The sequence below is a fragment of the Pygocentrus nattereri genome, chromosome 11, assembly GCF_015220715.1.
Source record: "Pygocentrus nattereri isolate fPygNat1 chromosome 11, fPygNat1.pri, whole genome shotgun sequence".
NCBI classification, from domain to species: domain Eukaryota; kingdom Metazoa; phylum Chordata; class Actinopteri; order Characiformes; family Serrasalmidae; genus Pygocentrus; species Pygocentrus nattereri.
In genome coordinates, this window is record NC_051221.1 from 9423283 (window position 1) to 9495371 (window position 72089).

A 72089-nucleotide genomic window follows, 5' to 3' on the forward strand; every position below is an offset into this window, starting at 1 on the left:
ATAAAGGCTCATGAGGTGGTCACCAAGCTGGTTGTTCAGTTTTTCTGCAACTTTTTGTGGTTTCTCCCCTTTACCTTGGGAACCAGTGTCAGTAAGCATCATCTCATTTGTGCAATATTCTGAAGCCTTTTTGATATTGGCCTTCATCTGGAATTCCTTATTCTTTTTATCTTTGCCCAACACCATGGCGTTGACTGGAAGCCCCCAGTCAAATCCTGGACCCTGAATGAGGACTATCTTGCGCCTCACCTCACCCATTCTTGGAATCTTTTTGTCCTTCCAAACTTCGTCACTGACACGATTGAACTTTTCTTTAGCATGATTGATTTCTTCGCTCTTCCCAGCAAGTCTCAACAACACAGTCTCTGACTCATGGTGTTTGAGAAAAAACTGTATCTGGCTCAGTGCTTGACTGAATTTCATATCAGGTTTAGGCTTGTTTTCAGCATACAGTTTGCCAGATAATCTTCGAAGAGTCATGTCGACGAACCGCACGCCTGCATGCATCTGATTTTGGAATTCCCATGCCTGAAAACCCTTATACTTCTTTTCTATCTTCAGGCTTTGATGTGTTCCTGGGATGGATACGGAAGAAAGGGGCTTATCATCTGGAATACATTTCATCCAGTTCGACTTGTCGTACTTGGGTTTCAGGGTTGGGTTGGAGTTGAAATAAGTATCACCCTCACACTGATAGACAGCAGCCCTGTCAGATAAGTGTTAAAGCATGAGTTGCAATAAAACAAGTCTGGTTTATACATAACTTTACAACAGCAGTAAGGAGAGACAGCATGTTATACTTACTGTTATGGTTATATTTCCTCATTTGTCTTTTTTCAGAAAGCCTCAAACCTTCTTTTGTAAAATAAACAGTAATCAGCAGTAGGACTTACAGCACAAGCACAGCGATATTCCCGAAGGATCCCATGACCTTTTGCTTCCTCTGCAACCACAGGAGCTACAAGAAACCAGTAAGAAAACTTGTATCTGTTATATGTTCATTAAAGTATTCAGATGCACAGGTTACAGGCTGTGTGCAAGGAAAACGCTAAGCTTCTCTTGCTCAGGCATAATGCGTTTGAGGGAGGCCCATGCAGAACGTGGGAGGACATATGATTCCAAATTCCCCTTGATTTAGTAAAGACTGAACAACTTGCAGCATCCTGTTTTATGTTGAATTTTCTCTTAAAACCAGCAATAAATTTGCCTTAGTCTCAAAATACATTATATGGACAAAAGTTGAGACACAAACAGTACACTGTAAGGGGGAGTGAGGAGGCGGACGCACACGCTGAGATAAGCGAGATTTATTATGGGCAAATCCAGGGTCGTGGTCAAGACGGTCCAGTGTCACCGAGGTGTGCCGAACAGAACAAAAAACAAACAGACAAGAAAGCAAAACCCAACAACAAAGACAGAACCAAACTAAACAAGGACAGGCACAGACACAGAAGCCAGAGCAGAGGCAGAAACAGGCACAGGAACAGGCACAGAACGAGAAACGGGCACACCAGACACAGGAACAGACACAGAACGAGAAACGGGCACACCAGACACAGGAACAGACCAAACAAGATGAGGACAGAAAACGGAGGGAGGACGAAGAGGCACAACACAAAACGATGCCGAACGAGAGACGACCGGAGACACAGGATGAGGGAAACAAGAACGCAAGACAGACCACGCAAAAGACAGGGGAACAGGCACCAACACAGACACAGGAACAGAAACAGGTACAGAAACAGAAACAAAAGGAGACACAGGAACTGGAACCGACACAGACACAACAGTAGGGAACAGGACAAAACCAGGGACCGAACAGGGCAGAAACGAAGGAACAGAAACAGAGACAGGAGGCACATGGGGAACAGAGGGAACAGAGACAGGAGAAACGGAAGGCCCAGGGGGAACAGACATCGGCGAGGGCAGGATGGGCAGGAACAAAGGGGATGTAATGTCCACAGGGGCAGGCGGGCCTGCTACGACGTCCACCGGGACTGGCGGTGGGTCCGCTACGACGTCCACCGGGACTGGCGGCGGGTCCGGAGGCGCGGCGACTGGCGGCGGGCCATGGGATCAGGCTTGCCGTGGGGCGCGGCCACGGGATCAGGCTTGCCGCGGGGCGTGGCCACGGGATCAGGAGCACCGGCTAGGGACAGCGGCTCCAACCTGGAGGAACACACAGATACAGGACCTACCCGACTGCTCCCAAGGCTCACTCGAGCAATTGGCAGCTCGCAGTGGTGCTTGAAAGCGAGCCAAGTACCATAGAACGGGTTATCTGTATGTTCCAACCGTCTAACCATGTCTTGCGCTGCAGGTCACTCCTCCCTGCAGCGTTGCTCAAGACGGGCAGACCCAAGGCGCTTACCTGAGCTCTCGTTGGCAAAACACAAGGCAGGAAGGTCCTTTGCCTTCTTATGAGACCGGCCAGACGTTCCCTCAGCGCCAGGGGATTTGCTGTCTCCGGCTTGGTGGCGTTGGGACACGTCGAACTCGGGCTGCTTAGAAACAGCCGGAGTTTCGTCCCAACGGAACAACCACATGCCGGAGTCTCGCTTACCTGCTGCGACCTAGTGGCCAGTCTTTCTGTAAGAGGGAGCGAGGAGACAGACGCACACGCTAAGATAAGCGAGATTTATTATGGGCAAATCCAGGGTCGTGTTCAAGACGGTCCAGAGTCAAAGAGCCAATAGGGACAGAACGGGGTTCAGACATGACAAACTAAAAACAGACTCAAGCAAACAAACATAGACCAATACATTCATACAAACACTGGGAAACACAAGGGGCAAACACAGGGCTTAAATACAAGGGACAATGAGGGACAGGTGAACACAATCAAGGGTGGAGTAACAACCAAAACAAACGCACATGGAATGGGAGGAGCCAATCGTGACATACACCTACAGGAGCTTTTATGAATCACATTCTAAATCCATAGGCATTAATATGGAGTTGGTTTCCCTTTGTAGCTATAACAGCTTCCATTCTTCTGGAAAGATTTTGACAAGATTTTGGAGAGTGTCTGGGAATTTCTGCCTATTTATCCAGGACAGAATTTGTGAGGTCGGACACGACCTTATGGGCATTATGGGCAAGAGGGCCTGGCCCATAATCTCCGCTCTAGTTCATCCCAAAGGTGTTTAATGCGGTTGAGGTCAAGGCTCTGTGAGGGCCAGTCATGTTCTTCCACACCAAACTCACCCAGTTGTGCCTTTATGGACTATACTTTTTACACTGGGGCACAGTCATGCTGGAACAGAAAAGGGCGTCACCAAACTGTTCAGAAAACAGAATATGTTTCCAATAAGAGGGAAGAAATTTTGTGACCTGCCTTGTTACAACGGTGGCATCACAATGCTTAAATCCACTGAGCTCTTTAGGACAGCCCACTCCTTTACAAATGTTTGTAAAGGCAGGCTACATGACTTGATTTATACACCTGTGACAATGGGACTGAATGAAACACCTGAATTCAATGATGAAGAATCATGGAGCACGGGACGTGATGGTAAGCCATCCATTGTCCCAATGGATGGTACATGAGGTTTGCCTTGATGTTGAGAGAGGTGTGTGGGCTGTGTCTCAGACGTGGGAAAGATACGGGACACATTGGGACACATCATCAGTAGTGTACCTTTGAATCCTGCGTATCGCTAGCTGTCGAGCTTCTAGTTTCGTAGAGGGTTGGTTGGGCTTTTTCTGTCGTTCTTGGGTGAAGTTTGTGGCCATGAAGGACTTGGTTGCTCTCAGGGGCAACAAGTTGGTGGTATTCCTCTTGCTCTCAAGAGCTGCTGCCAGACACTTGAGGACATGGTTGTGCCTCCAGGTGTAGCGGCCTTGTGTGAGGCTGGTCTTACAACCGGTCAAGATGTGTTTGAGAGATGCTGGAGTTGAGCAGAGGGCACAGGTTGGGTCCTCGCCATACCACTGGTGGAGGTTTTTTGGAGATGGGAGCACATCATGGGTGGCTCTGATGATGAAGCTGATGCTGCATGCCACCATTTCCCAGAGATCCCTCTAGCTGAGTTTTCTCCTATCCAGGCCTTCCCACCTCATCCATTGTCCCTGCTTGGCCAGAGAGACAGCCTTTGCACCTCCTCCTGACGGCACACCTCCTCGACCACCAGTTCCCTCCTCTCCGATGTTGAGGCCTCACGCTGAGTTGGCTTAGTAAGGCAAAAGCCTCCTCTTCCCAGCTGGACATGCCCCACAATGTCGCTGTGCCTCAGGGCTGACGTAGCATGCTGCACAGCATTGGATGGTGTCCATTTCCGTCCAGTTAACAGGGGTGGAGCAGCATTGCTGATGGTCTAGTCTTCAAAGTTATCTGGAGTCTTACTTTAAAGCACTTGTACTCTTCTGTGAGGCTTGTGATAAGCAGTTCTGGGACCACTTTGCTGTAGAGGCTGATGTTAGTCAGACAGCGTGGGACGCCCAGCCATTTCTTCACGTAAGATGTCATGCTCCATCTTCTCCACAGTTGTTATTGAGAGCTCATAGATAGTAAGTGGCCATATTACCTGAGCGAGAAGCCCAAATTGCAGGCACCAGAGCTTGAGCTTCCCTGGCAGTAGAATCTTGTTGATGTTTTCCAGACTTTGGATGATGTCCTGCCTAACTTGCTGTACTTGGTCTTTGTCCCTGAGGCTTGCGTTGTACCATCTGCTTAGGCTTTTGACAGGTTGCTCAGACACTGTTGGTATTGGATCGTCACCAGTGCAGAACTTTACATCTTTAAGTTGTCCCTTGACTATTAAGATGCTTTGTGACTTGTTCAGCTTGGTTTTCATCTGGGCCCATTTGATGTTCTCCTGCAGTTTTCCAAGTAGCCGCCTGGTGCATGCTGCAGTAGTGGTCAGAGTGGTCATGTCATCCATGTATGCTCGGATAGGTGGAAGGTGGATTCCGTTCTTGGTTCGCTCACCACCCACCACCTATCTTGAAGCCCTGATGGTGACCTCCATGGCCATTATGAAGGCCAACGGTGAGATTGTACAGCCTGCCTACTTCTATGCACTGCCATGATATTGTAAAGTCAGCTGTTCTGAAGCACAGTCGCAGGTCCACAAAGTATGCTTTTACTAGATTCATGATGAAGGCTGGAACGTGGAAGAAGTTGAAGGATTCCCAGAGGAGGTTATGGGGAACTGATCCAAAGGCATTGGCCAGGTCAAGGAAGATGACATGGATGTCTCTTTCGTCTTTCTTTGCCGCTTGGATCCAATGCCAGATCATACTGGCATGCTCCAAGCAACCAGAAAATCCAGGAATGCCAGCCTTCTGTACGGATGTAACAGCTTACTTGTTCTTCTCCAGGTAGGTAGACAACCTCTGTGCTATCATGCTGAAAAAGATTTTCCCCTCAACGTTGTGTGTGGAGTTTGCATGTTCTCCCTGTGTCTGCGTGGGTTTCCTCCGGGTTCTCCGGTTTCCTCCCACAGTCCAAAGACATGCAGTCAGGCCAATTGGATGTGCTAAATTGCCCCTAGGTGTGAATGTGTGAGTGACTGTCTGTGTCTGTCTGTCTGCCCTGCGATGGACTGGCGACCCATCCAGGGTGTATCCTGCCTTCCGCCCGAAGACTGCTGGGATAGGCTCCAGCACCCCCCCGCGACCCTGACGGAGAAGCGGCTTAGAAAATGGATGGATGGATGGATGGACGTTGAGAAGGCAGATTGACCGGAATTGATTTATGTCTGTCGCGTCCTTCTCCTTGGGAATTACCACACCTCCAGCCCTTTGCCATGCCTTAGGTATTATTCCCTTGTGCCACACTATTCCCATGAGCCCCCAAAGATAGCATAGAACATCTGATGCTTCTTGTAGAGCTTATACGGTACTCCATTTGGCCCAGGGGCTGATGCTGATCTTGCGTGCCGTACTGTATTCTCTACTTCCTTCCATTTTGAAAGGCCAGTCTCCAGGTTTAATTCAGGAGGTTGAATAGGTGGGATGTCATGCCTTTTTTTTGTCATGGTAGACCTTTTCCAGATGTTCTTCCAGTTCTTACTTTGGAAGAGGTGTGTCCCAATACAGTGTGTATGTGTTGTTGAGAGACTTCCTTTTCAGCAGCATCAGACTGCAGAAGGGGCACATTGCAGCTGCAACAAGGTACATTTTGGCCTGTGTCTGCACCCGTCTGGCCCAGAGTTTGGAAATACCACACACAGATATGCACATGTTGCAGCTGCATCATGGTATATTATGCGCCGCATCTTCTCACATGAATACATCTGATTATGGGAGTTTTAACAGTGATATTCTGATGATAACACTATTCTGATGATCAGTATGTGTGTTTGAGGCATATTCTTCTGTATATCTGCTATGTGGTTTCTGTACAATCCACTCACATTTTAATATGATCCTCCTTCAAATGCATATTCATGAGACAATTAAGTTTTCCCATAAACTGGGAGTTTAGGCTCAGGCACCAGTTTTATACATATTATGCATACAATTGCAGCATCTGGCACAGAATGTATGTTTACTGCTACTTCTGATGTTTAAAGTTGCTAACATTTTTTGAGTGTGTGCTGCTGCGAGCTGCCCTGTAAAGCAGGCCTGTTTAGTAAAATTTCTACAACTCAAGACATGCAACTAATTTCTATAACTCAATTGGTTGGCGCACGGAGATCTTTAATACTTTAATACTTCTGGTTTGAGTGTATGCTGTGCGCGTTTGGCTGCCGCTACTTGCCAGTATTTTGTTTTTGCTTTGTTTTTCTTGTGCTTAATTTTTCTTTCCTTTCGCAGGACTTTTGGACTTGTACAATGGACTTGTCTCTCTATTTTCAACTTGCAAGCTGAATCTTGCTTTGTGATAATGTCTGACACACCTACTTCTCACTTGTGTGATCCCTCTTCCCCTTCTCCTACACCATGACTGCATCTGTGGTGAGTGTGTTTCTACCCACTTGCTTCATTGCTGTTGCCAGTTTGTTCTGTGATAAGTTGCAGCATTTCTGCCTGTACTTCTCACAGTCTTAGCTGGGTGGTGTAGTGGGTTTTGATTAGCTAACGTGGGTGTTCTGGCATTTTCACTATGTCTACTGTCATGTCAATGGCTGGTGTCCAGAGTTTTTGTTTTTTGCCTAGAGTCGTGCTGTGCATTTTTGTTTTCTATGCTCTGGCAATGTTTAAATACTCACCGACTGAACTTAAACACCGCAACTGCCATGCACGCTTGGATTCTACATCATATAATCTCTGCTGGATACTTGGGATTGCTTGATGTCCATGTTGCATCCACCGTTCAAAAAGAGGACCTTTGTTTACTTCTGCGCAGATCCCAACTATATGGTCATATAATCGTGCTTGCCGACGTGACACTAAAGCCATCTGTGGAGTAAATCATGGCCTTTCAAAACTAGTTGAAACTTCCCTTCCAAGCCATTGCTGCTTTCCTCACCCATCTTAAAGCACGGTCCATAACCATTAAAACTTTGTTAATCAATGACCTCATCACCCACTGCTGCAAGCTTCTTGTCTGAACTTAATGAACTCCTCACAATCACTTCATCACTTTGCTCTGCCATAATTGTGTTTGGTGACTTCAATATCCATGTTGATACTAAATGCTCTTTCACCTCTGAGTTCATTTCAGTTTTAGAGTGTTTTAACTTGATGCACAGTGTTGATTTTCCAACTCACACTCAATGGTCATACTCTTGATTTACTCTGTTCTACTGGTTTGAATGATATCTGTCTCTGGTTCAGTTTCTGATATCTCTGACCATAAGTTCATTGAATGTAGTTTTTATATTTCTACTCTTCCCCCGTCTGAGAAAATCTCGTCTTGTCTGTAGTGATACTAGGTCTGTCAATCTCAATCTGTTTGCTGCTTCTCTTCAGTCTTCAGCCCTGTCTGACCTACATAACTTATCATCCCCTGAGAGTATGGTTTCCCTTTATAATGACACTATCTCTGGATTGCTTAATGATTTGGCTCCTTTTAAGAATAGACTTCTCCCTGCCACCCTTTCCTTTTCTTGGTTCACCCCTGAACTAAGGGTACTGAAGGCCATTGGTTGGTATCTTGAGCACCTCTATAAAAAAAAACTGGCCTTACTGTCCACTCTCTACTTTACAGTCAACACACCCGCAAATATAGGGATGCCCTTAATACTGCCCGCTCCAACTATTACTCCTCCATCATAAATAATGCTAAGTCTAGGCCAAAAACTCTTTCGAACTGTTAACAAACTCCTCCATCCTCCTGTATCAGCATGCCCCCATTCAGCTGAGCAATGTCAGGCTGTTTTATGTTCCCTTGAAAAGAAAATTAATCAGATCTATAGCCTCTTTCCTTTCCTTACTTCTCAGTCATTTGCCTTTACTGATTTTCCTACTTTGAACACAAAGATAACTTGTTTTACACCTGTTGACTTCTGTCTCTGAACTCATCACTAAGTCTAATGCTTCCTCCTGTCAGCTTGACCCTGCCCCCACCCCTCTACTCAAGACCTGTTCATCTGTAATCTACACCCCAATTGCTACAATGATAAATTCATGTGTCTCTTCTGGTTTTGTTTCTACTGCCCTTAAAACTGCTGCAGTTACTTCTATACTTAAGAAACCTGAATTGGACCCAACTTCTCTTACTAATTACAGACCCATTTCATACCTTCCATTTTTAACTAAAGTAATGGAAAGAGTGATTGCTTCCCAACTCCAGACATTTCTGAGTGATAATGCCCTCTATGAGCCATTCCAGTCTGGTTTCCATACTCACCACAGCACTGAGACAGCTCTTCTGCGAGTAGTTAATGACCTTCTACAGTCTGCTGATAGTGGTTCTCTCAGTATTCTCCTTCTCCTCAACTTAAGTGCAGCTTTTGAACTGTTAATTACAAGATAAGATAAGATAGACTTTTATTATCCCACTGGGGGAAATTTGCATTGTTACAGCAGAATACACAGTAAGCAGATAAAGAGCAGTAAGTAGACAAAGATGTGCATCACACAAAATATAAGATATACTATAGGAATAAATAAATAAACAAGGTGTCTGTTAGCAGAAAAATATAAAGAGTAATAAAAATAGGATTAAGATACTATACAAATTTACACTTTACACATGCAATTGTATGGATATTGCTCATTTCTGAGCAGGTAATGACTAGATATTGCACAGAAATTGCAGATATTGCACAGTAATAATTACAGATATTGCACAGAACTTGCGTATGTATTGCACTTGGACCATTCTGTCAGCAGTAGATATTGCACATTAATAATTAGAGATAGGGTAAGATATAGGTCTATATGGTGTGTTCTGAATAAAGTGCACTATGATAGGGTGATGTGTGAATCCATAGTGTGTTTACGACAGAGAGTGTCTGAGTCTCTGCTTGGAGAGGTTTTGATTGTAAAGCCGAACAGCAGTGGAGAGAAAGGAGCTGCAATATCTCTCTTTTCTGTATCGCAGGAAGAGGAGCCTGTCACTGAAGGAGCTGCCCAGTGCTGCAACTGCCTCCTGTAGTGGGTGATATGGGTTGTCCATTATGGATGCAAGCTTGGCCAACGTCATCCTCTCCGCCACCTCCCTTACTGGGTCTAGCACACAACCCAGGACAGAATTAACCTTCCTGATAAGCTTGTCCAGTTTCTTCCTGTTTGCTGCTGTAATGCCACCTCCCCAGCAGACAATGCCATAGAAGATGGCTGATGTCACCACAAAGTCATAAAAAGAGTGGAGAAGTCCACCCTGTATTCCAAAGGACCGGAGCCTCCTCAGCAGGTGGAGGCTGCTCTGGCCTTTCTTATACAGGGTGTGTGTGTGTTGTCAGACCAGTCCAGTTTGTTGTCTAGATGAACACCCAGGTACCTGGATGTTCACTGGAGAGGGTGAGGAGTCCACCACCAGCTCCGTGTTGATCTGGACGCAGTTCTGCTGGCAGCAGTCTACAAAATCCCTTGTAACTTCTCTGTATTCCCTTTCATCGTCATCTGAGATGTAGCCAACGATATAGCAGAGTCATCAGAGAATTTCTGGAGGTGACAGGTTGAGGTGTTGTGGGTCCGCAGTGTAGAGGGTGAAGAGGAGTGGGACCATTGTTTCTTATACACAGTCCTTAAGTCGCACATACTGCGGTCTGTTTATGAGGTAGATGTTCTCATTTCTCGTCTTTCCTCTATTGGTATTACTAACACAGCCTTACAGTGGTTCAGGTCAGATCTTACAGACAGACAGCAGTTTATCACACTAGGTCCGCAGAAGTCCTCCACCTCTCCTGTTACATGTGGTGTCCCGCAGGGCTCAGTTATTGGACTCCTACTTTTCTTAATTTACATTTCACCCCTTGACCAGATCATTTGTAGCCATGGCCTAAACCTTTGTTGTTATACTGATGATATTCAGATTCCCCTCCCAGGACATTTGATTGTATTTCTGATTTAAAGCTCAATAACTTGCTCGTGTTAAACACTGATAAAACTGAAGTCTTGCTGGTTAGCCCTAAACCTTTTTTTTCAGTTAGTATTGATAGCCTGCTTGTTAAGCCTGCACCTGTTTTGATCTGCATATCAAGTTCCTCAGTAAGACTGCATTCTTTCATTTACGTAACATTGCTTGTCTTTGACCGTTCATAACCGAAAACAATGCAAAAACTATGGTTCTTAACTTTATTATGTTCCATATTGACTACTGTAACTCCCTCTTTGTTGGTCTCCCGGTAAAATCTATACAAACCTACAGTACATTCAGAACTCTGCAGCTAGAGTTCTCACCCATACTAAGCGTTCAGCTCACATCACCCCCATTCTCTCCCAGCTACACTGGCTACTGGTCCCGTCCTGTATAAAGTTTAAAATTTCACTACTCACTTTCAAAGCCTTGCATAACCTTGCTCCCCCCTGCCTCAGAGAACTGCTGACCTCCCTCTCGCTCTCTCAGGTCTTCTTGTAATAACGTACTTGTTGTCCCACGCACCAGACTCTCCACTTTGGGAGGGAGGCCCTTCAGTGCCATGGCCCCCAAACTCTGGAATTCTCTTACTCAACTCAAGACATCCTCTGTTTTTGCTTACAATTACAGCATAGCTTCATTCTCCAAACTTCGGCAGAGTACACATAGTATGTAATTTTCCCATGAGATGTATGCACTATGAAACTTACTCAAGCATGCCTCATGCAACTGGCATAGCACCAGCATTTATTTGAAAGGAATATGTTATTATAATCATACAAAGTACTAGTTAGATGTGTTTAAAGTAAAACTCTCCCTGCAGCAGGACTAGCTACAAAAGGTCTGCAAAGTCAGTTTTACTTGTTCTTATAACCTGGATTATTTATGCATCCAGTGGCAACAACAGTGAGTAAAATCTATGTAAATGGCTGATATTCTTTCTCACCTTGGAAGAGCAGCTTCACTTCTCTGGTTTCCCGTTTTCTTGAGGCACCAGCTGCTACAATACAGTGTGAAGGAAATGGCAAGTGTGCATGGGTCTCTGTGCATCGAGTAGTTTGCATTGGTATCGTGGGTCCCTGGACACATCAACAATTTATTACAATTTACGTGAGTCTCTAAGTTGACTCATGAAAATATGGTATGAGTAGCACTCACTCCCTTACTCCAAGACATTAACTCCCCCTCAGCAGTGGCTTCAGTTCAGTTCAACTGAGTTCAGTTCAGTTTGGTTGCATTCAGTCACAAGAGCATTAGTGAGTTCAGGTACTGATGTTGGACATTGATGCTGGATCACTCAAACACTTCCTTAAGGTATTGGATGGAGCTCCATCCTAAGGGCATGATGTGGGGTCTTTCAAGCTGTAAGCAGTATAAGCAGATACTTAGGACTCCAAGCCCATGGTTACCATAGCTCAGTCAGTTGTACCCTTATGGCATTAAAAGAGCCAAGAATAAAATTTGAAAGGCGTGTGAGGCAAGAATTAAATACTTGAGTATGTGTGCAAAATAGCATGATTAGGTGAGGGATGTTCAGGAACAGTCCAGCATTATGCAATATAAAAGGATATAACAGTTAATTATACGTTCTCTGACAAAATCACTTGTCCAGTGTCCATGTACCAGTACATTTGCCCATCAGTCCTTGTAGTTTACTGCAGGATGTCACTTACATTTCAATATACAGAGCATTACAAATTAATGCGTTAAACAAAGGTTGAACAGGATCGAGCCAAGCCCTGAATAAAATTCGTTATCACAGTGAGTGTGGCAAGGAGAAGTCTGTGCTGTGGAGTAGAGGGACTCAATGAAGAATCATTATTCAAAGTAAATGGGAGAGGGAGTTCAGACAGACAGCAATGAACCATAAAATATTCCCTCCTGCTGTGGCGGTTACATCTGCCTAAAGCAAAAGTAACTTTTTTCTACAATAAAATGCATTTTAACTGCTTTAAAAGGTAGAAATCTGAAATAAAGTCCTGAAAATAGCAAACAAAGCCTAAACTTTGACATTAAGATTTTGCCTTGCATCCTTCCAGACTCAAAATGTTAAAATCTCATTAAGTTTCATTCGAGTTTCAGGTCTCTGAATCATGTTTGACTCTGCCCCCTGACTGTTCAGTTCTGCTGCACAAGCTCTCTCTCAGCATCAGATGTTAACCGTTAAGCCAAACTTTACCGCTATGGGCTGTTAAAGAGATAAATACATACAGAATTAACATTAGCTGTTTACTTACTTTTATTCATGGAGTTGACAGAAATCTCATCAACATTTGGCTCATGTTTATTACTGAGCGAGTGTTTTGTGCCTGAAAACATCAAAGTTTTCACTGAAAACAGCAGTTTAACTTTGTGGACTAAGGTACTTCAGCTGTCAGCGTCTGAATTTTAAAGGTGAGCAATAAAAAGATGAAGTTAAACAACTTAAGTAAGAGTTAGGTAGACTGGAGCACTCCACATTTAAATATACCCTTGTTATATCTGTGACTCAGAGGAAAAGCCTCTAGCATTAGCATTAGTGACAGCAGTAAAGTTGGCTTGCAGTTAACGATTCAGATTTCTAGCAGCTGTAACTCCGGAACGCAGGAACACACCTCCACAAGCACTGGTGCGCTTTGTTAGTACTGGTTTGTGAATTCAGATGACGTCCTGTTCGACGATACAATCAGCCAATATTACACATCAGGGTTTTATTTTCTAAAGAGTATAAATCAAATCAAATCATCAAATCAAATTTATTTGTAGCGCTTTTTACAACGGATGTTGTCACAAAGCAGCTTCACAGAATTACAGAAAAGACAAAGTTTTAACAAGAATGTAAAAACCCTCAGGTGAGCAAGCCAGGGGCAACAGTGGCAAGGAAAAACTCCCTCAGAGCTGAGGAAGAAACCTTGGGAGACCAGGCTCACCAGGGGGGGACCCATCCTCCTCTGGTCAAACTACCTACAAGTGATTATATTACTAATATTAATAGCAGTAGTAGTAGTAGTAATAGGTAGGAGTCTATGAAAACATCAGTGTAGGGTGGGCAGCTAGTCCAAGGTAGGTGGCGGTAACTGGGGTGTGGGCAGTTGATCTGAAGTGGGTAACAGGAGGGCTCGACAGTCAGTCGTCCTTCAGTGTCCAGCCGAACATGTGGGCGGGTTGTAAACTCAGAAAAGAGGCAGGGAGAGGGAATTAGTTTTATTCTGTCTGTTTGTACGTAAAACAGGGAATGTGAACATTTCCAGAGTGTGGCTAATGACTCCGTCAGATCTGACTATGACAGCTTAACTAAAAGAACCAGAAGGACACACAGACACGGCAACACTCTGAAACAGTTTGGCATCCCTCCGCTCCGAGATTTAAAATTAAATCTGGTAGTTTATTTCTTGCCAATTTTGAACCCAGAAGGAGAACCTCTGTTTTGTTACTGTTTAGTAGGAGGAAGTTCCATAACATGCAGCATTTCACATCTTTTACACAGTACTCTATTTTCTTTAATCTGTATTTGTCATCAGGCTTGGCTGATATGTACAGTTGCGTATTGTCTGCATAACAATTAAAGTTAATGCCACGATTACTTATAACTGTGCCTAATGGTAACATGTATAGTGTAAATAATAATGGTCCTAAAATAGAGCCTTGCGGAATTCCAAATCTTACTTTTCAATAATTGGAAGATAAATTATTTACACTGACGAACTAATGACATTCTGTTAAGTAAAATTTGAACCACGATAGGGCTGTTCCTGGGATTTCAACCATGTTTTCTAAACTTTCTAGGAGAATATTGTGCTCTATTGTATAACTTCAAAAGAGACTGACCAGGCTGATTTGTGAAAAATTTCACTGTCCTTATTTTGCCCGTCTGTGGCCTGGGCAGACCGCGAGCATGGAAAGTGAAAGTAAGTGAAATATAAGTGGTTTTTGACCTTGGCAAGTGATTTTCAACATAAATGACTTCAAAACCAATGAAAATTTGTTTAATTAAGCTGAGCTCGATTTTCATTCTATTTCCATTACCATGCATACAAAATTGGATATGTCTATAATTTACCCAAGAACTGGCACAGTAATATACATGTAAGGAGATGAAAACAGGCTAGAATTATTTATCAGTTATTGCTTTTGCTCATAAAACCTGAAATATTAGTTTTTTTGGGTGCAAGCGGTGATGGTCAAAACACCTCAAGGAAGGCAGAAAAAAGCGTGGGAATGAAAAAACAAAGGCGACGCCACAACCGGCATGCTCAAGCAAAGGCTTAGTTAGAGAAAGGTGAAAGGAAAGGTAAACAGAAATCAAGGCACTTCCTCTGCGGTTGTAAGAGGAATGTCAGCTTCAGGTTCAGCCAGTTTGCTCTTCCAGGAGCAAACTCTTTTGGTATGGCTTGGATTTTTGTTTCTTGTGAGTAATTTGGGGTTTTTTTTTGTTCTTTTTTTCAGCCCTCTTCTTTACTCTTTTTATTTTTTGGGGGCAATTTCTTCTCTCAGCCCTCTTTTCCCTCTTTTTTAGGGCAGTCTCTTTTCTTTTCTTTCCTTTCTGAGGACTATGTACCATACTGGTCACCCCTCTACCAAGGTGTGACAAACATTGGCGTTTGCCAGCACCTTATATGCGACACAGGCTGAACCCTTACAAGGATCACATGACAACCAACCATTTCCTCCTATGGTATGATTTTGTGCTCACAGAATGGTTTGGGCACAGACCATGATGTGGTCACAAACATCTTCCATCATGCCTGCAAATGCTATTGTCAGAATGCTTATGAAAACTTCAGGTTTCGTTCTTCTTTATTCCCTTTTTGTTATAAAAAGTCCTTTATCATGCAGCTTGTTGCAGTGGTAGCCATCTTCTCTTCCAGAATAGTGGGAGCAAGTTTTGATGTGTCCAAACAACTTACAGGGCAGAGTCAGGGGACCTAGATAGGCTTTGATGTCCATTCTTCGACCACCAGGAACCCGTCACATGTCCTGTTACTTTGTCCCTGTCTCAGATCTGCTCTGGCTTGTATACCCTTGTGTAAAGGTTTGGTTTAGCGGTTTAGCACTTGTAATGGATACCTTCTTTCCCTACCTAACATGGGTCCAGGCCTCTGGTGGGAGTAAGGTAGCGCTAGCCTCAAAGGGGATTAGGAAAATCTTCACTCTGAGGTTGACCCCCATGATCTAGATATCACAGTTCCTCCTCAGAGCCTCTCCCAACCAGAGTCACCCATTCCATCCCTGTGCTAGCCATAACCAGCAGGTGGTGGTACCCATATATCCATATTTTGTTCCTTGTTATGTTATGTAAGGTGTTATGCACCTTAATCTTTTGTCCTCAGACAATATGGTGACCCCCTCTTAGTAAGTTCTTATGCATCCAACACCTGTTTCTGAGCAACAGCTTCAGATAAAGCTCTGACAGTGTTGCAATAGAACTATCATACAAAATGTATGTCTGCAGCTTTCATAACTGTGACTAGGTTGTGCTAGACTTATTTTAAAGTTTAAAACTTTTATTTACGTTTATACTTAAAAAGGCCTATTTTGCCTTGGAGGCAGCATGCATTAAGACATGCTATGTGAGTTTGCTCTCTACATGTTTGCCAGAATGTCATATTTAGCTTCTCATCTAGGGACTATATTTTATCTGAATGAACAGGTACTTTCTTGTGATAGTATTTGTCCAAACTAGATGAGTTTGTATGTTTATATAACTGTTCATCCACTCTGACAATGAAAACATTATCAGACCAATCAGAGTGATTAAATCTTGTGGGTTGTGAAAGCTTTTGTAGTTGTTTGTGTGGACCGCAAGTTGCAACAGGTTGAGAACCCCCAATGCAGACAGTCTGGGGATTGACTTCAAAGGTAACTACAACATCTTTGCTAGAACTGTGTTCAACCTATGCATCTTGCTCAATCAACAGAGGGCACTCTGCTCTGTAAACTTCAAACATAGACTTTTCTTATTCAAACAGCTGGAACAAATAGTACAGACCTAAATGGTATAAAGTTATGTAATAAATAACGAGAATAATAAAAAGCTATACAGTGAGTTATGAAACTAAGGGAAAGGGTTTATGTCTACAAACACGATGACATTTCTTCTTCCTTGTTTGGACAGGTTCAGGGATTGGTAATGTTGCAGGGGTAGTAACAGGTTCAGGTTTTGGTGATGTTGCCGGTGTAGTTACAGGTTCAGGTTTTGGTGATGTTGCTTGTGCAGCTATAGGTTCAGGTTTTGATGATGTTGCTGGTGTAGTCACAGGTTCAGGTTTTATTGATGTTGCTGGTGTAGTCACATGTTCAGGTTTTGGTAATGCTGCTTGTGTAGTTACAGGTTCAGGTTTTGGTGATGTTCCAGGTGTAGTAACGGGTTCAGGTTTTGGTGATGTTCCAGGTGTAGTAACGGGTTCAGGTTTTGGTGATGTTGCTGGTGCATTTACAGGTTCAGGTTTTGGTGTTGTTCCAGTTGTAGGAACAGGTTCAGATTTTGGTGATGTTGCGGTGTAGTTACAGGTTCAGGTTTTGGTGATGTTACCAGTGTAGTAACAGGTTCAGGTTTTCGTAATGTTGCCGGTGTAGTAACAGGTTCAGGTTTTCGTGATGTTGCCGGTGTAGTTACAGGTTCAAGTTTTGATGATGTTGCTGGTGCATTTACAGGTTCAGGTTTTGGTGTTGTTCCAGTTGTAGGAACAGGTTCAGATTTTGGTGATGTTGCGGTGTAGTTACAGGTTCAGGTTTTGGTGATGTTACCAGTGTAGTAACAGGTTCAGGTTTTCGTAATGTTGCCGGTGTAGTAACAGGTTCAGGTTTTCGTGATGTTGCCGGTGTAGTTACAGGTTCAGGTTTTGATGACGTTGCTGGTGTAGTTACAGGATCAGGTTTTGTTGTTGTTCCAGTTGTTTGGTGATGTTTGGTGTTTTGGTAATGTTGCGGTGTAGTCACAGGTTCAAGTTTTCGTGATGTTGTCGGTGTAGGAGCAGATTTTGGTGGTGTGCCAGGAATAGGGCCAGACTGATGAGGTCCAGGTCTTGTAGTACTTTCATTTAGGGCAACAAGTTCATTGAGGCCTGTGTCTGAAGTTCGGTGTGTGCCAAGTCCTAAATGGCAAGCAATATTGATTATTAGCTGAATGGGTTTTGGACCTGGAAAATCCATGGCAATTATTCCTAAACAGGATGGCTTCTTATTTGCATTAAGGCTCAAGAGATGTGCATAAAGCTGTTTAGTGATACTGCAAGCAAGCAAGCAAGTAAAATTTATTTATATAGCGCTTTTTACAACAGGTGTTGTCACAAAGCAGCTTTACAGGACAGTCAGTATTACAGAGAGAAAAGAAAAGTAAAGAAAATCTGGGTCCAAGCCCCCATGAGCAAGCCAGCGAAAAGCCAAGAAAAACTCCCTAAAAGAGGAAGAAACCTTGAAAGGAACCAAGACTCAGAAGGGGAACCCATCCTCCTATGGTCGACACCGGATAGCAAACATTATTAGTATGAAGTATTAGTATTTATTAGTAGTAGTATTACTAAAGGGAGCAGCCGAAAGAAGAAGTTTCTAGCTGATTTTGGACCAAGAAGCAGGACCTCTGTTTTATCAGAGTTAAGTAGCAGAAAGTTACTTGACAGCCAATCTTTTATGTCTTTTACACAGTCCTCAATCTTGCTAAGTTTAATTTTATCATCTGGGTTGCTTGATATATATAACTGAGTGTTATCGGCATAGCAGTGGAAATTTATGCCGTGTTTACTGATAATGGTGCCTAATGGTAGCATATATATTGTGAACAATATAGGCCCTAAAACAGAGCCTTGTGGAACACCATACATTACTTTTGCAAGGACAGATGATTCGCCCTTTACATTAACAAACTGATAGCGATCAGTGAGGTAGGACCTGAACCAGGAAAGAGCTGTTCCTGTTACCCCTACAAGGTTTTCCAGTCTATCTAGTAAGATAGAGTGGTCTATTGTGTCAAATGCTGCACTAAGACCAAGGAGGACTAGCAAAGACACATTTCCTTTGTCAGAGAATAATAAAAGATCATTTACAATTTTTACTAGTGCTGTTTCTGTACTGTGATGTGGCCTAAAACCAGACTGAAATTTTTCATGTAGATGATTCCTATGCAAATAAGGGCTTAATTGTTTGGCTACCACTTTTTCTAGGATCTTGGATATAAAGGGGAGATTCGAGATAGGTCTATAGTTTGATAGTTCACAGGGATCGAGGTCCGCTTTCTTAATCAGCGGTCTAATTACTGCAAGTTTAAAAGTTTTTGGGATGTATCCAAAGCTAAGAGAGGAGTTTATTATTGACAGAATAGGCTTGGTTATTTCTGGTATGATTTCCTTGAGTAGACCTGTAGGAATTGGGTCCAAAATACAGGTAGATGGTTTTGCAGAAGAAACTATTTTAACTGTTCATTTTCTTGAATTAAGGTAAACAATTCCAGTCTCTCTGCAGTGACTGTAATATTTTCAGGGTCTAGACTGGCATTAGAAGACAGCAGGTTTGTGGAGTTTAACTGTGTGTTCAGAATATGCTGACTACTTTTTTCGATTTTATCACTAAAGAAATTCATAAAAACATTGCTGCTATAGGCTAATGGCATCTGGGGTTCAGTGACTGTTCGGTTCTCTGTTAGTTTAGAAATTGTGCTAAATAGTAGTCTAGGATTGTTCTTATTGTTTTCTATGAGAGAGGTGAGATAGGCTGAGCATGCTGCAGTAAGAGCTCTTCTATAGTCTATAAGGCGGACTGGAACACTTCTAATTTAGTCAGACGCCATTTTCGCTCTAGTTGTCTGGCAGTCTGTTTTAAAGCTCAAGTGTAATTGGTACACCAAGGGGCGAGTTTTATCTGCCAAACTATTTTACTTTTTGATGGAGCTACACTATGTAAAGTAGATCGAAAAGTATCCTCTAGGAATTTGGTCATAGTATCTAATTCAGTAGGATTAGATGGACAGCTGTCAGAAGCTGATAACTGCAGGAGGATTCTGATAAAGCTGCCAGCTGTGGAGGAAATTATAGTCCTCTTAACCTGATAACATGGTGATGACCACACATTACCACTAAACTGGATTTCGTAAGAAATTAAGTAATGGTCTGAGACAGCTGTGCTCTGGGGGAGAATGGCTAAGTTAACTATGTCTACACCAAAGGTCAGTATTAAGTCTAGAGTGTGGTTGAGGTAGTATGTGGGCCCTTTTATGATTTGGGTGAATCCCATGGAGTCTATGATAGAATGCCTTACTTAATGCGTCGTGAGGATTGTCAATGTGGATATTAAAATCTCAGACAATTATTATTTTACTTGAAAACATTATTAAGTCTGATAGAATTCTTGTAAGAACTGAGAATATGGACTGGGCGGCCTGTAAATTGTAATTAATAAAAATGCATTTTTATTTGTTCCTTGACCAAGTATATTTAGGAAAAGAACTTCAAAAGAAGAGAATGTATATCCTACTTTCTGGCTCACACCTAAAGTTTTAGTATGGATGGTTGCTATACCTCCACCCCGGCCACTTAGACGAGGGCTATGTGCATAGCTGTAGCCTGTGTGAGTAGCTTCATTTAGACTAAGGTACTCATCGGGTCTAATCCACGTTTCTGTGAGGCACAGAGCATCGAAATCGTGATCTGTAATAATTTCATTTACAATGCAACATCTTGTGGTTTCTCTGTGGCTCCTTTGGCACCATTGTCAGTAAGCATCATCTCACGTGTACAGTATTCTGAAGCCTTTTTAATATTTTCCTTCATTTGGTATTCTTTCTCATCTGTACCCCACACCATGGCATTGACCTGAAGCCCCCAGTCAAAGGCTGAACTCTGTATCAGTATTATTTTACCCCTCGCCTTACCCATTGTTGGAATCTTTCTGTTCTTCCAAACTTCAACAGTGGCACCATTTAACTCTTCTTTAGCATGACTGATTGCATCACTAGTCCCAGTAAGTCTCAACAACACAGTCTCTGACTTTTTATCTTTGAGAAAAATCTCTAACTGGCTCAGTGCATGACTGAATTCTTCACGATAAACTATAGCATTATTGTTAATGTACAGTGTGCCAAATACTGATCTCGAAAGAGTCATGTCAACGAACCGCACACCTGCATAGAACTAATTTACGTTCCCATGCCTGGGTTCAAGACTCCACTCTTCAGGCTTTGATGTGTTCCTGAGGTGGACACGGAGGAGAGGGACTTATTATTTGCAACACGTCATCCAGTCTAAATTTATGTGGCTGGAATGCAGGGTTTTGTAATCATTAAAATTAGAGTCAACTTCACATCGATAAACAGCAGATCTGTCAGAAAAGTGTTAAAGCAACCTAACAAACAAGTTCAAACAATCACTTCTTACCATAAAGCAGTAACAGCTGCAATCAAATGTTTGCGATAGCTTGCAGTGAGTCATCTATATCGCTGTGGAGGAATCTTGGCCCACTCTTCTTAGCACAATTGTTATAATTCGGCTACATTAGAAGGTGTTCGAGTGAGAACTGCCCGGTCTTGCCACAATATCTCGATGGGATTCAGGTCAGAACTTTAACTAGACCACTTCAGAACCTTAATTTTGTTTCTTTTGGGCCATTCAAAGGTCAACTTGGTTGTGTACTTTAAATCGTTGTCCTGCTGCAGAACCTAATTGCACTTGAGCTTTAGATCACACACTGACAAGCATACATTTTCCTTCAGGATTTCCTGATTTCCAAAGCATTAATGCTTCACTCTTAAATAACAGGTGCCACAAAAGTTATTAGAGCAATGGTTTATGAGATTTTAGACTTTTTAGAAAAAAAAAGATTCTGAAGAACCTTTTCCTCATCTGTGGGTGGACCTTGGCAGTCAAAGAAGTCTGCGGGTCCATGATTCCTTCACAACACGTGGGAGATGAGCTGCTGAGAGTGGTGTGATGATAGTGGGTCTAAGTTACTCTGTATGTGTAATGCATGCTTATAGAGTTTCTATTAGCATAGCCTGAATGGTGTTTTAGAACAGGAAAACTCAGGCCTGTCTGTACATTTACCACATGTTCTTTCACACTGTATAGATACACTAGGTTAGGGGTGGGTGCCACCTTTGTGTATTTCGTGGGCACTGAAGTCATCTCTTATGCATAGCTGTCAGGGTTGTGTTTGTACTGTCCTCGTTCTATAGCTTGTGGATTTGCATTAGTTGTCTTCTCACTTTTGTACAAATCTTTGTACTTTTTTACTATATAAGTAAAGCATTGCATAACTTATTTCGGTTGTCCCAACACTTATACCATCACATCTACACAATATGTTGCTGCCCCTAGGTTTAAATGTTCCAAGCGGTTGATAAATATAGGTAACAAGAGTTTATTCCAAGTCTCTTTGGAGCATTTCTGTTGAACGTTCGATCATGACATTTTGAAAAAGCATAAATATCAGCTGGTATTTTCAAATTACGTAATAAACAAATATGACAAAAATAGTGATTCAGTTTTATCCCAACAGCTACAAAAGAATGCCTCATGCAATTTGCATAGTTACAGCAGCTACTTGGAAGTTTCATACGGATTTGTTATGCAGTGTGTAACTGGTGCCTACACTATATTGCCAAAAGTATTCAGTCGTCTTCCTTCACACGCATATGCATTTGAGTGACATCCCATTCTTTATATGATGTTGGCCCACCCTTTGCAGCTATAACAGCTTCAACTCTTCTGGGAAGGCTTTCCACAAGGGTTAGGAGTGTGTTTATGGGAATTTTTGACCGTTCTTCCAGAAGCTCATTTGTGAGGTCAGACACTGATGTTGGATGAGAAGGTCCGGCACGCAGTCTCCTCTCTAATTTATCCTGAAGGTTTTCTGTCAGGTTGAGGTCAGGACTCTGTGCAGGCCAGTCAAGTTCTTCCACACCAAACTTGCTCATCCATGTCTTTATGGATCTTGCTTTGTGCACTGGTGCACAGTCAAGTTGGAACAGGAAGGGGCCGTCCCCAAACTGTTCCCACAAACTTGGGAGCGTGAAATTGTCCAGAATCTTTTGGTGCTGAAGCATCAAGAGTTCCTTTCACTGGGACTAAGGTGCTGAGCCCAACTCCTGATAAACAACCCCACGCCATAATCCCCCCTCCACCAAACTTTACACTTGGCACAGTGCAGTCAGGCAAGTACCGTTCTCCTGGTAACCGCCAAATCCAGACTCGTCCATTAGATTGCCAGATGGAGAAGTGTGATTTGTCACTCCAGAGAACACATCTCCACTGCTCTAGAGTCCAGTGGTGGCGCTTTACACCACTGCAGTCAACACTTTTCACTGCGCTTGGTGATGTAAGGCTTGGACGCAGCTGCTCGGCCATGGAAACCCATTCCATGAAGCTCTCTACACTGTTCTTGAGCTGATGTGAAGGCCACATGCAGTTTGGAGGTCTGTAGTGATTGACTCTGCAGAAAGTTGGCAACCTCTGCACACTATGTGCCTCAGCATCCACTGACCCCGCTCTGCCATTTTACGTGGTCTACCACTTTGTGGCTGAGTTTCTGTCATTACCAATTGCTTCCACTCTGTTATAATACCACTGACAGTTGACTGGAATTCACTGAGCTCCTCACAGCAAGACATTCTTTGACAAATGTTTGTAAATGTTGCAGTCTGCATGCAAAGATGCTTGGTTTTATACACCTGTGGCCATGGAAGTGATTGGAACACCTCAATTCAATGATTTGGTTGGGTGAGTGAACACTTTTGGAAATATAGTGTAACTATAGAGGGGGAAATCAGATGGAGCAGCCCACCATTAAATACTCCTTCTTTCTGTACCAGTTATATCTGAAGCTAATCTAGTCCAGTTATATCGGCCAAAATCAAATCTAACTCCCCCTTACAGCCAGGTCAGCTGAGCCTGTCCATTTAAATGTAAAGTGCTCCTGATTTTTAATGCACCCATTTGCAGGAATATTGAATTAAGGCCAGATTTATATAGATAAATGTAAACAAAGCATGTTTTTTAAAACATTTTGTAGATAAAAAATTCTCTGGGCCAAATTCATTCATTTATAGCACTTCCATAAGCTCAATTATCTGATTTCTCCTTATTAGCTTTGTTCGCATACCAGCTGCAGTGAGTTAAATGTGTGTAAATGGCTGATATTCTTTCTCAGTTTGGAAGAGCAGCTTCTCTTCTTTGTTTTCCAATGTTCGTGAGGCACCAGCTGCTACTATACAATGTGAAGGAAATGTAGTGTGCATGGGTTTCTGTCAATCATGAAATGGTGTCAGACCGGTTTTGCATTGATATCGTGGATCTCCGGACACATTGACAGTTTATGAAAATGTGTGAGAGTTGACTCATGGAAATGTGGTACGAGCAGAGCTCACACTCTTACTCCAAGACACATTAGTACCCTTCAGCAGTGGCTTCATTTCAATTCAGCATAGCTCAATATATGCTTTATAACAAGGAAAATGTGCATACAATAGGGGTAAATACTTGAAAGAATATCATACAAAACAAACAAAGCACAATAAAGCATAGCTGACTCACTGTGGGCTGGGTTCCTAGACATAGATTTAGCCTATACTAAAAAGGCTTTTCAAGAGGAAAGCACGTAGAGCAGGCTTAACCTCTGTCCAGGAAATCAGCCCTGTACGTCCAAAAGTTTGTAGACACCTGCTTGTCCAGCGTTTCTTCTGAAATGATAGGTATTAATGAGGAGTTTGTCTCTATTTGCAGCAGCAATGGCCTTTACTCTTCTGAAAAGGCATTATACTAGATGTTGCAACATTGTTGTGGGGATTTGGTTGCATTCAGCCACAAGAGCTTCAGTGAGGTCAGGTACTGACGTTGGATGGTATTCTGGATCAAACTCTTCCTGAAGGTATTGGATGGAGCTCCATTGCTCCACAGCCCAATGCTGAGGGCCTTTTTACCTGTCTAGCTGGTGCTTAAAATCAGTGAGGTGACCTGAGGCTCATGTGTGGCTGCTTCAGAGTGTTCCATTCCACTGGTCACTGCTTTTTGATGGAAATTATACAAGCTATTGCAAGCTGTGTACACACATTTGAACAACTGTGTCAGCAATAAGTGCATGTTAAAGTAGCAGAATTCATTATATGAGGTTGTTTCTAGCTATAAGACGTTTAGCAGATGCTTAGTGTTCTAAGCCTCTGGGGGTCCTCAGAGAGACACCCTTATGTTCTCAAAAGTACCAAGAATGAAATTTGAAAGGCGTCTAAGCAAAAATCAAATACTTGTGTGTATTTACAAACTAACATGGTGAGAGAAGTTCAGAAACAGTCCAGCATGCAATATAAAATTATATAACAGTTAATTAAACATGTTCTGACAACATAACTTGTCCAATGTCCATGTAAAAGAGGTTTTACTCATTAATCCTTGTCATTTGCTACAGGGTATCACTTGATATAGAGCATTGCAAATCCATGCGTTAAACAGAGTTTGAACAGAATGGAACCAGGCCTGGAATAAAATTCTTTATGGCAGTGAGTGTGGCAAGGAGCTGTGCTGTAGAGCAGAGGGCCTTAGTGAGAAATCATTATTCAAAGTAAAGTGCTTTATAGCCCAGCATATCAGTACAACTAGCTAATTAGCAGGATAGTTAACTTGCATCATCACACTCTCTCAAGAGAGAGAAAACTGAAGCTTTACTTAATGAGTTTGTGTAAATGTAGACACTTTTATGACTGTGTGCATGCAGAACAGTGCAGTGTATCATTTTAACCTGACATACTAGCCAATGAGCCAACAAGCAAGCAAAATAAGGTACTTTGTACTTGTAAGTTATTTTTACAGTTGTATAAAACGACCAAACAGACTCTTAAGTTGTTAATCATGGTTATTAAGATGGTTCTTGTTGTCCCTCAAGCATCAGCTAGAGCTAGAACTGTTGGTCCCTGCTTGGGTCAACCTGCTGAAAAAAATCAGCTGGTTTGCTGGGTAGTGCTGGCCTAGTGCTGGTTTAGCTGGTCAACCTGCATGATCTTTGTTGGTGAAGGTAGTCAGCCAGCATGGTCTTTGCTGGTTTATCTCTTGGCCAGCATGGTCTTTCCTGGTTTAGCTCATTGACCAGCATGGTTTTGGCTAGTTTAGCTGTCAGTCAGCATGGTCTTTGCTCATTTACCTGTTGGCCAGCACTGTCTTTGCTGGTTTACCTTTTGCCCAATATGATCTTGGCTGGTGAAGCTGTTTGACCAGCATGGTCTTTGCTGATTAAGCTTATTCATTCTATTGAAGCTTGTGTTCAGATGACTGCCAGGTAGATTTAATCAGGGGCTTTTACCCAAACTTGTGGATGGAGTCCATGCAGCTTGAATACATACTCTCATTTAAGTAAAACAGGGACTCATTTTTTACTTCTTTTAGAGATTTAGGCCACTGAATCTTTGGCTGACTCCACCCCCTGACCTTTCAGTTTTGCCCTCACGAGTTTATTTACTTTTATTCATCAAGTTTACTAAAATCTCAACAAAATGTTCAGCCACAGATGCTGAAGACTTTTCCGAAAGTTTTAACTCTCAGAAAAGGGGGAGTTCTGCATTCAGCTTTTTGAGAGTTTGACATAACTTTTGAAAGGCGAGTAATAATAAGACGAAGTTAACAACTTCAGAAATAGTTAGACTGCATCCCTGCACACATAAATATATATTTGTTATGTCTACGACTCAAAGAGAAAGTCTCTATCTAGGATGTATCGCAAGGTAGTGTACACAAAACAGTGCTGTGTTCAGATCTTCACTGAATTGAGTTTTTTCCCATGGGTTTATGAACTAGTGAGTTTCTTTGTGGTAAAATTGATATTTATTGTTTTGCTTCATTTACATCCTGTGTGTATTTTGTTTCACAGAGAGATGTTTCTCACTCTGAATCCCTGGAGTGACTGGTGAGTCTCGTACTTTTTAATTTCCTAGATGTTCCAACAGATTATCATATAGATGTATGCAGACTTTGCTTTGGAAATGCAATAGGGTAGCCTTTGCTTTAAACTTTTACCTCAAGCACAGGAACTGATGATAATAAGACTCTATTTCTTCTCTTTTTGGATCCATTTGGTCTAAAATCAAACGGTGAGGCTCCAAAGTGAGAGGAGTGACCAGTCACACAGCAGCACAGACGCTGAACAGAATGTAACAGAATGAAACATGAAAATTTTGTTCTTAGTTTCAGTTAAGCTCTTATTGGCACAGAGTAAAATGTAGCTGCCTTTCCTTATATGCTTGAGTTGGAGTAAAAATGTTATTGTTTGAAAATGCTCAAAGTACGAGTCCATCAAAATTTCAAAGATTCAGAGTTTTTTTTAGGCAATATGAACAAGTCTAAGGTGATTGAATGGGTGCACTATGGTATAAAGAACAAAGACTGCAGCTTTCTCTTGCAGATCTTTGTACCACCAAGCTTATGAAATACACATCTGCCACAAAGGTGCTGAGAGTTATCTCACAGGAAATGGAGCCCACAGAGAAATCCTTTATGACTACAGAGAAGACGTGAGTAAGCAGGAAATTTAATTTTAAGTGTCCAAACTGATGTTACCTGAGCATGTGTGAGACACAAACTGCAAGGTACTAAATAATTATTTTGGATAATATATTGGTACCTAGCAAAATTAGTTTAGCTATTGTGCAACTATTTTGGATGTAAAATGTGAGTACTGTTAGATTAGACTTATTCAAACGTTTGATGTATTTTATTTACATATATGTCATTTAGATGTCTCAGGAAGTCTGATATATTGTAAATCTAACAGCTTCATCAATCATTTGGAAGTCTACCATTAGTCCTCACAGCACAGCTCCATGTCTACCGCCAGTCCACATTCCATGTTGAATCATGTAGACCAATGGCTCCCAACCCCAGTCGTGGAGTGCATACGTTTCTGCCTTCATGGCTTGACGTGGGTGTGCTGCAAACAGGGAACATGCTTAAATATGGAGGAAAAGGGTTGGTAACCTGTGACCTAGACCAGTAGCTTTCAAACTATGGGCAGTGCCCCCCAGTGGACTATGGTGGTACTGTCAGGGAGCCATTGGCCATCAGCTTTTTAAAAGGCAAAAAGTAGTAGTGATAGAGACATTAACCAAGTGTAATTTGTTAAAATTGTATTTATATCAAGCTCATTAATTGTTCTGGCAAAATATGCGAGCTAGTTAGGTGTATATTCTCAGTGCAAATCACTGTCAGTCACATGGAACTAATCCATCATGCATGAATGGTTAAAAGGCTGGGCCATCTACAAGTGAAGTGGCCACCATGTGTCAGACTGAGAAAACCAAGAAAACTAATAAATAAAAGATTTTGCAGTTGTTTGTGTGGAAACCCCTAATGCAGATGGTCTGGGGCTTGACACAATGCCTTTGCTAGTACTATGCTTCTTGCTCAATCACCAGAGGCCATTCTGCTCTGTAGACCTCAAATATAGACTGTTCTCCTTCATACAGATGGAAAATACAGTACACACCAGCATGAATTACGTTAACCCTATGAATGACAAGGACTAGTCGGGGGATTCAAAATTTTATTGCACACTTCTGTGACCCAAGAATGACAACCAGTTTGCACTGTATATGCTGTAGTTACTGAATAATAAGTCTTTAATATTTAATATTTAATAATAAGTTTATTTTAAGAGTTTACCCTGGTTTATGCTGGTCTGGTGCTGGTATAGCTGGTCACTCAGCATGGTCATGCTGGTTGGAGAGCATACCAGCATCAAACAGACAACATATGCTGACTTTGCTGGTAATCACTTTACCCAAATTGATACCCAGTTCATAGCAAAACCTGATAGCAGCTTCAGTGTAATTTAATTAAACTGCATTGGACATTATTATGTTAACCAAAATAATTACTTTGCACCTCACATTTACCTGGTTAATATCTAGAACTTGGGGGCTGTAAAAGAAAGTGATACCAATTTTTGATTGTTGTTTGCTAGGAAGGGAAACTGTATAAATGCTTCTTAGTAAAACATGATTGCTAGTCTTGAAATTTTCAAAGAATTGTATAAATTGTATAGAATTATGTAATAAATAAAGAGAATTATCATAAGCTATACAGTGAGTTATGAAAATAAGGCAGAGGGTTTACTTTTATGAACATATCGACATGTTTTTCCTTGTCCTGCCAGGTTCAGGTTTTGGTGATGTTCCAGGTATAGTAACAGGTTCAGGTTTTGATGATGTTGCCAATGTATTAACAGGAACAGGTTTTGGTGTTGTTCCAGGTGTAATAACAGGCTCAAGTTTTGGTGTTGTTCGAGGTGTAGTAACAGGTTCAGGTTCTGGTGATGTTAGGGGTCTAGTAAAAATTTCAGATTTTGTTGTTGTTCCTGGTGTAACAACAGGTTCAAATTTTGGTGATGTTCCAGGTGTATTAACAAGTTCATGTTTTCATGTTGTACCAGGTGTAGTCACAGGCTCAGGTTTTGGTGATGCTGCAGGTGTAGTAACAGGTTCATGTTTTGGTGATGCTGCAGGTGTAGTAACAGGTTCAGGTTTTGGTGATGTTCCATGTGTAGTAACAGGTTCAGGTTTTGGTGAAGTTCCAGGTATAGTAACAGGTTCAGGTTTTGGTGATGTTCCAGGTATAGTAAAAGGTTCAGGTTTTGGTGATGTTCCAGGTGTAGTGACAGGTTCAGGTTTTGGTGATGCTGCTGGTGTACTAACAGGTTCAGGTTTTGGTGATGCTGCAGGTGTAGTAACAGGTTCAGGTTTTGGTGATGCTGCAGGTGTAGTAACAGGTTCAGGTTTTGATGATGTTGCTGGTATAGTAACAGATTCACATTTTGGTGATGTTCCAGGTGTAGTAACAGGTTCAGGTTTTGGTGATGTTCCAGGTGTAGTAACAGGTTCAGGTTTTGATGATGTTGCAGGTGTAGTAACAGATTCACATTTTGGTGATGTTCCAGGTGTAGTAACAGGTTCAGGTTTTGGTGATGTTCCAGGTGTAGTAACAGGTTCAGGTTTTGATGATGTTGCAGGTGTAGTAACAGATTCACATTTTGGTGATGTTCCAGGTGTAGTAACAGGTTCAGGTTTTGGTGATGTTGCTGGTATATTCACAGGTTGAGGTTTTGCTGATGTTCTTGGTGCAGCAACAGGTTCAGGTTTTGCTGATGCTGCTGTTGATATGAATTTATTTTGCTGGATAGGAAATATGTAGAAATATTCATTTTTAAAACTTTATTACTAGCTCTGCAAAAATAAATTACATTATAGATGGTGTATTGTTATTTAAAAAATAAAGAAAATTATTTAAAGCTGTGTTAAAGTGAGTTATGATACTAAGGGAGAGGGTTTACGTCTATGAACACGGTGACATATCTTCTTCCTCCTTCTGCCAGTTTTACGTTTTGGTGATGCTGCTGGTGTAGTAACAGGTTCAGGTTTTGGTGATGCTACAGGTGTAGTAACAGGTTCAGGTTTTGGTGATGCTACAGGTGTAGTAACAGGTTCAGGTTTTGACGATGCTGCTGGTGTAGTAACAGGTTCAGGTTTTGGTGACGCTGGTGTAGTAACAGGTTCAGGTTTTGGTGATGATGCAGGTGTAGTAACAGGTTCAGGTTTTGGTGATGATGCAGGTGTAGTAACAGGTTCAGGTTTTGGTGATGCTGCTGGTGTAGTAACAGGTTCAGGTTTTGGTGATGATGCAGGTGTAGTAACAGGTTCAGGTTTTGGTGATGATGCAGGTGTAGTAACAGGTTCAGGTTTTGGTGATGATGCAGGTGCAGTAACAGGTTCAGGTTTTGGTGATGCTGCTGGTGTAGTAACAGGTTCAGGTTTTGGTGATGATGCAGGTGTAGTAACAGGTTCAGGTTTTGGTGATGTTCCAGGTGTAGTAACAGATTCAGGTTTCGGTGATGCTACAGGTGTAGTAACAGGTTCAGGTTTTGATGATGCTGCTTGTGTAGTAACAGGTTCAGGTTTTGGTGACGCTGGTGTAGTAACAGGTTCAGGTTTTGGTGATGCTACAGGTGTAGTAACAGGTTCAGGTTTTGGTGATGATGCAGGTGTAGTAACAGGTTCAGGTTTTGGTGATGCTGCTGGTGTAGTAACAGGTTCAGGTTTTGGTGATGATGCAGGTGTAGTAACAGGTTCAGGTCTTGGTGATGATGCAGGTGTAGTAACAGGTTCAGGTTTTGGTGATGATGCAGGTGTAGTAACAGGTTCAGGTTTTGGTGATGCTGCTGGTGTAGTAACAGGTTCAGGTTTTGGTGATGATGCAGGTGTAGTAACAGGTTCAGGTTTTGGTGATGTTCCAGGTGTAGTAACAGATTCAGGTTTCGGTGATGATGCAGGTGTAGTAACAGGTGCAGGTTTTGGTGATGCTGCAGGTGTAGTAACAGGTTCAGGTTTTGGTGATGTTACCGGTGTAGTAACAGGTTCAGGTTTTGGTGATGCTGCCGGTGTAGTAACAGATTCAGGTTTTGGTGATGCTGCAGGTGTAGTAACAGGTTCAGGTTTTGGTAATGATGCAGGTGTAGTAACAGATTCAAGTTTTGGTGATGATGCAGGAGTAGTAACAGGTTCAGGTTTTGATGATGCTGCCGGTGTAGTAACAGGCTCAGGTTTTGGTAATGTTCCAGGTGTAGGACCAGGCTCAGGTTTTGATGGTGTTCCAAATGTGGGACCAGACTGAGGAGGTCCAGGTCTTGCAGTACTTTCATTTAGGGCAACCAGTCCATTGAGGCCTGTGTCTGAAGTTCGGTCTGTGCCACTTCCTAAATGGCAAGTAATGTTGATTATTAGCTGAATGAGTTTTGGACCTGGGAAATCCATGGCAATTATTCCTAAACAGGATGGCTTCTTATTTGCATTAAGGCTCAAGAGATGTGCATAAAGCTGTTTGTTTAGTGTTACTGCAACATCTTGTGGTTTCTCTATGGCTCCTTTGGCACCATTGTCAGTAAGCATCATCTCACGTGTACAGTATTCTGAAGCCTTTTTAATATTTTCCTTCATTTGGTATTCTTTCTCATCTGTACCCAACACCATGGCATTGACCTGAAGCCCCCAATCAAAGTCTGAACTCTGTATCAGTATTATTTTACCCCTCGCCTCACCCATTGTTGGAATCTTTCTGTTCTTCCAAACTTCAACAGTGGCACCTTTTAACTCTTCTTTAGCACGACTGATTGCATCACTAGTCCCAGTAAGTCTCAACAACACAGTCTCTGACTTTTTATCTTTGAGAAAAATCTCTAACTGGCTCAGCGCATGACTGAATTTCTCATAATAGATCAGAGCATTGTTTTCAACATTCAGCGTGCCAAAAAATATCCAAAGTGTCATGTCAACGAACCGCACACCTGCATACAACTGATTTACAAGTTCCCATGCCTGAAAATTCCTGTATGCATTCAAGCCTCCACTCTTCAGGCTTTGATGTGTTCCTGGTATGGACACAGAGGAGAGGGATTTATCATCTGCAACACATTTCATCCAGTCCAAATTGATGTGATTGGGATGCAGGGTTTTGTAATCATTAAAATCAGTGTCGCCTTCACACTGATAGACAGCAGCCCTGTCAGATAAGTGTTAAAGCATGAGTTACTGTAAAAAATAGAGCATGTTTATACCACAGAGACTAAGGCCCAATCCCATTTCTTCTTTTTCCTCCTACCCTTTATTTTCAAGTGTCACCCTAACCCCTTGGAATTGAGTTACAAGGGGTAGTGGTTGAAATCTTGGCCTATTAAATGGGACAACCTAGGCGACCCAGCACGTTTTCAGTAATAGCAGAGAAGGGAAAAGTTCAGCAACCTCACTGCTGGGCTTTAATTACATTCAGGGCATCATATGCTTTCAAAGAGGGAGTTTAATGCAATTATTTATTATGGCCCACCACAAATTCTTTGGTGAAGTCAACTATTCACCAGCTTCATGGTTGACTTTTCCCAGTCCACCTTACATAATGCGGCAGTTACATTCTGGTGCTTCAGGTGTCAGTACTTCTAGAATATTCAAGGTGGAATGGGAAAGTTAGCTAGCTAGCTACCGAGACATTAACATACTGTTAATCTTATGCTTGTTATGCAGAAAATTACTATAATACATTGAAACATCATTAAGCTAAGATAATACAGTAGTTATTGTCATTTTTTAACAGAGAAAATTCTCACTTTTGTGGGTTCCTTTTGTCGCTTATGCAACCGTCTTGCTGGTTTTTCTTCTTTTTTTTTATTGTATCACTCCATTTGGAAAAATCAGGTCACCCTAACCCTAGACGTGAATGCGCAAAACAGGGCTAAGGGCTAAGTGGTAGGGACGAGAGGCGAAATGGAATTGGGCCAAAAAGAATTATTAGTCTTACTTAATCTTATTTTTTAGAAAGCTTCAAACCTTCTTTTGTAAAGTAACAGTAATCAGCAGTAGGACTTACAGCAAAAGCAAAGAGAAATACCCAAAGGCTCCCATGATCCTTTGCTCCCTCTGCAACCACAGGAGCTACAAGAAGCCAGTGACAAAACCTTTAAATCTGTTTAACTCATGCAGTCATGCAAAATTTTAAAGCTGTGCTCAAATTTGGATTTTTGCTATGAATTTTTAAAGTGCCCCTTTAGGCTATCAATTGCATTCAAAACATTTAACTGCTTACCACATGAATGAACTGAAACATTACCTTGGTATAAATACACCGCTAAAATAAGTAAAACTTTCCTTGTAAAATAAAGAATTCCCCTTTAAATAAGGAAGTTTCATGTCAATAAATGTCCACAGTCATTTATTATAAGATGTACTTTTTATGTTAGATGATTTTTGCCAAATTAATACTTCACTGGTGGTGATAGGAACCAGGCGTTGTGATATCTGCAATGCAAATACAATAAGTGACCACCAGCGTACCTGCACGTCTTCTGAGTTTTTATATGTACCGTTAATGATGGAAAATCTGAATAAACTTCCTTAAAACATCCTGAATGTACTTCTCTGCCGGAAATGCATTGTAAAAACATTGTAACAGCTTTCAAAAGAATAGTTGGATGAAGCCATTAAACATAGCTCTTTATTGAGCTGTCAGGCAGAAAGGCACATACCCAGCACTGAATTTGGGGTGAGGTCACCATTAGCCACAGGCTTCATGTTACTGGTGAGCCCCTCACACACACGGACACACAAACAACCCCACAGCCAGACACAATAACACATAACACATACCATCCATCTCAATCTAACAGAACAACTGCTGGGGCATACACCTCCCATAAGCCTCTTTATGCAGCTCTCTGCAATGCCAGCTCCTGGTTGGCAGTGCACACCGTGGCTGTCGCCACAATACATTGTAGGCCAAAACCTAACCGTAGCACAATGTCTCAGACAACATATTCATGACCATGTCATGTAATACCTTTCTGTGAGTGAGCTATTAGAGACTTTAAGCTATAAGAGACGTTCTTATTATTGAATTGAATTCAGAACCATCAGCCAACTGTGTTTTGAATTAGCTCTGCATTTAACCCATCCATGCAGTGAAACACCCACATACATGCACAGTAATGAATACACACACTAGAGGGCAGTAAGCACACTTGGCAGCCCTGTCTACGGCACCCAGGAAGCAGTTGATTAGGTGTCTTGCTCAAGGGCTCTTCAGTCATGGACTGTCAGCCGAGGGGATCGACCATGCAACCTTCCGGTCACAGGGCCGGTTCCCTAACCTCCAGCCCACGACTGCCCAAAGGATTCCCGGAGGTAATGCAATACCAGGTCAATGCATGGAGCAGACGGAGCAAGCCCTTTTTCTATCTCCCTGTTCTAAAAATCTATTTAATACATAGTCCTTATATAGAGGACATATCAGATATATAACTGATAAGAACAGATACTACACATGATCTTAGCCAAAAGGCAGAGAAGCCACTGTGACACATTCTGACTCTAGGTTTCTCTAGAATGGAGTATTTCACACCAAACCACTCTGAATCACTTTGTTTACTGAATTATGCTGAATTTTGAAAGATAGATGTAATTCTCCTTTAAGTGAGTGTCTAGTGCAGGGTGTCAAAATCAACCGCTAAAAGGGCCATATTAAAAAATCTCAACACATCCATGGTCCAAGGAGCGCCTCTGTTTTCATTTCATTTTTAATTAACATTGTGCTAGAACCCGCACTGCCCATTGTTTATTCAAAATACACCACACTGTCAACAGCAAAACATTGGCACTTGTAGCAGACCTTGAAATATTACAAGAATACTTGAAATATTGTAAATTTAAATGCCCCCAGGAGCTAGGTCCTTTAAACTGACCTATTTGCTTGAACTAGACAACTGGCATCTTTTCTTTGATTCAGTTTCTTTTATTCTTGGGCTCAGTTTCTGAACTGATGATAAGTTAACAGTAAGTGTTTAAGTTGGTTGAACTACAGCTGAAACAAAGCTAACATGTTTAGTGATATAATGGTGTGGAATGGTGTAGAATTGTGGTGCAACCGCTGTGCCATAGGTTGTTATTGGGGGAGGAGAGTCAGAGCGCACATTGCATTGTAGTGCATGCTGGGGACTGTAGTTCAGCATGTTGTGAAACAAGCTAATATTACAGAAAATTGAAACACTTTTACTGGCTAGATGTGTTTGACACATGAGGTATAATGTAAGTTAATAGCTTGATTTAAAAGTATCCATAAAGTTCAGTGCAGCACTTTGCAGGCACTCTAGCAACATGTTGAAGTAGATTGTATAAAACTCATGTGTTTTTTGGTAGGGGTTGAGGGTGTTACAAGGGATGGATCATGGTCTAACGAGGCCCTCGGCACAGGCATTTGGGATACCCTCCACAGTCAGACGCATGAAAAAAGACACAAAAATATATCTGCATTCTCAATCAATGTGCGCTAGTCTACAATAATTTCCTACACAATTATATGCATATTTGTTGTGTTCAGGGGCTTTTCATTATTAGAATTACAGTGGCAGGGTACGGGTTAAGGGGCCCTTATTTCATTCATTCAATCAATATAACTAAAAAATTATGCAGCATTTAAAAGTGAACACTGAAGAAGAAGTTAACAAATGTAAAACACAAATTATTCTTCTGGTACCTTTTTATTACAAGGGCAAATCAAAAGGGTGTTACTGCCCTTAGAGTGATGGGAGTATGTTTAGTTTCTCTTTTGTCTTGCATACAGCAGGGGGCGCTCCAGCTACATGAAGAGCAGGAGAAGAGCATTGTTGGCTGAATCACTCATAGTCTCTGTGCCATCGGCCCTTCTAGACTAGTACTTTGCGTCTAGTCTGCTTCATTAGCCTTTATTTGATGTTGGGCCTTGGGCACTTGTGGGCCTGTCATAGGTGGAGCGTGTGTTTAGAATGCGAAAGGCCAGTCCCACATAATCCTTCCCTAATAAAGGGTGACTTAATACTTAATACATTCAGCAGTGCACCAATTTAGCAATTCCTCTCTGGACATTTTGACCTCTGTATCAGCAGAAAACAGGTATGCATTAGTCACGTGATAAAGCACTCAGTCTACCAAAAGGCATATGAGAGAAAGACCTCATTTTGAATGAAACCATTAGTTGATGTAAAAAAGATGGACTGTTGCCAAAAAAGGAGAAACATGAGTCAATTCTTAGAAAGGTACCATGACCTTATGTGGTATGCAAAAGTATGGTGGCCCCTGGTGAAATGACACGCTTAGTTGAAAATAAATTAACACATCTTCAGGGAAAATAAGTTAACACATCTTCTACCGAGAACACACTTCTGCACAATTACTGTTTATTTGCTGAATTTAACCAGAGACGTTAAGGGAGGTGACTGCTCACTGGTTAAAATATCAATGAGAAAGCCCATAGCGCTCAACATGGTGTCTGTTTGTGGAGATAGCTCCTCCCTTCTTCAAAAAGAGCCAGTGAACTTGCTGGTTACACCACGAGTGGGGAAAGCCCCCTCTCGTTGTGGAGATCTGTGCAGGCACAGTTGCCAGAACAAATTATTGAGCCACATGCTACATTATTTATAAGGTTTTTGTCAGATTTATCAGTGATTTTAGACATGTTTTTGGAACATTAAATTGGCCTCTCCAAATTCAGAGAGAGAGGAGTCTGATCTTTTATGGCTGAATATAACTGCCAAGACGGCCGTGAGCCTTACAGAAAAGTAATATTCTCGGGGGAAAAATTTAACTCAGAATGTTGCCTATGCAAAACTACATTTTATGTTTTATTTTTTCCAATACGCTTAAATTCAGCAAATAAATAGAAACTGTACACTAACACTGTTTTCTATAGAGGATGTGTTCATTTTTCACTCAACAAAATGTCATGTGACCGGGGTGCCCAAACTTTTGCACATGACTGTATGTATCTTAAAAGCTTTAAAAAGTAGAAGTAGTATTTAATAAAGGCCCCCTCGGACTGCCGCTGTCCACCACTTCAGTTGTTTTCTCGTGCTCAAGTTCAAAACAGCCTAATATTGTTATACTAGGGCCCCAATTTCCACCCCTGAATGTACTGTTGTATTTACCGTTTAACTCTGCTACAGTGAACAGGGTCGTACTTTGACTCCTACATACAGGGAGAGAAACCACCAAACATTGAGCCATATTTATCAATATATTTCTACGGGTTATCTTAGATCTGTTCTCGAGAACTGCTCTCACCTTTGTGCTCTTGAGTGTGTGTAGATTCTGCTCTTACCTAAGAACAAATGCCAAATAAGAAAACACTGGTGAATGTCAGAATCTGCGCATCAAAAACTGCTCAAGTGGGCTTTAAGAACAAATTTCTTCGTAAGAATGGTTGGTGAATAAGGAGGGATGGGGGGGGGGGGGGGGGGGGGGGGTGATGAGTCAGACACTAAAGAGTTAAACTATCTGTGAGACAAGATTTTAATCAAAGTGAGAAAATCCAGGGGCTGCTGAGTTTCAGAAACGAGAGATGCCTCACTCTGATGGTCCCACAACTACCACATCATCAAGATAAGCCTCGCAGTTTGGTACGTCACCTAAGACGATATTCATTAGACGCTGAAATGTTGCAGGTGCATTTCGTAACCCGAAAGCCATTACTGTGTATTGTATAAATGTGTCCGGTGTGGCAAAAGCAGAGATTTCACAAGATAGAATGGAACCATGTCTAGGAGAAATAAATGAGATTAAGAGGAGGTCCTTCCTCTGGGGTTACTTCTACATTGAGTCAAGACACCATCTTCCACTTTTTGTGACATACATTAAGCTTCTTTTCTCACATTTCTGCACAATAATTAAGAACTTCCTTTTGTCCTGATTGATTGAGTTTTTTTTTTTTTAATAGTAAGAAACATTTTTGGCCAAACGGGTACAACAAAACAGCATGACATTGTGAGACACTGGTAAACACTGACTTCTGCAGTAGAACATCAAGGCATTTAAAACCCCTTAGTAATGTGGTAGTTTTGTCATGTCTTCAGTATGTTTACCATATTGTACCATATTCCATTGCTGTTATATTTTTCAAATTGCATCAGCTCCATGCACCCTGTCCTGACTCCAGGCCTTTACTTTTATATTCCTATTTTAAAACATTAAATTATTAAAAGATACAAATAGGCCCCTTATTTCCTGGATAATATAATATGGTAAATATAAGGCAGTTTTAAAATAATTTAAGTTCCACAAGTGGACCTTAAGACCATCGGAAAGAACGTTTACCCCATTTTAAAAATATATATACACCTTTTACAGTACACTTTTCTGACAAGTTTGGTACAGATGAACGATTTACCCTGAACTGCAATGAGGAATTGTTAGTTATCAGAAATAAGACGTGAGATAAGGAGGGTCTATTTATGCCTGTTGCTCTTAAAAAACGTAGTTCTTCAAAGGCTTTTTAGTAAACGCTAAACTCATTTATAACAGGTGACACAAAGGGTTCTTTGAGCGATGCCTTAGAATGCTTCATTTCCCTGAAGAGCCATGTTTGTTAATGACATTTGTAAGTGTGAAGAACCTTTTATATCGCTGCTGTCGGAACAAAACCTCGTATCTCCATTTTTGTAAATTTTCAGTTTTTGACATAATTTGACAATACCTGTTATTCTTTAGATCATGTGTAAATTTCCTAATGAACAGACCAACAGAAATGGCCCAAAATTATTTGGAGAAAAGTCTGGTTTCATTGACTTACATTAAAAGGTAATGTATGTTTTTTCCTTCTCCTGTAAAGTCATCATTTTGGAGATATGAGGTTTTGATCCGACAGCAGCGATATGTTAGGTATAAAGGTAGCAAGAGACTGGTTTAAGGGTTCTTTAAAATTTTGAAAAGGTTCTACACACTCAAGCATCTCATTTTACAAAAATGATTCACTGATTGTGATATTTATGAGCTTCATTTCTCACTTCCCTGCACAAGAACTGTATTTGTCCCAATGGAGAAATTGTTTGTACAGTAAAAAAAAAAAAGTTTGGCAAAACAGTTACAACAAAACAATGTGACAAACTGAGATACAAGTAAATATTGATTTTTACAGTACACTCTCAGAAAAAAAGGTAGTAAATTGTCACTGGGGTCAGACCCCTCTTTTCACTGCGATGGGACCCTCAAGCGAACATCTCAGTACCTTTAGTCAGGGAACATAACTGAACCATAATCCACTGAAATGATGTGTTCTAAGCTGTACTGACTCCACACCCCGCCTCGCCTCCAGGCTTTTATTCTACTGTTCTGTTTTAAAACATTCGGTTATGAAAAGATACAAATACAAACTTTTCACCTGGACAAACTGATTTAAGGTTCACAATCAGACCTTAAAACCACTGCTGGAGCTTTGAGGGAAAATTTACACTGTTTGTACCTTGATGAACAAAAAATGTACCAGCACAGAATCTTTATTTCTAACAGTGTAGAACATCATTACATTAAAACCCAAAGCTTCTGGACAAGAAAAAGTGAGAGTACCACACAGAGGCACTTACAGGTAGTTTTTTCACTGGGGTGATACATTTTCAATACCTTCAGAACGTAATTGTACCATATCTGGGATCAGAGGGCAGCACCTCAAAACCAGAGGAAAGTGCCTTGGATCCGAAATGATGAACGGACCAACAATTACTTGGAAAAACATCTGATTCCACAGACTTCCTTTACAAGTTAAGAATGTGTTTCTTTTCTCCAATAAAGTTGGTATTTTGGAGATACAAGGTTTTGTTCAGTGACGATATATCTTCTAAACTGGTGAGGTGGACACTCTGCAATGTGCTCACAAGTAGTGAAGAGTTTTCAGGAGGCTGAGCTGGAGGTGGTGGAGATGAAGATGCTGAGATTTTCGTTGGGAGTCACAAGGCTGGATAAGATTAGAAATTAGCAGATCAGAGGGACAGTGAAGGTGGAGCAGTTTGGAGATAAGAGAGGCCAGGTTGAGATGGTGTGGACATGTGTTGAGGAGGAATAGTGGATATATTGGTCAAAGAATGTTGGAGATGGAGCTACCGGGTAGAAGGAGAAGAGGTAGACCTCAGAGAAGGTTTATGGATGTAGTGAAGGTGGACATGGAGATAGTTGGTGTAAAAGTAGAGGAGGCAGTGGATAGGGCAAGATGGAGGCAGATGATCCACTGTGGCGACCCCTAAAGGGAGCAGCCGAAAGAAGAAGAAGAAGACTGTATACTCAAAGCATACAATTTTCCATTTCATATATCATCACAGTCTGAACAAGTACTTGCGTCTCCAAAATGGTATCTCTGCAGGGCAAAAAAAAACAAAAACAACAAACATCTGAACTTTCAATGTAATGTAACCCACTACTGAGTATGTACATGTCGATGGTAGGCCAGGTTCAATAGGCTAAAGAATAAGAGACACTAGGTTCTGTGGAGAGAGTGGAAAAGACAGTGCAATTAAAAGACACCACACAAGGATATAAGTTTTTCTTTCTTTTAGTAATAAATTGAAAGGTTGAAATATTTACAATTACCCAAAATAAAAGATCGGACCCTTTAAAATAAAATAAAAATGAATTGTCCTTCAAAACTTGGGAAATAGTCCTTTAAATCCTCAAAAGAGAAAAGTTAGAGAGTTCCTTTCAAGTAGCTCAGTTCAAGGCGTTATTCCTTGGTTCAGTTCGTAAAGTGTTAATTCAAGTCAATAAGTCAAGTCAGTCATAGTCAGTGATGTGACACGAGCAGGCCACAATCCTACTAGATATGCCATGTGCAATGACATAGAACAGGATCACACTCGAATGGGTGGGTGGCTCGCCATCTAATGTAGTCCACGAATCCTCAGCGGAATCCAGATCCAGCTCAAAAACTTGACCTGTGTAACCATACCCTTAGTTAAGCTACACATACAGGCCATAGTTCAATTCCTATCAAATATCATCAATCAGTTTAAACTTAAAGTAGTTGTACAACATTAATATCAATCTTCTCAAAAGAAAAGCTATGCAAACTGCATACACTTCATTTATACCATTAAACCATTGCATTCCATTCAGTTAAATTACCATTATCAAGTAAACAGGATGAATACTATGAAATAACAACATTGTATACTGAAATCGCAATCACAGCTAACTCCGAGCTTTAAACTTACTCATTTCAACCAAAATATACCCTCTCAGATTCCTTACAACAAATATTAACAAAACAAAATACAATTCTCAAGTTTCACCGAAGTATTTAGCAATGATAAACAAAATATGACTTAGATTACATCAGTAAGGAAAAATAGATAAGTTGCCTTACCGAGACGATTCAAACAAAAGAAATACTCAACGAAACGAAGCTTCTGGTCTTCAAACATGCAGCATTTACAGAGCTGGTCGCTCAGTACTCCAAAAGGAAACTTAAACTTCATAAACAACTTAGAATTAGTTTCTTTCAATTGTTTCTAGCTCTGAAGACATGGAGTCTCCAACTCTCTGGCTCTCATCAGCTCAACAGACTGAACGGCTCCATGGGAAACCGAATGCTTGCAAAACAGCATGTCAAAATAAAAGAACCAGATCGTAACTGTCACAGTAAAAGTACTGCTATATTAAATACATTCAAATCGTGCTTTTTAACAATAACAACCCATCATTCATGAATTGATTCACTAGGATTATCATTATTTATTATCCCATTTTACTATTTATGCTTTTTATCACTAATTATTGTACCTTTTTATTATGCATTTGTCAACTGGGTTACACCCTCCCTCTCTAAACTGGCATGAGTCCCTTCATGACATTTTCACGTGGAAGAGGATTACCCTCAAACGTTTCAACTAAAGCATTGTTGAAAGCTTCAAGGATAGTCTGAGCAAAAGAAATAAATGGTTTGCCTAATTGAGGATAGGTAAACCTTCTGGGTGCTTTTCTCTGACGTTCAGATCTACGCAAGGTGTCATGATCTGGCTCACTAACACTATCTGGACCTTCTACAGGACTTGACTCAGGACAGGGGTGAGTAACTGTAGGATAGGATGTGTCAGTGTTAGGAATGACTGGCAAATCAGATAGATCCAGTAATGGGGTTTCATTATCAGTTTTTTCAGTTGGAACAACTTCTGATACTTCAGTATTATTCTGCTCTTGAGAAAGGGTAGTTGTCAACTTCGGCTCACTTAAAGTGATTGGTTCTTCCTGATCATTTTCTGTTGGTTTTGTTTCTTTAGGTTCAACGGATGACACAGGTTCAGCATTCATGTTGCTCTGGTTCGAAGGCAATTCTTTTTCTACAGGTTCTGCATCAACTGGATCATCAGGTGGAAACTGAATAAGGTCAGGTTCTTCTTCTGCCATAGAAGAACTTGGGATATCGGAGCACTGAACTTCAGGAGTGATTTCAGGTAAGTTTTCAGGTATAGTTGACGAATTAGTCGGAGGACTTGGTTCATTTCCAGGCTGTGCAACATCTGGGTTTTTTTCAGTAGGATACATCACTTCAGGACCAATGATTCTTGTCTCCACTTCAAAACGTAGAGGGTATGACAATGAATTGTCCTTTTCATCAGACTCGGCAGAGTTTTCAGCTGGCTGAAGAGTACTTTGTCTGGTTCTGGGTCTAGAGACTCGCACAGGCTGTTCAGGCTCTGCATCTTCTTCAGCAAGAAACCCGCATGGCAGTAGGAGATCCCTGTGTAGAGTACGGGTTGGTTCATCCTGACCCACAGGACACACCATGTAGACTGGTAGCTCTCCTGCTCTCTTCTGTACGACATACACAGTGGGCTCCCATTGATCAGCAAGTTTATGCTTGTTGCGAAGTCTGAGGTTACGTACAAGAACTCGATCCCCTATCCAGACATGACTCTCTCACTCTCATATCAACCTCTTTTTGTATTTGTCAGCTACTTTCTTTGCATTTTTAATGGCAATGTTGTAACTTTCTTTCAAGTAGGACTTCAGATTTTTCACGTACTGGGAGTGTGACGTGGATGAGGCTCCTTTGACTGGTAACCCAAAAGCTATGTCGATCGGCAATCTGGGCTGGCGCCCAAACATGAGCTCGTATGGGGAATACCCAGTCACCTCGTTCTTTGTACAATTGTATGCATGAGTTAGTGGCTTTACATACTCATGCCACCTGGTCTTTTCTCTCTCGCTCAGAGTACACAACATACTCAGCAGAGTACGATTATAGCACTCTACAGGGTTACCTCTGGGGTGATAGGGACTTGTTCGGACTTTCTTTGTACCCACTAAGGCACAGAGCTCTTTGACAATTTGTGACTCAAAGTCACGGCCTTGATCGCTGTGTAGGCGCTCTGGAAAGCCGTAATGGATGAAAAACTGCTCCCACAGGCAACGTGCTACAGTGATGGCCTTTTGATCTTTCGTGGGTATCGCCATAGCATACTTGGTGAAATGGTCGGTAATTACTAATATGTCCTTCGTGTTGTGGCTATCGAGGGACAAGATGTCCATACAGACCAGTTGCATGGGTCGGCTGGTTTGGATACTGACCATCAGCGTTGCCTTCTCTGGCTGATGTTTGCGCTTGACACACCTTGGGCAGGTTTTGACCTTTGACTCGACATCTGCTGACATTTTCGGCCAATAGAACCTGGACCTGGCCAGCTCAAGGGTGCGCTCGATACCGAGATGACCCATCTCATCATGGAGACTGGTAAGTACGGATGGCCTCAAAACACGTGGAAGAACAAGTTGGTACTCTGTCCGGTCTTCACACTGTCGCTTACGAAATAACAGTGAGTTTTTGACTTCAAGGCGGCTCATCCCTCTCAGCATAAGCATCAGCTCTGGTGATTTCACATCCGGTTGAGGTGCAGGCTCACCAGATTCAAGTGCTTTGATGATCACGCTGATTGAGGGGTCTTCTCGCTGTAGTCTGGCTATTTCACCCTCGCTGTGCGTTGGGACAGAGCAGAGGCCTTGTAACTCTGACTCCACATCCTCATACACAGGCGGAATGGCATCAGGGTGGATAGCGAATGACTCTACAAGACAATGAGACGGTGACTCCTCATTCACGGCTGCATGGTACTGACAGGTGGCCTTGACAACGTCCACAGGAGTTAGATGGTGAGAGGTGAACTGATGAATTTGCAGACTCTCCTTCTGTGAGCAGTTGTCATTCACCAGTGGTCCGTGTGGCGTCCTTGACAGACCGTCAGCGTCTTGGTTCTGCTTGCCCGCACGATACTGGATGTCAAAGGAGAAGGTGGACAGGGCAGCTAGCCAACGATAGCTGGTCGCGTCTAGCTTTGCCGTGGTGTGTATGTCCCGAAGCAGATTGTTGTCAGTCACAACAGTAAACGAATGGCCATACAAGTAGTCTTGAAATTTTTCGACAATGGCCCATTTTAAGGCTAAAAATTCCAATTTATGGGCTGGGTATCTGGCTTCACTTTGTGACATGCCTCGGCTGGCGTAGGCTATTACGCGCTTCTGTCCATCCTGCTCTTGATAAAGGGCAGCTCCGAGTCCCGTAGTGCTTGCGTCTGTATGCAAGACGTATGGCAACTCTGGATTAGCAAAACCCAAGACTGGTGACGAGGTAGGTCTTTCAATTATCCTTTCGAAGGCATTCTGACTAGCTGTTGTCCATCTTTCTCCGAATGGCTCCTTCGGATGGAAGTACTTCGCGTCAGTCTTGGTTTTCTGGGTGGACTTTCGTGCTGGAGGATATCCCGCAGTTAGGTTGGTCAACGGCTTGACTATTTTTGAATAGTCCTGCACGAACCTCTGGTAGTAACCAGAGAAACCGAGAAAAGAAACGGAGTTCCTTCAAGGTACGGGGTCTCGGCCAAGTCTTGAGTGCTTCGATCTTCTGGGGATCGGTCTCCACTCCTTTTTGTGAGACAATGTGCCCCAAGTAACGGACAGACGTCTGAAAGAAGCAGCACTTATCAGGAGATAACTTTAGACCATTCTCCCTCAGACAATCCAGGACTTTGGTTAGACGAGCTTCGTGTTCCTCCAGGGTTTGGGAGAAGACGATGATGTCGTCAAGGAATACCAACACTTCACGCAGATGGATATCTCCCATGCACTTCTCCGTTAAGCGCTGGAACGTGCTTGGAGCGTTTGTGATTCCTTGTGGCATACGATTCCACTCCCAAAATCTGAGGGGACATACAAAAGCAGTTTTCGGTTTATCATCTTCGTGCATCTTCTATGACTATAGGTGAAGCATATGGGGATTCCGATTCACGGATGATACCCGCTTCAAGAAGGGTTTGAAGATGTCGTCTCACAGCGTCGTAATCCTTAGGATGGATAGGACGGGGTCGGTGCTTAAATGGCGTCTCATCCTTCAGTTAGATACGATGTTTGACTTTCGTTGCGTGACCAAAATCAAGGTCATGCTGCGAAAACACGTCAGAGTAGGTGTTCAGTGTCTCTGTTATTTGTTTCTTCCATTTTGCAGGAAGCGGAGAATCTCCGAAATCAAAACTCAGGTTGTTAGTTTGCTGCTCATCCTGACGGGGCTGTGGCTGACTGGAGCAGATGGTGGATGATGACGACAATTGACTTAGGCTATAGGTGTTGTAGGTCTGACTGATTTCATGTGGGATACAAAGTTCTGCAAGGACAGAGTTACTTGGCAAGACAATGTCATGGCTGGTTTCATTTCGCAGCACTACAGGTACCTTGTATGGGTGACTTGCTGGAATAGAGATCAAGCAGCTATCAATGAAGATTCCCCCTGGCAAAGACGAGATTGAGGGTTCTTCAAGCACTGCCCATTTCTCATTGTTCGCTTCACTTCTGGAGACAAAGCCTTCCAAGACAACTTTCTGTCTGGCAGGGATGATACCTTGCTCATGACGACCTAACCTAACAACACCAATCTGACCCTCTGAGTTTTGCTTTTGTCTGAGTTGCAGGGTTTTCAAAACTTGTTGGTAGCCACAGTATGTGTTGCTTACCAGAGGATTTCCGTCACAGAATTGTTCATAAAGGGGGTCTAAAGTATTTGTACCGATCAGTACAGGCACGCTACTGTTTAAGCGAGTGTCTGGTACTATCAGGGCAAGAGTGTGCACTTCAGGTGGTGAAGCCATGAATTCTCTGGGGAACTGCATACTGAGCTGTATGTAGCCTAGGTACGGGACTGCCTGGCCATTAGCACCTTCAACTTCCAGTATGTCACTGACTGGATGTATCGGGTGATTGGAGAGGTGTGAATCGTAGAAGGACTGAGACACAGTCGTAACTTGTGACCCAGTATCAAGCAATGAGTTACATTCAATTCCATTAACTTTCACATTTGCTGTGCTCTTATTTCCTACTAGGCCTCTAGGCAGTTTTCCAGTTCTCACAGTTCTGTGTTCGTTAAGTGTCACTTTTTTCTTGATTTTCAGTGTCATGTGGGGACTGTTAGTTGACTCTGTTCCTATTTGCCCCTCAATAGAAACAGTTACTTGTTTAAAGAACTTTCAACACCAGGGCTTGCCTTTTCCCATGCTCTCTGTCGTTCTTTCAGCTCTTTTTTCTTTGCGTTAACTAGTGCAGGGTTCGGCGGATCAGTGCAGCTGCTCGCTATATGCCCATCCTCACCACATTGAAAACAATACCACGGTTTGGGTCTTTTCGGGATGGCGGCAAGTTTTTGTGCTGGTGCTTCAGCACTAGGTGGTTCTTTTGGTGTAGGTTTCTGCTTTTTCTTTCCAGCTTGGGGTTTATTGGGCAGTTTGTCTTTGGGGTAAGAGAGCGCTGCAACCTGAGCTTGGAGTTCAGCTATCTACTTTTGCAGCTGATTCATCGCTGATGGAGGAGCTTCAACTGAAGGTGGTAAGTCGTACTCAATGTCAGGTTCACAAAGGTTCTGTGCTTGAACTTGAGCTTTGGTCTTTGAGAAGCCGAGATGCTGTTTCATTCTGTTTGCTTTGGCTGTTTGTTTATCTTCTTCAGTGCGCAAGAGCAACAACAGCTCTGAAAAGGTGGGTGGTTTCTCCTTTCGCTTTTCAAGCTGAAGTGTGCTGATCAAGGTATTGTTCCAACAGCCTCTGCAGAACTGTTTCAGAAGCTGTCTGTCAGAATCAGTTGGTGATACTGCCTTCACCTTCACAATCTTGTTCAGAGCAGTCTGAAGACGATGGAGATAACTGGATGGTTTCTCACCGGAGTCCTCAGTTTCAGATAAACCCTTTATGATAAGAGAGTTAGGTACCTTCACACTTTCCATCGTAATGATTTCCATTGTAGTCAAAAAAAAATAGAGCTTAAATGAAATGTTCACAAAGCGCAAAAAATACACAAAATTGTGGTGCTTGCACTCACTTAAAACACAATCTCCTGGCTCGCCAAGTTTTACCATGTAACCCACTACTGAGTATGTACACGTCGATGGTAGGCCAGGTTCAATAGGCTAAAGAATAAGAGACACTAGGTTCTGTGGAGAGAGTGGAAAAGACAGTGCAATTAAAAGACACCACACAAGGATATAAGTTTTTCTTTCTTTTAGTAATAAATTGAAAGGTTGAAATATTTACAATTACCCAAAATAAAAGATCGGACCCTTTAAAATAAAATAAAAATGAATTGTCCTTCAAAACTTGGGAAATAGTCCTTTAAATCCTCAAAAGAGAAAAGTTAGAGAGTTCCTTTCAAGTAGCTCAGTTCAAGGCGTTATTCCTTGGTTCAGTTCGTAAAGTGTTAATTCAAGTCAATAAGTCAAGTCAGTCATAGTCAGTGATGTGACACGAGCAGGCCACAATCCTACTAGATATGCCATGTGCAATGACATAGAACAGGATCACACTCGAATGGGTGGGTGGCTTGCCATCTAATGTAGTCCATGAATCCTCAGCGGAATCCAGATCCAGCTCAAAAACTTGACCTGTGTAATCATACCCTTAGTTAAGCTACACATACAGGCCATAGTTCAATTCCTATCAAATATCATCAATCAGTTTAAACTTAAAGTAGTTGTACAACATTAATATCAATCTTCTCAAAAGAAAAGCTATGCAAACTGCATACACTTCATTTATACTGAAAACCATTGCATACCATTCAGTTAAATTACCATTATCAAGTAAACAGGATGAATACTATGAAATAACAACATTGTATACTGAAATCGCGATAACCTTGCAATTATACACAAACATTACCGAGTACAGTGATTATCATGAGGACACATTCAGCCCTCTCACCTTGCACATGCTGGGTGCGTTATTACAGCATGTGAAATACAGATAGCTCACTCCGAGCTTTAAACTTACTCATTTCAACCAAAATATACCCTCTCAGATTCCTTACAACAAATATTAACAAAACAAAATACATTTCTCAAGTTTCACCGAAGTATTTAGCAATGATAAACAAAATATGACTTAGATTACATCAGTAAGGAAAAATAGATAAGTTGCCTTACCGAGACGATTCAAACAAAAGAAATACTCAACGAAACGAAGCTTCTGGTCTTCAAACATGCAGCATTTACAGAGCTGGTCACTCAGTACTCCAAAAGGAAACTTAAACTTCATAAACAACTTAGAATTAGTTTCTTTCAATTGTTTCTAGCTCTGAAGACATGGAGTCTCCAACTCTCTGGCTCTCATCAGCTCAACAGAACGGCTCCATGGGAAACCGAATGCTTGCAAAACAGCATGTCAGAATAGAAGAACCAGATCGTAACTGTCACAGTAAAAGTACTGCTATATTAAATACATTCAAATCGTGTTTTTAACAATAACAACCCATCATTCATGAATTGATTCACTAGGATTATCACTATTTATTATCCCATTTTACTATTTATGCCCTTTATCACTAATTATTGTACCTTTTTATTATGCATTTGTCAACTGGGTTACAGTAAGTTAATGCAACATGAGTTTTGTTAGCATTTCTGTTGACAGTGTAAATGGCAGCAGGCATTTTCAAACCAAGTAATAAAAAAATGTGACAAAAATGGAGATTCAATTTTATCCCGACAGCAACGACATTCTGTATAAAACTCAGTTACAGTTTGCATCGTAACAACAGTTACTTGGACGTTTCATATGACTTTGTTATGTAATGTGTAACTATAGCCTACATAATAACACAGTGATAAGTGAGATCAAATAGAGCAACCCACCAAAAAATACTCCTTCTTTCTTTACCAGTTATATCTGCCAAAAGCAAATCTAACCCTTACAGCCAGGTCAGCTGAGCCTATTTAAATGTATAGTGCCCTGATTTTTAATGCACCCAATTGCAGCAATATTGAATTAAGGCCAGATTTATATAGATAAATGTAAACAAAACATTTTTAAAACAATTTTGCAGGTAAAGATTTCTCAGGGCTGAATTAATTCTATCTTTCTGTCTGATCTCTCCTTATTAGCTGAACAATGTGTTCTCATATCAGCTGCAGTGAGTTAAATGTGTGTAAATGGCTGATATTCTTTCTCACCTTGGAAGAACAGCTTCTTTTCTTTGTTTTCCAATTTTCTTATGGCACCAGTTGCTACTATGCAATGCGAAATAAATGTATAGTGTGCGTGGGTCTCTGTCCATTGTGAGATGGAGCCAGACTGGTTTTGCATTGATATCGTGGATCTCCGGACACATCAACAGTTTATGAAAATGTATGAGACTCTTAAAGTTGACTCATGAAAATACGGTACGAGCAGAGCTCACACTCTTACTCCAAGACACATTAATATCCATCACCACTGGCTTTAATTGACAGTTCAGTTCAGGTTGACTCACTATGGATGAGTCAACCTGAACTGAACTGAACTGAGATGAGTTAAACCCTCGTTAAGGTGTTTTACAACAAGGAAAACACCAGAATGTGCATGCATTTTGAATACGACTGACGTGAAGACACTACACAGTGGCTATAAATGTACCATATACAATACATGTACATAGAGCAGAATGCCTTATAAAGCATATCCCCATTCCCCTATAGCCCAAGAGGTTCCCTGTTAAATAATTACTCAATAAAAGTGTCTTATTTACAAAGTCAACTTCAGTAGAAGTACCCACTTTAAAAAAGATGGTTCTCCATGGGTTCTTTAGTAGAACCATGAGTTCAGTATAGAGCCAACTCATTCTTCTTAAAGAAATCATTCCCTTTACCGAAGAACCCTTGAAGAAGCGTCTTTTTTAAGTGCAAAGTTCACACTTCACTTTAAACAAAAACGGTTCTTCAAGTGTTCTTTAGTAAAAGCAATAATTCTATATAGAACTTTGAGCGCTCAAAGAACCTTTGAATGTTTAAAATGTTCTTTGCATGGTCAAATGGTTCTTCTCAATCTTCTCAAACCCAGTTTTATAGGGTTGTTTAAAGAAAAATGATTCTATAGTCTACCAAAAAACCTTCACATAATGTACCTTTAGATTATGTGGAGTTTCTGTAAACTTTGAAACTCATTTTCAAGAACTGTTCTCTAAAGAACCATATACTGAATGTTTTTAGGGAAAAGGCTTCACACAACAGAACATTTTGTTGGCACCTTTACAAGGCACATGTGCTTAGTTTGTCTACAAAGGGTGTCTACACTTAACAGAAAGGGTTCTATATTACCAAAAAAGGTTCTTTCGACTTCGCTATAGTATGAGAACCCATTTGGTGCTTTATAGAACCCTGCTTGAAAGACAGTTCTTTAAAGGACCACACACAACAGGTTTTTCATCATGTAAAGAATGCATTTATGCATTCAAAAGGTTCTTAGTGTTCACAGTTCTCTATAGAACCATTTGCCTTTACTAGAACCCTTGAAAAAGCATTAGCGCAGGTGAATTCACTGATAAAAAGGCTGCATATACTTTACAATATAATACAATATAAAACAATATACTACAGTAACACTATATGAAACCTAAATTCTTGTTCTTGGCACCTTGATAAAGTGTCAGAAGGGTTCTTTGAACAATACCTTTAAAGAACCATGAAAACTTGTGTGAAGAACGTTTTATAGGTTTTTTTGGCACCTTTTTTTAAAGTGTACAATTTTTGTGTGCATGATTGAGCACCTATCTCAGCAACTGGTGCACCTCTCTTACCAAAAAGATTTTTATATAATACCAAAAAATGTTCTTTTTTTTGACATGGGTAGCGCTGTCGCCTCACAGCAAGGAGGGCCTGGGTTCGATTCCCCGGCCGGGCGACCGGGGTCCTCTCTGTGTGGAGTTTGCATGTTCTCCCCATGTCTGCGTGGGTTTCCTCCGGGTTCTCCGGTTTCCTCCCACAGTCCAAAAGACATGCAGTCAGGCCAATTGTGTAAAATGATCAAATTGTAAGTCGCTCTGGATAAGAGCGTCAGCCAAATGCCGTTAATGTAATGTAATGACAGTAGCAGAACACTATTTGGTGCTGTTTAGAACCAACAAAAGTTGTTGTTTTTTTTGTTTGGTTTTGTTGAACCAAAAAAAGTTGGTGCGGTTTAGAACCAAAAAAACTTTTGAATGGAAAGGAGAAACTGGATTAGATGCAGCAAATTCAAAATAAAGCTGTTAAAAGGGTTCTTTGTGTCAAGAACCACTTTTGGTTCCCTAAAAATATCTTCCCGTGGATATGAGTATAAAGAACCTTCTTGAAAGTTTAAAGAACCTCCAAAGAATGTAAAGGTTGTAGAAAGAGCCCTTATATTAGTGTACAGTGTTATATTTTGTTAGGTTTAAAACATTTTTCAGACTCAAGTCTCTTTTTCAAACATGGTTCTCTAGGGAACCAAAAGTGGTTCTCCTGTGGCATCACTCAAATAACCCAATGTGGAACCTTAAAAAAAACTCCTTAAATACTGAATAACTTCTAAAACTCCAGGGGAACAAAGCATCCAGCATCCTCACCAAAATAAGTGAAGGTTGTTCAGGACTGTTCTTCTCGTTTTGTGGTTCTGTTGGTCAAAAACAAAGTGATAAACCCTCAAAGTGAGAGGTGCGATCAACGGTGCAGACATACAGATTTTGAAGCAATGTAGCAAAATTAAATGAAATGAAGAACACGAATTAGGAACTAAAAGTTAATGACTAAAATGAGGAATCTAGAAGAACTGAACTTGATTCTACACATAGAAACATACATGTGTCCATACACACTACACACCGACTGTCCACCTCCTTGTTTCTTCACTCTTTGTCCATTTTATCAGCTCCACTTACTGTACAGGAGCACTTTGTAGTTCTACAGTTACAGACTGTAGTCCATCTGTTTCTCTGATACTGTCAGCCCCCTTTTACCCTGTTCATCCATGGTCAGGACCCCAGGACTCCCACAGAGCAGGTACTATTTGGATGGTGGATCATTCTCAGCTCTGCAGTAACACTGATGTGGTGGTTGGTGTGTTAGTGTGTGTTGCGCTGGTCTGAGTGGATCAGACACAGCAGTGCAGGTGGAGGTTTTAAACACCTCAGTGTCGCTGCTGGACTGAGAATAGTCCACCAACCAAAAATATCCAGCCAACAGTGTCTGGTGGGCAGCATCCTGTGACCACTGATGAAGGACTAGAGGATGACCAACACAAACTGTGCAGCAGCAGATGAGCTGTCGTCTCTGACTTTACATCTACAAGGTGGACTGATGAGGTAGGAGTGTCTAATAGAGTGGACAGTGAGTGGACACAATGTTTAAACACTCCAGCAACACTGGAGTGTTGAGTGAGACTGATCCACTCAGACCAACGCAACACATGTTCAATTGCCATAAAAATTAACAAAGTTATGATGACTAAAATGATGAAGAAATATTCAAGATTCTGCACTGTTTCTTTTTATCTGTTCAAATTGAAGCAAATTTGTGAAATAGACCATGTTAAGGCCTTAGAGGTCAGTTTTTCCTTCCAGTGTAGCTTGGATTTAGACGACTCTCAGGTCAATTTCCTCTATTCATCAGAGGATTTTGCATAAACGTGGAGCGCGTGCCAGCAACAGCAAAAGATGGACATGTTGCTCCAAGCAGAAGAAATTCCGAAATTCATGAAAACATTCAAAAACTCTTCTTTTCACTCAGATTATTGCACTGATAAGATCATTTGTAATAAAAAACTTTGCAATAAATAATAAAAGTATGCAAAATAGAAGCATTTTCATCAGTGCTCTTCTGGACCATGTTCTAGAAATGGTTATTCAAGGGTTCTTTAGTAAATGCTATTGTTCTGGACTGAGTTAATTTCATGGGTAATTGGTGTGTTATTTCCTCCTCCTGCCACTAGGTGGTGTCTTCATGGTGGGCATGTAACACTTCAAGTCACCTAGAATCTTTGTTTTCAGTCAGACTAGTTCGGGGCATGGTAAATTGAGCAGCTGATGAATCCAAACTCATCCTCTTTTGAAATCTCTTGTAGACGCATCGTCTGTGAGTATTTTTGAAGGATATTGCTTGTATAAATATATGATGCGTATATTTACGCATATTGGTAATTTCGTTGAAGTAACAATTGTTGATTAGTAGCTTGCTAGGCTAGTTGTAGGCCATATGCTTGGATATGCGTATTAGATATTGTAGCAGTTACATATTTTATGCTGATTGTGTGTTTTCTTTTTTGTTTCTTCATTTTAGTTTTACACCTTTTGCATGCTGTCAGTTTGAATAAATTTACCAAATCTGACCAGTGTGTTATGGGAGTCATCTGTCTGTCTAATTGAAGAAGGGGAACTCTTTAATGAGGGCAGAACAGTAAAAAGACGAACTCAACAGTGATTTCTACAGCAGCGAGTAAAATATCCTGCCTGTTCTACATCTCCCAGTTCCAAAATGTCAGTAACAGAAGGAAAGGATTATGAAACAAGGTCACACTCATCTAAAACATCAAAATCATCGAAGCACTCTGTGAGATCTGCAGCTAGCTTGGCTGCATTGGAGGCACGAGCCAAGGCAGAAGCTGCACGGGCAAGAGCGTTGTATGCACAAAGGGAGATTGATGTTAAAGTAAAGAAGGCTCAGCTGAAAGTAGAGGAGACGCGTCTTGATGCCACATGGGAAGCCATACAGCAAGAGAAGGAGGCCGACACCGCTTGTGCTGAAGCTAATGTATTGGAATCGGCAGTGGTTTCGGCAGCTATGGGGGAGCTCAGTGGAGTTTGTGATGTCGACCAAGGCTCATTCTATCATTCAGCTGAGAGAACAGAGAAATATGTTCAAGAACAAGCTGCTTATGTGAAAGTTAATGAGCGCACAGACGATCCAGAGCAGGATAAAAAGGCGGATTTTATTCTCTCAGCAGCTGTTAACCTCAACTCTAATGATAATTCTCAGATACATCATGAGCTACCAAGTCAAGGTGACAGTCAACATTTGTCTTTGAAAGCCACAATGCCAACTGCAACAGCTGCTTATTCAGAACGGCCACCAATCCGTACAGCGGATTGCAGCTATCCAAGGGGAGAAGAATCCAGTGCAAATGTATCAGTGCTGGGAAGGTTCTTAGCTCGCCGTGAGCTACTTACAGCTGGACTCACAAAGTTCAATGACAGACCCGAAAACTACTGGGCTTGGTGGTCCGCCTTCTTTAATGCCACTGAAGATCTGGGTCTGAAGCCTAGTGAGGAACTTGACCTGCTGATTAAGTGGCTTGGTCCAGAATCTGCGGAGCATGCCAGGAGAGTGAGGTCAGTTCGTATCAACCAACCTGGTGAGGCCCTCAATATGGTCTGGCGAAGATTAGAGGAGGTTTATGGATCACCAGAGGCCATGGAGATGGCTCTCTTTAACAAGCTTGAACGGTCCCCCAAGTTCTCCAATAAAGAACCCAAGCGGCTATGAGAACTAGGTGACCTTCTCCTGGAGATACAGGCAGCCAAGGAGGATGGGTTCCTGCCCGCTTTGGCTTACCTGGACACAGCGCGAGGCATTAACCCTATCCAGGAAAAATTGCCATTCAACCTTCTGGAGAAGTGGATGGTGCATGGTACGAAGTATAAAGGAAAAACACCACATCATCTTCCCACCCTTCTCCGTGTTCGCTGACTTCATATGTGCTGAAGCAAGGATGAGGAATGATCCGAGCTTTGCTGCCGCAGCTCCGAGTAACACGCCACCTAAAGGGGAGAAATTCTTACTAAAGTCAGCTAAAACCCCGATAGCTGTGCATAAAACAGAGATGGCCAATCCTGCCAAGGGGAATGAGACCAAGGGTTCAGACAACCTGAAGAAAGAGTGTCCCATACATAAAAAGCCCCACCCCCTACCTAAGTGCAGAGCCTTTAGAGCGAAATGGCTGGACGAGCGTAAGGCCTTCCTTAAGGAAAATGGCATATGCTTCCGTTGTTGTTCCTCAACCTCCCACCAAGCTAAAGACTGCAAGGCTATCATCCAGTGCTCTGAATGCAACAGCGATAAGCACATTGCAGCCCTTCATGCCGGTCCTGCACCATGGTCGAGAAAGCCAGCTAGCGACCCCTCTGAAGAGCATGGCGGGGAGGGAGAGGAATCTACTCCTGCTTCAGTCACTACCTCAATCTGCACAGAGGTTTGTGGAAACAGCGCGACTACCAAGTCATGTGCCAAAATCAGTCTGGTCTACGTATATCCTAGAGACCAACCTGAGAAGAAGACAAGAGCATATGCCATCTTAGATGACCAGAGTAATAGGTCACTAGCCAGGTCATTGTTCTTCGAGATGTTCAATGTAGCCGACAACACCTCTCCCTACACATTCAAAACTTGTGCAGGTGTGTCAGAGGTTGCTGGCCGCAGAGCCAGGGGGTTCATCGTGGAGTCAGTTGATGAAAAGACCGGTCTAGCTCTGCCTACACTCATCGAGTGTGATCAGCTTCCTGATAATAGGGCAGAGATTCCCACGCCAGCTGCTGTGATGTACCATCCGCACCTGGAGTCCCTAACCTCTAAGATACCTCCTCTTGACCCTAAGGCTGAAATCTTACTTCTTTTAGGAAGAGACATGATTCAGGTGCACAAGGTCCTTGAACAGTGCAATGGCCCCCCACACGCTCCTTTTGCCCAGCGATTAGCCCTCGGCTGGGTGATAGTAGGGGATGTGTGTATTAACGGTGCACACGTACCCTCACCTGTGAACACCTACAGAACCTACATTCTTGAGAATGGACGTTCCAGCGTTCTGTGTCCCTGCCACAACAAGATCGAAATCAAAGAGAAGCTCAACCCCACTTGCCAGTTCCAGAGTCGTTCAGTCTCAGAACAACTGTCCTTGCCAAATGACAAAACGCGACACATGGGGGAGTCCATCTTCTGTCACACAAAGAGCTCCGAAGAGCTGCTGCAGAGGGAGAGAGGGAATATGGCATAGAGGCTAGGCTGTTCGTTGAGAGGAATTTCTATGTTGATGATGGCCTTCTGTCTGTCCCTTCAGAAGAGGAAGCCATCACTCTTCTTCACAATACTCAAGACATGTTGGCCCTCTCCAACCTCCGGCTTCACAAGATCTTGTCTAACAGGGTGGCTGTGATGAGAGCCTTCCCTCCTGACGATCTCGCTAAGGGGATGAAAGACCTGGATCTCAGCACAGACCCCCTTCCCATGCAGAGGAGTTTAGGGGTGAGCTGGGATATTTCAGATGACGTGTTCACCTTCCAAGTTGCTGATGCAGAGAAGCCTTACACAAGACGTGGGGTCCTGTCAACAGTAAACAGTCTGTTTGACCCATTAGGTTTCGATGCCCCTGTAATCATTCAAGGAAGGTCCATTCTGAGGGAGCTCACCACAGAGTCATGTGACTGGGATGCCCCTCTCCCTGAGGAAAAGTATAGAGAATGGAAGCTGTGGAGGGACTCTCTGAAGGAGCTTGAACAACTCAAGATCCTGCGCCAATACACCTCCATCTCTCTCCGCCAGGCAGGCAATAAGGACCTGTGTGTATTCTGCGATGCTTCCACTACTGCTATAGCTGCTGTTGCTTATGTGAGGACAACCAATGCGGGCAGTGATGTGGAGGTGGGCTTTGTATTCGGCAAGGCGAAGCTTGCTCCATGTCCAGAAACAACAGTCCCAAGGCTCGAGCTGTGTGCTGCGGTCCTGGCTGTAGAGATTGCAGACGCGATTGTGGATGAGATGGACACCATCTTTGACACTGTGACCTTCTATTCGGATAGTAAGGTGGTCCTAGGCTACATCCACAATGAATCAAGACGATTCTACGTCTACGTGAGCAACAGGGTGCAGCGCATTAGGAGGTCATCAAGCCCTAAGCAATGGAAGTACGTGCCCTCCGGCCAAAACCCTGCTGACCACGGCTCACGAGCAGTCCCAGCAGGCAGCCTAACTCACACTACATGGCTGTGTGGACCACCATTTCTGTTGACGCCAGCTGAAGTCGAACCTACACCTAGATCCTTTCACTTGGTCGACCCTAGTTCTGACTCGGATGTCCGCCCAAACATCACTTGTCATTTCAACAGGGTTACCAGTGACAAACTTGGCCCTAAGCGTTTTGAGAGGTTCTCCAGCTGGCGGTCACTCAATCGAGCAGTTGCTAAGCTCGTGCATGTTGCCCACTCCTTCACACAGGGGAACAGCTGCAAGGGTTGGCACATCCATGAAGGGCCCTGTCCCACAGAAGACTTAGAGGAAGCAAGAAACGTCATAATACGGGCTGTCCAACAAGATGCCTTCGCAGAGACGTTGGAATGCATTCGGGGAGGAATAGCCATTCCTAAACATAGCCCACTCCTCAGCCTGTGTCCTTACCTTGACAGTGCTGGCATTCTCAGGATTGGAGGACGTCTGTCCAAGGCAAACCTGGATGGAAGAGAGGTTAGTCCTATAATCTTACCTGGGCCGAGCCACGTCACAACGTTGCTCATTCGGCATTATCATGAGCAGGTCCAGCACCAAGGACGGCACCTCACCGAGGGTGCTGTGAGAGCGGCAGGTCTGTGGATTATCAGTGGGAAACGGCGCATCAGCAGCATCCTTCATCACTGCTTCACATGCAGAAGGCTACACAGGAAGATGGAGACTCAAAAGATGGCTGACTTACCTGCAGACCGCCTCAGTGTAGATCCTCCCTTCTCATTCGTGGGTGTGGACGTCCTCGGACCATGGATGGTCATGGCACGGCGGACCAGAGGAGGGTTGGCTGGCAGCAAAAGATGCGCTGCGCTTTTTTTGTGTATGAGCACCAGGGCCACACATATAGAAGTACTGGAGTCAATGGACTCTTCAAGCTTCATTAACGCTCTACGACGGTTCTTCTCAGTCAGGGGGCCAGCGAAACAGGTCAGAAGCGATTGTGGTACCAATTTCGTCGGGGCCTGTAAGGAGTTGCAGATTGACTCTGTAACCAGCGACAAAGAGGTGCAAGGATATCTCAGTGACAATGGGTGTAAGTGGATATTCAACCCACCACACTCTTCACACATGGGGGGCATTTGGGAGCGGCTAATTGGACTGACAAGGCGTATCCTGGACTCTATGCTGTTGAAGGTCGGCCCAGCTAAGCTCACACATGAGGTCCTGACTACATTCATGGCGGAGGTCTCTGCTATCCTCAACGCCCGTCCTCTGGTTCCTGTGTCCACAGACCCTGACTCCCCATTCATCCTGACACCAGCGACACTTCTCACACAGAAAGTCGGAGCCCTTCCTCCTCCCAAGGGTGAATTTGACAAGAAGGACCTCTATGGCAAGCAGTGGAGGCATGTCCAAAGCCTTGCCAACACCTTTTGGCATCGATGGAGGACTGAGTACCTCCCCACTCTGCAGAGATGCAGGAAGTGGGAAAAGGAGAAACGGAATCTGAAAGAAGGAGATGTCGTCCTCTTGAAAAATGATCAGTTGCAGAGAAACGACTGGCACATGGGTATCATCATCAAGACCTTCCCTAGTGCAGACGCGAGGGTAAGGAAGGTGGAGATCAAGACTGCAAAGGATGGGTCAAGCAAGACCTTTCTGCGACCTGTCTCAGAGGTCGTCCTACTCCTCTCCCCAGAGACTGACTAGGGTTTATTCTTCTTTAACTCCCCTTGTTAAAGGTGGCATCTTTTTAGATACCAGGCGGGGAGTGTTCTGGACTGAGTTAATTTCATGGGTAATTGGTGTGTTATTTCCTCCTCCTGCCACTAGGTGGTGTCTTGAATTCATGGTGGGCATGTAACACTTAGAAGAAGTCACCTAGAATCTTTGTTTTCAGTCAGACTAGTTCGGGGCAGCGCTCTTCCTATAAACTTTTTATGTTTTTGTGGAAGTTTTTTAAATATAAACATAAAAGGTTCTTCAGAGTGGCACATCTCAGTAAAGAACTCCATTCCATTGAATGAACTGAAAGAAATCGCTCAAAGAACACCTCATAGAGCTGATGTCCCAGACCTGGGTAAAGCTGATCCTGGACTAAAAAGAATTAAGTCCAAGGCTAGATTTAATCCATGTCTGGGAAATCAGCCCCTAGTGTTTAAAAGTTTATTGGTCATTTGGGAGCAAAATTGACTTATAAAGCTGAATTTTTGCTTTGAACTATACAGGGTGACTCAAAAAGATTCATCCAATGAAGTGCCATATTACAACTGTGAGGCACCTAGGAACCAATCACATACCAACTGAAAGAGGTGGTCATAGAATTTCTGACATTGGCCATCTGTGTTTGCACACTGTGGAATTAGACCTCCACATTCAACCCAATCGTGCAGTGGAACACCACTAGGGGGCAGTCAGCACACCTGCCTGGAGCGGTGGGCAGCCCTATCCACAACCAGGGAGCAGTTGGAGGTTAGGTGCCTTGCTCAAGAGCACTTCAGTCATGTCCTGTCAGCTCAGGGAATCTAACCAGCCAGTCACAAGGCTGGTTCCCTAACCTCCAGCCCACAACTACCCCATAAAGGTGGCTCTCTACAGTCTGTGAGGAGATGGTGACCCCTGAGCAGAAAGCGTTTTTACCTTCTTCACTTAAATAAAAGTGAATCATATCTGTGTCATAACTGTGCAGCGTGAATTCATTCGTTGCTGGTTCCATAACACTGGATGATTTCCGAAATCTCATTGAATGAGCTGTGAGTCCAGTGACACCTGACATGCTCAGTCAAGTGTGGGATCAGTTTGACTATAGCGTCGATGTTCTCCGTACAGCTGGAGGAGGTTCATACTGAGCACTTGTAGAATTACATAATAAACTTTATGCTCATTTAAACCATTTACAGTTCACTGCATTGATCTGTAATGATTTGCAAGTGAAATAAATCATTTTGAAAGCAGATTAATCTTTTTGAATCACCCTGTATTATGAAATGTTTAATATTATATGACAGAAAGTCAAAAAAGTCCATGAGCCTGCAGTACATGATGATGGACAACTCAGCATTCTTCATTCAGCAGTCCACAGTTGCTTGGTAACAATAACATACTCTAACGTGGGGTCCTCAGCCTTTTTCACTTCAAGGCTCACCTATTTATCACTAGAAAGCATGAAGATTCAAACAGTAATTTTCAACAGCAGAATGGTGGTAAATTAAGGTAGAATGTTTTGGGGGCAGTGGGGTGGGGTTGTTTCTAGAGATTTTTGATGAAGCTGCTTTCTGCACAGTTGTTGTACGGCTTGTATTAATATTGTTTAGACATAATGAAAGCATGTTTATATTGACTTTTATGACAAGGTGCAGTCGACAGCCCATTACGGATCACTTGTTGCCCATTCAGTATAGTCCTGAGGACCATGAGAGGGGGCTTTGAGATCCACTTATGGTCAGAGGCGTAGTGGTTAGTGGTTAAGAAACCCTGCTCTAAAGAAACCTAATTTCTTGGCAGAATAATGATTTATCAAAATGACCATTAACAATAGTGTATCTTGTCATGCTTTATGTTGTCCCAGTTTCATAAAAGCTTTCCAAACGTTCTGCATAATTAAGTTGTTGAGCTGTAAACAGACTCCGAGTCAGAGTGGTTTGGTATAAAGTGCTCCATTCTAGAGAAACTTAAGAGTCAGAATAGTTCACAGTGGTGGTGATAGGAACCAGACGTCTGAAGAGTTTAACGAGCTCCGTTTGGGCCTCATTCATCAATATCTTTTAGTTTTTTCTTAAGTCTTAAGTCTAAGGTCTTAAGAAAAAGTGTACGTCAGATTCATGAGATGATATAATCCTTTATTAGTCCCATAATGGGGGAATTCTCAGTGCTATGGCAGCAAAGGGATAAGAAGCAAGAATTAACCATGTTAATTACATAACAAGGTTTTACAGTTTGTTACTTGTTACTATGTTGACTATATATACATATTTAGGGTTAGGGTTTAGACTGTATATATATATATATATATATATATATGTCAGAATCTTCATAAAATGGCATAAGTAAGTTTAATGGGAAATTGTGTGGCAAAATAGCCATAAACATATTTTTTAAATGACATATAAAAACTCACAAGGCTTGTGTGGGTTCACTGGTGGTTTTGGACAGTAAATAAAATGTCTATCTGCGGTGTAGACATTGTGACCCTGGATTCCCATCAGCACCACTGTAAAGAAATCTGAGTCTGTAAGCTTCTTAACAGTGAACCATTTCACACCAAATCGCCCTGAATGAGTTTACTGCGTCTCAGTGGTTGAATTATGTAGAAGTTTTTCTTTTTAAAAGTCAGTGGAGCCCTTTAAGCATCAAGACTTACTTGTTAGACTACTTACAACATTAAACATTATGCTTACAACTCAGTGAGTGTCCCCACCTGACAATCTCCTGTTCTTGAAGTATAAATATTTGCTTTGCAGACCTCAGAAATGACGTGAATCAGTGCTGATTTACTGTAGGTACCCAAATAACCTGAAGGGCAAAGACTAACTGATGAAAGAGATAATGAGGGAGGAAATTAATATCTAATATCTGTTTCCATACAGAGTCCCTCCAGGTTTACTACACTCTTCAAAAACAAGCTTCTTTAAGGGTTCCTTAGTAAAGGTAATGGTTCTGTTCAGATCCATGAGTTTGACCTAACTTACTAATAAAGATGGTCTTTCTGGGTTTTTTTTAATTAAAGAAAATTGTTCTATATAGAACCGCACACATTTAAAGAGCCCTTTGCATGATTATAAGGTTCTTGGCATTGTGAAAGGCGTCTTCACATTGATGGAGAATGTCCTGCAGATGGTTCTATAAAACCTGTTTGAAAAGCATTCTATATAGCACCCAAAAGGATTGTTCTACTATTACGATACCAAGCTTGTCACAATAGAAGAACCATTTTGGGTGCTATATAGAACTCTTTTTAAAGAGGTTCTATATAGAACCATCTATAGCACATATTTTCCATCAACCTGAAGAACCATTTCACAAGGCAAAGAACCATTTAACCATGCAAAAGGTTCTTTTAGTGTCCATGGTTCTAGATAGAATCATCTTCTTTACCCTTGAAGAACCACCTTTTTAGTTGCGTTCTTAAATGGTTCTCTGCATGGTGAAATGTCAATCTGTCAACCTTGGTGCTAGATAGAACCATTTTTTTAAATGTTCCATATAGAACCATATACTATCTGAATAACCAAAAAAAACATTTAAGTATAAAATGGTTCTATATAGAATTCATGGTTCTAAATAAAAATACTGCCTGTACTTAAGAGCCCTTGAAGAACCTTTTTTTTTTGAGTGAATTGATGACTCATGCCATTGTTTTCAGAAAGCAGCGCCCTCTGCTGGCAGCTCTGTCTCTCTGCAGGTCGGCTTCTTATCAGTGCTGCACTTCGGAAATAGAGAACCTATAGCGCTTTAAAATGAGCCAGACTTATCTCGCAGGAGCGGTTAATTTGTCGAGATAATGTGAATGTAGCTTCAGGGAAAGTACTGGTTTAGGAAGAAGCTGGGTCAACTGAATAGTATTTAATCTGATTGAGCAGATCCTCGAGCTGGCGCCATGTCTCTGAGGACGTTACCGTTACTCGTTATAAACATGGGCGGTGAAATGCTTTATATCTTGGACCAGCGGCTGCGAGCCCAGAATGAAACCGACGATAAAGCACTGAGAGGTAACTTCGTGAGAGATAGTTTACCCCTAATAGCTCCATATTCACTACACGACCTGCTAGCGAACTTAATCCCCTTCTATAGAACAGACTCAACTTGGCTTCGCAGTCGAACTCGCCGCTCCACCTTAAGAAGCGTGGCAGTTACTCTCTGTTGCCTCTGTCGCTTCTACACGCGCCTGACTGTAACTGCCGTCCCTGTTAAGGTGGGGCGGAAAATTCGAATAACAAGCTAACTTTCGCCTTTAGTTAGAACAGCAAACTCCCTCTTTCTCCCACTTGTTCACTGTTATTTTTCGAGAACCCTGTTTGTTTCGGTAGTTTGTTAAATATGTAAGTAATTATTGGCTTAAAAGCTTAGAAGATGGATTTTTAACACTACCAGTACTGAGCCGGTCGTGTTCACTTGGGCAAAATGCGCGCAGCCACTCGGAGTCCTGGAGTTACCATCAGTCTGAAACAAAACAAATCAGAGATATTTCTATACTTCTTACTTATTTCTGTACTTAATTATTTCTTCTGTCCCTCAGGTTTGTCTATTAATGTGTCCCCAAACTGCCAACTTAATAATGTACTCATTAAAGAGGAATTCAGGTGATAAACAACATCAGAATAATTCAGTTCAGTAGCTGAGATGTAAACAGAGCCATTCAGAGTGGTTTAGTGTAAAATGGTTCATTGTAGAGAAACTGACGCTTACCGATGTCTTTACAGTGGGGGTGATAGGAACCAGAGGTCACAGTGACTACAACACAAATATAGCCACTTTATCACCTTTCAAAACCACCAGTGAACCTACATGGGTCTCCTGAGTTTTGTGTGGAATATGTGTAATGTTGGTAATAGTAATATATTGCTAAATCTGCTGTAAGAAGTGTGACCATGCTGGGTGACCAGCTAAGCCAAGACTAGGTCTGTGCTGGATGTGTCAGCAGAATGTTTTGGTCTAGACTGCCCTGCATCTACTTCTTTAACATAAGCAGGTTTAAAATTTAGATTTTGCCTAAAGTCTTATCTAAAATAGTGTTTCAGGCACTGTATTCATAACCATTACATGCCAGTTTCTTAAGATATCTGGTTCCTATGTGACTGTAATTCTGACTGTGATTCATTTAACATCAGACCGTTCGGACTGGCTTGTTTGTGAATGTTTACATTTTAACCATTTAATAAAGCAGATATTTTAAACGTTTTTTTTTCCATTTTGATCCCTGATAGCGGTGTTTCTGCATAGCGTACTATACTGTCTATATGATGGGGAAATATAATCGTAATATAAAGCATTTTGCTTTTGCTTCTGACTGTACTTTCGAGTCTGTTCAGTAGCTAATCGATTAGCTGAATCGGATGTGTTTATGAGGGAAAACATGAAAATGTACGTAGTGTTGCACCCCAAGCAGTTAGTATTGGGATCTCCTGCTCTGTTACTTATTCACCAAGAATTTTGACTGTAATCTCCTGTTCACTGAAATAAGTTCAGTATTTTTCACACTGTTTGCAGGTTTTTGGTCAGAAGAAGACAGAAAAAGAGGTATACTGGTTGACGCCCCCGTGACTTAGTTTAGACCCCTTTAGATCCATCCTCCAGAGAACATGAGATGGTAACGGTGCTTTTACTGCTGTATTGCTGCTTTATTCTAAACACAGTGTGTTGTACAAGCACTCTGCTTCGAATTTCTGACATTGTACATCATATTTTATACAGAACTGTGCAAAAGTCAGAGCTCAAAACTTAAATTATTTCATTTCCAGTCACAAACAGCCATTTAGATATGAGTAATTAATTAATTAAAGCAGAAACATGTCTAACAGAAGAAGTAATATTAGAAGTTGCACTTTCTGCTACGATCCAAGTAATCAAACCCATTCAGTGGTGTTAATGGTCTGGACTCTGGGAGGGTCAGTCCATTATCAGCTTCTTTGTTTGGTGTCCGTCTCCTCTTCTCAGTGAGGTTCTTCTTGAACAGCTACACATCCTTTCAGACCCACAGCACTGAGTGGTCTTCTCACAGTGGAAGGATGGACAGAAACACCTGTGGATGTTTTCAGATCTGAAGCAGCTTGATTTTCTCCTCCCTCTCAAAGATGAAAGCTTTAAGTGCTGTTTATCTGATGGGGGCAGTGTTGGTGTCGACCAGGTCTTCCAGGTTGTTACCCATTTTTTCTGTAGGTTTTAAGCATTTTTTGAGCTCCAGATTTGGAAACTCCTGTTTTGTCACTTATTTTCCTTTGACATTGTCCTTCTTTATGCAAGTGGACTGTCTTGTATCCAATCTCCATTTTTTGTGTCCCTAGCTTTTACAGATATAACATGCTAGGGTTACACATTTTTTACATTTTCAAATAAAATAGTAAGTTATCTTAACAGTTACACATCCTTGAGCCTCAATTCAGCAATATTGTTTTTTAAACCCATCATACAGTAGTGCTTGTCCCTGCATGTGTAAAGGCTGAGGCCATATTTTGAAGAACAAAAAATTCAGCAATTTTAACTACAATAATGTATACATCATCATGGAATATATAAATGAAATGACAAAAGGAAACAATTAAATATTATAAAATATGTAATGAAAGTTGTGCTCCCTGGGAGTCGTGTCTCTGGTGTTACTGCGTAACAAAAAAAATTCTCACTTTAAATACTTAATTTAAATCACACTGATGACGTCACTCGACTTCCTTCTCCCTATTTTCCGAGGGATCTATGACGAAAAGCACATGGTGAGTCCACGGTGTCTTTTCAGTTATCAGAGATTTTCTCATTTAGCTCATGATTTCATATGAAGCCTTTAGCTGAAGTCACTGGTGTGGCCGACTTTATTCTTAGGTAACTGAAAAAATAGAAAACAAATGGATTAAATTACATATTTTCGTGGATTTTCCATGACTGTCAACATGTGGTTTGATGCTCTGTAGTAGCCGTTTTTCACTGAAAGTGTCACTGGTGTTACCTTTCTTATGTGTAACACCAATGAGGATTCGTAGCTCCAGTGACACCTATGGATAGATTAAAAAAAAGTGGACATTTCTGTAGAGTGACGCAAAAATTAATAACGGATTTGACTGGAAATGAAATAAATGAGAGGTGGTCTCTGACCTCGTCCAAGTCCTGTATAAAATGAGTTTTGCCATAGAAAGATATTCTACTTGTAGAAGCTCTCCTCACCTGTGGAGACGAATCCTGCTATACTCAGTGTTACGCTGTCTGTGTTTTTGACTGTGTTAATCTGTTGGAATGTGTGTAGTGCTGAACGATATAGTGCGCACCATGTTCAGTAAGGCTTTTTTGGAGGAGCTGATGAAGCCGCAGGATCTCTACTCACACAAAGCTTTACGCTGTGTGCTGACGCGGCTCGCGCACACCTCCATCATGAGGCTCAACCCTGCCAGCATGGACAGGGTGAGGAGCCTTTTTTATTATTAATAAAGTGTCATTAAGTGCCATTGAGTCAGTTCTGACTCCAGACGTCCATACGGATGTGTTTCTCCAGAATATCCGGTCTTCTGTTTGGGTTCTGTAGGCTTTTAATAGTTTGTTGGTGATTCTTCTGATTGTCTTTATCCATCATGTGACTGATCGTTGTCTTACCTTCAGCTGTTCCAAGCATAATGGAGTGGCTCTTTTCTTAGAGTTTGTCCAAAATAAAATATCTTCTTTGGTTATCTGGGTTTCAAGTGAGAGGTGAAGCTTGATTTGGACAAGTATTTTGTATTCCAAAGCTCTTTAAAGCTATTAAACAACTTTAGAAATGTGCAAAAACATGTTAATCCATTTTCTCCAATGATAAACAGTTGTGTGTGAAAGTTTGAACAGCCACAGTCATATGACCCGTTTTGTTAACTTTCTAAGTGAAAATAAGTTACAAAACATCCTGCACAGAGAGCTTATATGTGATTTTTTTTTTGCGAATTTTAGTAAAACATTCTGTTTGTTTATTTTAGATTAATATAAATGAATATAGTATGTGCCCTAACTGGCACATTTTATGCACAGGCAACATTTTATGTTTTGCTTTTATCCAATATGTTAAATTCAGCATATAAACAGTAACTGTGCATTAAAATGTGCATGTAATTTGTTCAGGGGCGCTCAAACTTTATATACAACTGTAACATGATATGTTAACATTAATCCAGCTTTGGTCAGTTATTTCTAGTGTTTCATGGTAAGAAGTTGTAGTTGTATTACTGCCTTTGTGCATAAATTGCTTTAAAGGGAAAAATATAAGATGTTTTTACTACGCAGAATTGCATAAAACTTATGAATGTTTACTGTACATGGGCTGGAGGCTAAGGAACCAGACCCTGGAGGGTCGTCGGTTTAATCCTCACAGTTGACAATACGTGACTGAGGTGTCCTTGAGCAAAGTACAATTTCCCCAATGTGGGACTAATAAGGGTCTATTAATCTTAATAAATATCACTTTTATTAAAACGAATTCTGTTTTTGTGAACACAGTGTAAGAGACATGTTTTGTAGATTTTCTACATGAAAATATGTTAACACATCCTCTACAGACAACAGACCTCACATTTGAATGCACAAATATTGTTTATATGCCGAATTTAACATATTGGATAAAAACACAACATAGAATGTGGCCTGTGCACATTTTAGATTTTATGTTTCATTTTTTGTTTAATTAATATGTTAGACTCCGCTAATGAACTGAAATTGTGCACCAAAAGTTAGAGAAAAACTCCATGTTTAAGTTTGTTTTTCCTGTAGAGGAGCTATGTCAGGTGACATCAAGTGCACATACAATCAGTACAAAGTATTTTTAAAATGTCATTGTCAAAGTTTATCTCATCAAATATGTAAAATATGCATGAACTCTTTGTACGAGTCTTTTTTTGGCATTATACAGAATAAAAAGTGTAGTGCTGTAGAGGATCCAACATATACATTAATCACCAGAAACACGCTTTTGTTATCAGACACATTTGCTGTATTCTCTACAGAGTCTTCTTTTATTGCTATTTACAGAAGTTCTAGCTCATTTGGTTTACATGTTTGTATTGTACATGTAAACTGCATTCACCACCAGACATTTTCTTATTCCATAACATTTTTATAGTGGGCTGTTGTTTACAGTGGGCCAGAGGGGATCAGATGCTTTGCGAATGACATATTATATATACTGTCATCTCTCATATTGTTATACCTCTCTGGGTTTTTGCTGCTTGTTTAACTGTGTATATCTGCAGCTGTATGACCTGATGACGATGGCGTTAAAGCACCAGATCTTGCTGTGTCCACGGCCGCGAGATTTCCTCCTCATCTCCTTTAATCACATCGACGCAATCAGGGAAATGGTCACAGACAGCCCCTCCCTCGTTAACCAGATAAATGATGCACAGCGTCAAATCATAGAGGTACCTGTACACTAAGCACACAGCAATAGTTTCCTCTGTTTTAGATTCACCATTTGACAGCAGACTCAGAAGATTTATCAGTTGATTCGTTAATTGACTGATTCATTCATTCATGCAAGGGTAGATTTTAAGGAAAATTGAAATACTCTATTGACACTGTTTCCCTTCACCCCAAACACAGTCACACGCACCCCTGGTTGCGTTTCACTGATTTTCTACTTGAATCTAAGTTCTGCTGCACATTTTAATACAGTTACTGTTTATTTACTGAATTTTAACAAATTGGAATGTGCAGTATTAAATGTGGCATGTGCAAAAGCTACACTGCATTTTATATTTTATGTAAACTTGGCTGCTGCCGTGTTCGATTGATGTAGAAAAATGAAAATGGAAAAAATTGAGATACGTGTGTTTATACACGTATACACGTTATACACACACACACACACACACACACACACACACACACAACAAAACCTATCAATTAATTAGAGAAGTTCAAACTTTTGCTTAGGGGCCTACAGTAACTGTGTGTGATTTAGAGTGTATTCATCTTTTCTCTCTGGTTTTCTTTCAGATGTATACACCCCTATCAGATGGTGAGCTTCAGCTCATGAGGCAAACCCTGCTTGCTCTCTTTCAAGACTTTCACATCAGGGTGAGGTTTTCATTAATGAGAACTGTAATAGTTCATGATCTGGGTCATTCTACAGAAATGTCCATTTTTTATCTTTAACAGATATATTACACTTGAAAAACATGTTAGTTACAATTTATTTCTTTTTTTAAATAGAACAATAAGTTATTTTAACAATTACACCTTAATGAGTCATCAATTTAGCAATATTGGTCTTTAAATAAATTAACTAGAATCCCAAGCACCACAGAAGTGCTCGTCCCCACAGTCATGTGTGAAGGGTGAGGCCATATTTTGAAGTAAAAAAGCAATTTTAACTACAACATGACTATGGAATATATGAATTAAATGACAGAAAGAAAACAAATGGCAAATAAATATTATATAGTATGTAATGAAAGTTATTATATAAGGAGTCGTGTCATTGGTGTTACTGTAAAACAAAAAATGATTAAACTTATTTTGAAGTAAAAGTCACACTGAGGACATCACTTGACTTCCTTTTACCTGTCTTCTGAGGATCTATGAAGAAAAACACATGGGGAGTCCACTGTGTCTTTCAGTTATCAGAGATGTGTGAAAGTTTGAGGCTATTTTGTGTTGCCTTTGTGAGCAACTTGGGTTAGAAATTTTGTCAGGATTAAAATGTCCAGTATAATATTCTCAGAATTGCATTTGAAATGGACACTATTGCAAACAGAGACTGAACAGTGAAATGGACAGTTTTAAAAACAGAGACTGAACAGTGAAATGGACACTATTAGAAACAGAGACTGAACAGTGAAATGGACACTATTAGAAACAGAGACTGAACAGTGAAATGGACATTTTTAGAAACAGAGACTGAACAGTGAAATGGACACTATTAGAAACAGAGACTGAACAGTGAAATGGACACTATTAGAAACAGAGACTGAACAGTGAAATGGACATTTTTAGAAACAAGAGACTGAACAGTGAAATGGACAGTTTTAAAAACAGAGACTGAACAGTGAAATGGACATTTTTAGAAACAGAGACTGAACAGTGAAATGGACACGTTTAGAAACATAGACTGAACAGTGAAATGGACACTTTTAGAAACAGAGACTGAACAGTGAAATGGACACTATTAGAAACAGAGACTGAACAGTGAAATGGACAGTTTTAAAAACAGAGACTGAACAGTGAAATGGACACTATTAGAAACAGAGACTGAACAGTGAAATGGACACTATTAGAAACAGAGACTGAACAGTGAAATGGACATTTTTAGAAACAAGAGACTGAACAGTGAAATGGACACTATTAGAAACAGAGACTGAACAGTGAAATGGACACTATTAGAAACAGAGACTGAGCAGTGAAATGGCACGTTTAGAAACAGAGACTGAACAGTGAAATGGACACGTTTAGAAACATAGACTGAACAGTGAAATGGACACTTTTAGAAACAGAGACTGAACAGTGAAATGGACACTATTAGAAACAGAGACTGAACAGTGAAATGGACACTATTAGAAACAGAGACTGAACAGTGAAATGGACAGTTTTAGAAACAGAGACTGGATAGTGAAATGGACACTTTTAGAAACAGAGACTGAACAGTGAAATGGACAGTTTTAGAAACAGAGACTGAACAGTGAAATGGACACGTTTAGAAACAGAGACTGAACAGTGAAATGGACAGTTTTAGAAACAGAGACTGGATAGTGAAATGGACACTATTAGAAACAGAGACTGAACAGTGAAATGGACAGTTTTAGAAACAGAGACTGAACAGTGAAATGGACACGTTTAGAAACAGAGACTGAACAGTGAAATGGACAGTTTTAGAAACAGAGACTGGATAGTGAAATGGACACATTTAGAAACAGAGACTGGAGATTAAGCCTTTATAAATATTTATATACAGTGGGGTCCAAAGACTGAGAACATTGAAAATCTGTTTTTTTTTTTTTTTGTTTTTTTTTATTTAAACTTTGGAAATAAACAACAACGTTTTAGGACCCTTAATTATATGTTAAAAATGTGTTAACTTGTATTATGTACAACTGTACATATACACATAATCATATGCAGTATATGCACAATTATAGAAGTACATTATAGAAGACCTTACAGACTGATGAGATCACCTCCACCGTCTCATTTCCAGGGTGTTCTTCTAGCTAAGCATTATGAATGGAAGTATATGTGAACCTCCAACAACTAAGAGCTTCTAATGACTCTAAAGTAGAGTGATGTGCAATCGAACATGTCACTTCACCTATCAGTTTATCTGTTTATGGACCGGTACAATTTTAATAAATTTTCTCTTTAAAGGGATAATGAATAAGAAGTATTTTAACAATTAATTTAAAAGTGCAGTTGTGTCGTGCTGTTTTGAGGATGTGACATTTGTTCTGGTAGGTGTCGATCTTCCTGAAAGAGAAGATTCAGAACCCAGACGGCCGTTTTGTATTGTCTACTTCAGGTCCTGTCCCGCACGGCTCGGAGGTCCCAGGCTTAATCAGGTAAACTGTAGGGGTCACGTAACCAGATGCTGGACTCCGTCTTTATGGTCTGTATCTGACTGTATGTCCAAAAGTTTGTAGACCCCTCATCCAGCATTTCTTCTCTGGCTTCTTCACTACACACATAGTTAAAAATATGGTTCTTTATGGGTTCTTTAACAAAGTCAGTGGTTCTGTATAGAACTGCGAACACCCAAAGAACTCTTTGCATGATTAAACGGTTCTTTGTAGCATGAAATGGCTCTTCAGACTAATAGAGAATGGGCTGTAAATGTTTCCATATAGAACCCTTGTAAAAAAAAAAAAAGCACCCCAAAGAGTTCTTCTATTGTTACGAGAACCCTATTGGGTGCTATATAGATTCTGTATAGAACCCGATCTATGGCACATTTGTGCATATTTTTTCCATGAATCTGAAAAATCTTTTCATAATGCAATAATCATGCAAAGGGTTCTTTGAGTCTATGTAGAACTATTTTCTTGAAGAGACCTTGAAGAATCATGTTTTTAGGAGTGTAGTGGTCACCAGTTTTCAGTGTTACCCATATCTGGTTTTCATAGATCTCACTATTTCTCACTGTTACTCTGATAGGCCTCTAATAGTAGTCATCATTGATCATTAGTGAATCTAAATATTTCTTTCTAACGACAGGCTGGGCTTTATACCCTTTTAACTGTTACTTGGCATTGAGCACATGTGCCTTAGGCTCATGTGTGTCTCCTCCATTTTATTGGACAGTGTTTTCCAGTAGAGATTACACAAGCTGTATTAGCAACGATGCACAAAAGCTGACAAGAACTGTTGTAAATAATAATTATAGTATAGAATTTACAGTGTATAAAAACTCAAATCCTTATGAAATATCTGAAATACCTAAAAATGCCTTCTGAAATATCTAAAAATGCCTTTGTCTAGTTAAACATTTAAATCTATGTGATAAAAGTTGTTGTTGTGTATGAAATAATACAGACTCT

At 41.4% G+C, this 72089-nt stretch overlaps 1 protein-coding gene, 1 long non-coding RNA gene and 1 other non-coding gene across 4 annotated transcripts in view; 1 reads left to right on the forward strand and 2 right to left on the reverse strand.

The window, feature by feature from the left end:
- Nucleotides 1–34047: 34047 nt before the first annotated feature.
- On the reverse strand, nucleotides 34048–34242 carry LOC119264546. The gene has a single exon (XR_005131115.1). It is a non-coding gene; the product is annotated as a U2 spliceosomal RNA (small nuclear RNA).
- A 5978-nt stretch (nucleotides 34243–40220) lies between these two features.
- On the reverse strand, nucleotides 40221–41238 carry LOC119264409. Its single transcript, XR_005131011.1, has 2 exons — nucleotides 41047–41238; nucleotides 40221–40615 (listed from the first exon to the last, which is right to left on the reverse strand). It is a non-coding gene; the product is annotated as an uncharacterized LOC119264409 (long non-coding RNA).
- Nucleotides 41239–62291: 21053 nt separating this feature from the next.
- The window catches only part of oscp1a (organic solute carrier partner 1a), a 14491-nt gene continuing 4693 nt past the window's right edge, over nucleotides 62292–72089 (forward strand). Inside the window, exons 1-6 of one of the 2 annotated variants that reach the window (XM_017715918.1) lie at nucleotides 62292–62609; nucleotides 64108–64137; nucleotides 65852–66006; nucleotides 67815–67982; nucleotides 68560–68640; nucleotides 71011–71114. In XM_017715918.1, coding sequence (XP_017571407.1) covers nucleotides 62498–62609; nucleotides 64108–64137; nucleotides 65852–66006; nucleotides 67815–67982; nucleotides 68560–68640; nucleotides 71011–71114 — 650 coding nt within the window. In that variant the 5' untranslated portion in view covers nucleotides 62292–62497. Of the gene's footprint in view, nucleotides 62610–64107; nucleotides 64208–65851; nucleotides 66007–67814; nucleotides 67983–68559; nucleotides 68641–71010; nucleotides 71115–72089 lie in introns of both variants that reach the window. The other variant, XM_017715919.2, reaches the window with a different exon arrangement.